This window comes from Hordeum vulgare, chromosome 5H (genome assembly GCF_904849725.1).
Source record: "Hordeum vulgare subsp. vulgare chromosome 5H, MorexV3_pseudomolecules_assembly, whole genome shotgun sequence".
Lineage (NCBI taxonomy): Eukaryota > Viridiplantae > Streptophyta > Magnoliopsida > Poales > Poaceae > Hordeum > Hordeum vulgare.
In genome coordinates, this window is record NC_058522.1 from 216,828,706 (window position 1) to 216,900,794 (window position 72,089).

Below are 72,089 nucleotides of genomic sequence, written 5' to 3' on the forward strand. Positions count from 1 at the left end.
GACGTTAAGTGCACACTCGAAGAAAGTTAATACTTAGGCGATGCTGGATCGCAGCTAAGCCCCCGAGTGTGACGTTAAGTGCACACTCGGAGAAAGTTAATACTTAGGCGATGCTGGATCGCAGCTAAGCCCCCGAGTGTGACGTTAAATGCACACTCGGAGAAAGTTAATACTTAGGCGTTGCTGGATCGCAGCTAAGCCCCCGAGTGTGACGTTAAGTGCACACTCGGAGAAAGTTAATACTTAGCCGATGCTGGATCGCAGCTAAGCCCCCGAGTGTGACGTTAAGTGCACACTCGAAGAAAGTTAATACTTAGGCGATGCTGGATCGCAGCTAAGCCCCCGAGTGTGACGTTAAGTGCACACTCGGAGAAAGTTAATACTTAGGCGATGCGGGATCGCAGCTAAGCCCCCGAGTGTGACATTAAGTGCACACTCGGAGAAAGTTAATACTTAGGCGATGCTGGATCGTAGGTAAGCCCTTTTTTTTTGAGGCCGGAGTCTGCGACCGCAGAAGAACTTTGAACCTGCAAAAAACTCAATCTGCTTTATATTATTTCGCTAATACCTGTTCTTTACATCGCTTCAGTCGACGGTCACGTGTAGAAGCACTTCAGGAGATCTCCGTTCCATGCGCGCGGCTCGTCAGTCTCCCTCTCAATGTGGTAGAGTCTGTATGCCCCATTGTTCAGCACCTTGGAGATGATGAAGGGTCCTTCCCAGACCGGAGCCAACTTGTGAGGTCTTTGTTGATCCACTCGGAGCACCAGGTCGCCTGCTTGGAACGTCCGACTTCTGACGTGGCGTGCATGAAAACGCCGCAGATTTTGTTGATAAATGGTCGAGCGAGTTAATGCCATCTCGCGCTCCTCTTCCATAAGATCCACTCCGTCTTGCCTTGCTTGTTCTGCTTCGGCTTTGGAGAACAGTTCGAATCGTGGCGCATTGTGAAGCAAGTCACTTGGGAGGACCGCTTCTGCTCCATAAACAAGGAAGAACGGTGATCGCCCTGTAGATCAGTTCGGGGTTGTGCGAAGTCCCCAAAGCACTGAAGGTAGCTCGGTAACCCAAGCGCCAGCGGCATGTCCTATCTCTCGCAGGAGTCGGGGCTTCAATCCTTGCAAAATAAGCCCGTTTGCCCGCTCTGCTTGTCCATTGGACTGAGGATCTGCTACGGAAGCAAAATCCACTCGGATGCCTTGGCTTGTACAGAAACCTTTGAATCTGTCCGAGTCAAAGTTTGTCCCGTTGTCCGTAATTATGCTGTGAGGTACACCGAATCTGAAGATGATCTCCCTGGAAAACTTGACGGCTGTCGAAGCGTCGAGCTTCTTAACGGGCTTCGCTTCGATCCATTTCGTGAACTTGTCGACTGCCACCAACAGATGTGTGTATCCACCTTGGCGTCTCTTGAATGGGCCGACTGTATCTAATCCCCACACTGCAAACGGCCACACCAGAGGGATCGTCTTTAACGCAGACGTTGGCTTGTGGGACTTGTTGGAGTAGAATTGGCAGCCCTCACATCGATCAACCATATCCTTAGCCATCTCGTTAGCCTGCAGCCAAAAGAAGCCAGCCCTGAATGCCTTGGCGACGATTGCTCTCGAAGAAGCGTGACGACCGCAGGTCCCCGAGTGAATATCTTCCAGAATCAGCCGCCCCTCCTCTGGGGAGATGCATCGTTGAAGAACGCCTGAGATACTTTCCTTGTACAATTGGCCATCAATGACAGTGAATGACTTCGACCTGCGGACTATCTGCCTGGCTTGTAATTTGTCTTCTGGAAGTTCTTGCCTCAAGATATATGCCATGATCGGCACAGTCCAATCGGGAATGACAGCCAGAATCTCCATGACCAGATCAACCACAGCAGGTACATCGACTTTAGTCGGATCTGTTGTGCTCTTGGGTTGTACTGGTTCCTCTGTGAAAGGATCTTCTTTGACTGAGGGGAGGTGGAGGTGCTCGAGGCAGACGTCACTCGGGACTGGTCTCCGAGTGGATCCGAGTTTCGCTAACTCGTCAGCCGCTTGGTTCTTCAGTCTTGGAACATGGTGAAGTTCTAGACCTTTAAACTTCTTCTCAAGCTTCCTCACTACATTGCAGTATGTAGTCATGGTGGGGTTTCTGATGTCCCACTCTTTAATCACTTGATTGACCACCAGATCTGAATCGCCGTAGACCATCAGGCGACGGACGCCGAGTGAGATGGCCATACGCAACCCGTAGAGGAGAGCTTCACACTCCGCCTCGTTGTTGGAGGAATCGAAGTGTATCTATAGCGTGTACTTGAGCTTGTCGCCCTTTGGTGATATGATCACAACGCCAGCGCCGGAGCCATTCAACATCTTGGAGCCATCGAAGAACTTTGTCCAATGGGCCGAGCAGATGTGGGTCGGTTGCTGTTGTTCTACCCATTCTGCTATGAAGTCAGCCAGAGCTTGAGACTTAGTAGCTTTCTTGGCCTTGAACTAGACGTCACAGTACAGCATCTCCATCGCCCACTTCGCCACTCGGCCTGACGCATCTCGATTGTGGAGAATTTCCGACAATGGAGCATCAGAAACGACACACACCGAGTGGTCTTGGAAATAGTGAGCCACCTTCTTCGCAGTCATGTAAATCCCGTAGATAAGTTTTTGATAGTGGGGATACCTCCGCTTGGAAGGAGTCAGGACTTCAGAGACATAGTACACTGGCCGCTGAACTTTGTATGCTTTGCCTTCTTCTTCTCGTTCGACTGTAAGAACAGTACTGACGACTCGATTTGTAGCCACGATATACAGAAGAAGGGGCTCATTACTGAGCGGAGCAGTAAGAACCGGCTGGGTGGAAAGTAGGACTTTGAGGTCGTCGAATGCGACTTGGGCTTCATCTGTCCACTCGAAAGTATCTGATTTCTTCATGAGTCGGTACAGAGGAAGTGCTTTTTCGCCGAGTCGACCGATGAACCTGCTCAAAGCCGCTAGGCAACCTGTGAGCCGTTGAACATCGTGTATTCTGACCGGCCTCTCCATTCGGACGATGGTCCCAGTCTTTTCGGGGGTGACATCGATCCCTCGTTCGGAAATGAAGAAACCGAGTAACTTTCCGCTGGGAACGCCGAACGAACATTTGGCGGGGTTGAGCTTGATATCGTACCTATGAAGGTTGGCGAATGTTTCTGCCAAGTCAGTCAGCAGGTCAGAACCTTTGCGTGACTTGATTACGATATCATCCATATATGCCTCCACATTCCGACCGATCTGATCGAGGAGACATTTTTGGATCATGCGCATAAAGGTAGCTCCTGCATTCTTTAGACTGAATGGCATAGTGATGTAGTAGAAGCACCCGAATGGGGTGATGAAGGCTGTTTTTATTTCATCGGGACCATACAGACGGATCTGATGATAGCCCGAGTAGGCATCGAGAAATGAAAAACGCTCGCAGCCCGCAGTCGAATCGACAATTTGATCTATGCAGGGGAGCGGAAAATGGTCTTTCGGGCAGACCTTATTGAGATGCTTGAAGTCGATGCACATTCGGAGCGACTTGTCCTTCTTAGGCACCATGACAACATTGGCGAGCCACTCGGAGTGGTGAACCTCGTGAATGAAGTTGGCTACCAGTAGCTTGGCCACCTCTTCCCCAATTGCCTTCCTCTTGTGCGCGGCAGACCGGCGCAGGCACTCTCGGACAGGCCGAGCCGTGGAATCCACGTATAGTCAGAGGGTACACCTGGCATGTCAGAGGGTTTCCATGCGAAGATGTCCCAGTTTTCACGGAGGAATTGGGTGAGCTCGGCTTCCTATTTAGGATCGAGGATGGTGGAGATGTTCGTCGGGGCAGCAGTGGCGTCCGTCGGGTGGATGCTACCCTTCTTCGTCTCTCCCGCCGAGTGAAATGCAGACTCTGAAGTTGGCTTCTTCGAGCGCATCAGGTCGGCGGGGTCGACTGTGTTCTTGTACTCGTCCAGCTCGAGGACGGCCATCTGCTGGTCGGCGATCGTTGATCCCTGCTGCAGGCACTCTTCAGCCCGCTGCCGATTGCCTGTGATGGTGATCACACCTTTCGGGCCCGGCATCTTCAACTTCAGGTACACGTAACATGGACGGGCCATGAAGTGCGCATACGCTGGGCGACCCAGAATTGCGTGATAAGAGCTCTGGGAGTCAACCACTTCGAACGTCAGCTTCTCCTTGCGGAAGTTCTTGTCGGAGCCGAAAACGACGTCCAACGCGATCTGGCCGAGTGATTTGGCCTTCCGTCCAGGGACGACTCCGTGGAACTGCATGCTGCTCTCGCTGAGTCTGGACATCGGGATGCCCATCCCCTTGAGAGTGTCGGCGTACATGACGTTCAAGCCGCTGCCGCCATCCATGAGGACTTTGCGCAGTCGGACTCCTTCTACCACCGGGTCGACGACCAGGGCCTGCCTTCCCGGGGTGGGTACATGTGCCGGATGATCTGACTGGTCGAAGGTGATCGCAGTCTGGAACCATTTGAGGAACTTGGGGTTGGAAGGGGTGGCCATGTTCACTTCTCTGTTCACCAGCTTCAGTCGGCTCTTGCTCTCGACGTCAGCAAAGATCATCAGGGTTGCATGGACTTGGGGGAACGGATCCTCCTTATCCTCCTCATCCTGTTCATGGTCCTTCTCACTCGGTTGCCCTTCACTGAACCCCTGGATCAGGAGGCGACACTGTCGAGTGGTATGCTTTGCATATATGGGGTTGCCTTCTTCGTCCATCTTCGTGTGAACCGGACAGGGCTGGTCCAGGATGGGATTATTGAACTGCTTCTTCTTGGGGGTGAATTGAGCCTTCCCTTTGCCCTTGAACTTGGCATTGGTTACGGCTGCAGCTTCTGCTTGCGGAGCGGCCGGAGATTTTTGCTTCTGCTTCCGAGTGTTGCCCCCATCGCCATTAGCGACTGTTTTGTGCTTGCCGCTTCGGATGCGGTCCTCTTCTTCACCATTTGCGTAGAGCGTTGCTATCTCCATCATCTTGCTCATGGAGATGTCGCCTGTTCGGCCGAACTTCAGGTATAGATCCCTGTACCGCACGCCTGTCTTGAAGGCGCAGACTGCTTGATGCTCAGTGACGTTCTCCACCGTGTGATAGAGAGTTGTCCAGCGCTGGATGAAGTCACGCAGGGGCTCATTCTGCTTCTGGACACAGTGCTGGAGCTCCACAAGGCCAGCAGGGCGCTTGCATGTCCCTTCGAAGGTTTTGATGAACACTCGGGCCACATCTGCCCAACTGTAGATGCTTGAGGGGGCCAATTGGTTCAGCCACGCTCGTGCCGAGCCATCGAGCATCAGAGGGAGGTGCTTCATGGCGACATGGTCGTCCCCTCCTCCGATCTGGATTGCCACTCGGTAGTCATCCAGCCACGTTTCTGGCTTGGACTCTCCTGTGAACTTGCTAATTCCCGTCGCCAATCGGAAGTTGGGAGGGATGTCAGCCGAACGGATGGCTCGACTGAAACACTCGGGACCAGACACGGTGGCCCTGCTTCCACCCGGACGGTCGATATCGCGACCATCGTGGTGGGCTCGACCTCTGTCGACTCTTCGCTGGGCGATACGTCCTCTTGCGTCGGGTCTTGGGTCGTAAGTGTCGCTGACTGAACGCCGATCATCATGATGTCGGGACCCATAGGGCCCACCCCGCGGAGGGGTGCATGAGCGGCAACGATCTTCGTGAATCACGGAACGGTACCTCCCCTGTGGCGCTGATGGGAACCAGGGTTGTGAACTGATCGATGCGTATTCACGTGGACGGAACTGTTAGAGATCCGGTTGTGCGACTGGGAGACTGCCGAATTCTGCTGCTGCGCCGTGTGCAACAGGGCTTGGATCTGCTCGATCCCTCTACCAGCCTCTGAATCAGTCGGCTGGAGGGAATCGGCTATTTTGGCAGCTGCAGCCAAGTTGAGGAGGGGTGTGCGGAACAGCTCCACGTTGCTCCGCCGAGTGTGCCGACTAGCGGACCGGCGAGGTGGACGACGTGCGCCGGACGCTTCGCCGATCTCGTGCTCGTTCCGGCCAGCCTGACGGGGATCTTCATGGGAGTTGGCCATGTGTACTTCTGCTGCGGGCCCGCGACCCACATACTCGGACGGGAACTCAATCGGAACCGAGTCCGAGTGCTGGGACGGCGGGGCAACCACAACGGACTCAAGAACCACCACTTGTGAAGACGCGTTCTGGCGCGCCTGGGTGTGTTGCACCCAACGCTGGAGCCGCGGACGGAGGGACCGCTTGCTGCGGCGCATGGCAGCGATGCAGGTCGACACCGGAGTCGACTGTTGAAGAGGATCTGGTGACCCATGCTCGAATCTCCACCGGACGACATGACGAAAGGAAGTACTCGCAAACTCGCCGGAAGTCGCTTAGACGCGTGCCCCACGGTGGGCGCCAACTGTCGTGGGTATAAGCCTGACAGTAGATGTGTAGGGTACGAATGAGATGGGCAGAGTCTTAGCTACGGCGAGGTTGTATGAGTTCAGGCCCCTCTGCGGTGGAGGTAACAGCCCTACGTCTCAGTGCTCTCGGAGCTTGTTGTCGAGTGTAATATGGAATTCAATGATTTGCTAACCCCTCTACCAATGGGGGAGGGCGGCTTATATAGAGTGCGCTACCCTCCACAACGGTTTAGGTACAGGGGTGGAGTAGTGGGGATTGAATGCGTACGTTACAGGTGACGTATGCTCTAAATACTAATAAATGCACCCGGAAACGTACGGCCGTTTCCCTGCACAGAGGTTACGATGTACCGAGTGTATCCAGTCGGTTAGCTTGGTATCCTCCGAATGCTAGTCTCCGACTGGATGATTGAGGACATGTTACCGACTGGATGATGGGGACTCCTTAATTCAGTCAGGACTGACTAAGGGCCCTGTCCTTTGTGAAGGGTAGTCCTTGGGTAGGACCTGCATGGCAGGCCTATGACCCTACCCTAGGACTATGACCCCATCAGCAGGCAACCGCAGTGGCGGCCCTACTTGCTCGGACGCCGTCCACCGCCGCGGATCGGTAGTTATCGATGGTTGCACTTGCCATGGTGTTGCCGAGCCAAGATCTGGTTCCTCCTGTTGGCGTGGAGGTTCCGACACGCGCCCCCTACCTGGCGCACCAAATGTCGGATTTCGGGCTCCGCAAAACCCTAAGGATTCGAACTCAGGGGCGCACGCAGAGGCCACTCAACAGATTCGGTTTACCAGACTCGATACACGTTGGGCAAGGCTATGAGCTCATGCGATGGTGAGGAGAACACAGAACACAACAATTTAACCAGGTTCGGGTCGCCGCAAAACGTAAAACCCTACTCCTGTTTTTGGTGGATTGCCTCTCACGGAGGTTTGGGGATGAACTAGTATAGTGTTCTTGACCCTTCTGAGGCCAAGTGGTTAGGCCTCTTGCTCCGGGGTTTCAATGATCCGATCCCCTTGTCAAGAATCCTATCTTCTCTATTTATAGTGGAGGCCAGGGTCCTCTTCCCTTATCGTCGTGGGGAAGGGATCCCACAACGGCCAGTTTCGGTGGGAGACAAGGGAACACGCTTCCGCTGTCAAAAGTGTCTTTGTCTGCAAAGTAACTGTCTGGGCCATCCGAGATGGGCCCCGTGGAAGGCGTTTGCCCTACTGGCGGGCGGCAGCGGCTTTGCTGCGCCAGAAGGGAAACCTTTGGACCCATGTACGCTCATGTCTACTTTGTACAAAAGGGGAACTGCCCCGCTGTGCTATCTGCTGCTTGTTTGTCCTTTCCTGGTGTCACCTTTGACTCCTGAGTTTGGTCCTTGCCTTGGAATGTCCTCCGCTTCATCGGGGTCCTGAAGAGGCCCCCTGTGGGTCTTCATGTCGTTCCTCCTCGTGAGGCTTTGCCCCTCACGAGGGCCTTGTCGAGCCTTCCGAGGATTGGTCGGTGGAGTGGGCTAGCCCTAAGCCGTAGACAGGTGAGTCTGGTACCCCCGTTCCCAGAACAACGCCACACCTGACCACCCTGGTGCCGTCCAGGTTCGGTTGGTATCTGGGGGTGTCCGGGCCTTGCCTCGTGACGCGCCTCACGACGGCAGGGAAATGTGAGGGGCTGGGACCTACCGACATAGAGCCATAGAAAAGCCCTCAACCAGCCTTAGGATAAGGAGCGTGCCGGACCTGCATCAACCAGTTGCACCTCTGCATCGTCCTTCAATACTTCAGGAACCTACTTCATCCCGTGACACTCTCACGTAATAACGAGCCAAGGCTGTATACGCCCAGGGTGCCCCGAGGACGCGGAAGGGGCCCACCCCACGCCTAGTGGAAGAGCTATGCTCCGCACCTGGTGCTGATGGAGGAAATCAACACAGTCCACCAATGACTTCCGAAATCAAGCGCCTATGCCTCGGGGGTAGGGACACTCGTGAGGCCAAACGTCCTCGCGACATCCCATATACAACGCCACCGTGAAACTCTCACGTAATAATGAGCCGATGCTGTATACGCCCAGGGCCTCCCAAGGACGCGGAAGGGGTCCACCAAATGCCAAGTGGAAGACGTATGCTCCGCGCTGGGTGCATTCGATGGCAATCAACTTAGTCCACCAATGACTATGCCCGCAGCTGGCAAGGAAACCCATATAGTACACCAATGACTATGCGAGCCTAAGTGTCGGACGCGGTGTTTGCTTGCTTTTCCTGGATTTCGAATTATCTTCTACCGGACATACATTTGTCAATTTTAAAAGTTGATGTTTGAAAAACGAAAAGGGGGTGGAACTTTCTCTTGCACTTTCTCGTATTCGCCAGTTTTGAAGCCTCTTTTTCTGGATGACATTCTCTGAGGAGCTAAACGCTCCGCACCGAGCATAGGGGCCAAGGAGCGAAAGCAAGTACTTGCCGTCCCAGGGGCGAACATTTTCGGCGACCAACCCCCATTCGGGGGTCCGGATCGAAGCACAATATCACCACAAAGAGTCTCAGGAAGCCTCGGGGCATCCTGAGGCGATGGCCAACAGAATGGGAAGAGGAATCACTCAAGCGCCAAAGGGAGCTCCTGAGCATCAAGCCCTAGGAGCCTCACCGGTCATAATGCAGAACCAAGGCCCGCAAGCATGGACCATCCCACGTACAGGACAAGAGCTACTCAGGAGGAGCTACGAAAGGGACAAGCGCAAACCCCATGAGCTAAGTACCCTGCGGGTACCGGACGGGGGTCAATTGGTTTCACGCAAACTAACAATAAATTAAAAACACGCATACTAATGAAGGGATGCAAGGCCTAAGGATCCAACTGCGGCGAGGAACGAGGCCAACGACCAAGCGTGCAGCCGCTCGAGTAGTGCCTCGGGAGGACAGGACCTCATGAGGGCCCTGACCGCCATTACCCCCGAGCTATGGCTGGGGCAGCGACGGGCCGTGAGCTTCGGAGCCGAACCGCAATGACCACCAGCGAGCCTACCATCAACTCAAGAGCGAAAGGGAAAACGACTAACGACAAAGGTAATAACGCAAAAGCTTAACACCCGACAGGGCAGAATTCTTGATCCAACATCGCAAGAGCAGGTAAACATAAGCTGGGGGTGCCTAGAGGGAGAGGTCGTCGACGTCGCCCATAGCGCCTGCAGGCTCGGCGTCGGAGCCCTCCTCCTCGCTGGAGGCAGGCACCTAGACGTACCGCTCCACCAGGGCGTCCACACGCGGGAGGACTTTGTCCTGGAGAGAACACGGAGACACAACATGTACCGGCTCGACGACACGCTGGAGATCGAGCTCAGGGACGAGGCGACGCAGGTTGGAGAAGACGAGCGTCAAGGGAAGGCCCAGAAGCTCGCGCACGCTGGACGCGTTGTCCTCCACCACGCGGGAGACGCCGGCCTCCAGCGCCTCCACTACCTTCTGGAAGAAGGCGAGGTAGCCCCCATCGCTCCTCACGTTTGGCAGTGTCGGGTCCTCCCCTGCAAATCGGCGCGTCGCATCGGACGCCCGACTGGTGATGCCAATAACTATTTGGCGCATTCGGATGCCATCATCCGGGCATACGACGCCTCGTCCTGGGCATCCTGGACGACGTCGGTCGCCTCCTGGACCTGCTGCTGCAGTGACGCCAGCTCAGCCTTGGCCTCCGCTTTGCCCTCGCGGGCGGCCTGGTGGGCTGCCACGACGCTCTCAAGCTAGGCCCATAGCCCCTTCACCTCCTCCTGCAGCTCGCCAAGCTTGGGTTTCTTGTAGGAGGGAGCGCTGGAGAAGAGGAGAGATCAGCCACCAAGCTACTCACGGGATAATCAGGAAAAGAGGCGCAGGCGAGGGACTTACTCGTCGGCCAGAGCCCAGCAGTGACGGACGTGTGGAGGCCCCAAGAGCCCTCCACCACTGCTCTTGGGGGCGGCCGGGGTCACAGACGGAGCCACGCGCTTCCCGCTGCGAGGTCCTCCTCCCAGAGGCGCCATGGAAGACTGGGAAACAGAGAGGAGAGGAGATTTTCTTGATGGAGCAAAAGGAAGCAGAGAGGAATCTCAAGATTAGAGTGCCTCCCCCTTGACGGGGGTGGGGCGGATTTATAGGCGAACCACATCCATCGACGATCGTGGGAGCGCGAGCGTCGCGCGCCCCATGTAGGTCGCGAGGTGGGCCGACGGAAGCGTTGCCGCCCATGTCGCTTCACCTGTCCACTGAGCGGTCACGTCCGCAAGGGCCATTGGGTGTGGTCAGGCCGCACCGACGCCATTCAGTGAGAACAATGATGGCCTGCACAGTTCTTGGAGATTTTTCCATCGTGGCCTGGAGCACCCCGGATGCCTTAGGAGCGAGAGCGTCACCACATAGCCCTTGGACACGTGGGCCGCCTGGCCCGCAGGCAACTAGCTAGGGACCATGACGCTTCGGGCCGCCCTCAAGGCTTCGTCAAGAAACCAACCCAGGCACGCCTTGGGCCCGGGGGCTACTGTCGTCGTTCTGGTAATGGGGGAACCCAGACTTGCCTGCTTATGGCCTAAGGCTGACCCACTTCATCAAGCAAGCTAACGGGCCCGACATCACTCAAGGTAAGGCCCTCGTGAGGGGCCAAGCCTCACGATGAGGAACGACATCAAGACCCACAGCGGGCCTCCTCAGGACCCCTTCGGAGCGACGGATATTCCGAGGCGAGGCCCGACCTCAGGAGTCACGGATGACGCAAGGGAAGGATAGGCGAGCAGCAGACAACGGGGTTGCGCAGTTTCCCCTTTAGTGCAAGGGCGGAAAGGACGTACCAGAGGTTCCCAAGGCATCTCCAAAAGGTTTCCATTCTGGTGCAACAAGAGCATGGCCGCCCGCCGGCAGGACAGACATCATCCCTGAACCCGCCCCTGCAGGGCTGACAACCACTTTGCACGCGAATACAACTTTTGGACACGGGAAGCGTGTTACCCTTTCCCCCTTCGAAATTGGCCGTTATGCGATCCCTTCCCGCCGAAACGATAAGGGAAGAGGACCCGGGCCGCCACTATATATAGAGGATAGGTTGCTCTGTAGAAAGGGGATCCGACTCATTCATTCACCCACGGGCACAACACTAAGCCTCCGGAGGCCGTCAAGAACACTATACTAGTTCGTCCCCCATCCTTCATGAGAGGCAATCTACCAAAGCAGGAGTAGGGTATTGCTCTTCTCAACGGCCCGAACCTGGGTAAACTGCCGTGTTCTGTGTCTTCCTCACCATCGTGTGAGTTCCTTGCGCTGTCCATCGAGTAGTGACCTAGGCGAGGGTAGGCCATGAGAGATCTTCGTACACGCCCATGAGTTCGAATCCTTAGGGTTTTGCGAAGCCCAAAGTCCGACAATGACCATAAAACATGTCTGTCATATAAATAGAACAACCATTATTCTCGGATTTAAATGAGTAGCCATCTCGCATCAAACGAGATCTAGGTACAAAGTCCATGCTCAAAGCTCGTACTAAATAACAATTATTGATCTTTAAAACTAATCCGGAATGTATATGTAGAGGTAGCGTGCCGACGGCGATCACATCGACCTTGGAACAATTCCCGACGCCCATCGTCACCTCGTCCTTCGCTAGTCTCCGTTTATTCCGTAGCTCGTGTTTCGAGTTACAAATGTGAGCAACCGCACTGGTATCAAATACCTAGTAGTTACTACGACCGCTGGTAAGGTACACATCAATAACATGTATATCATATATACCTTTGACGTTACCAGCCTTCTTATCCGCTAAGTACGTGGGGCAATTCCGCTTCCAGTGACGAGTTCCCGTGCACTAATAGCACTCAGTCTCAGGCTTGAGTCCATTCTTGAGCTTCTTCCCGACAACTGATTTCCCGGGCGTGATAACTGCTTTGTTGTCCATATTGAAGTTCTTCTTACCCTTGCCTTTCTTGAAACTGGTGGTCTTATTCACCATCAACAATTGATTTTCCTTTTTGATCTCCACCTCCACTGATTTCAGCATCGAATACAACTCAGGAATGGACTTCTCCATCCCTTGCATATTGTAGTTCATCACAGAACTCTTGTAGCTAGGAGGAAGCGAGTGGATGATTCTGTCAATAACCGAGTCATCCGGAAGATTAACTCCAAGATGAGACAAGCGGTTCTCCAACCCAGACACTTCTAGTATGAGCTCGTTGACAAAACTATTTTCCTCCATCTTACAACTGAAGAACTTGTCGGAGATTCATATCTCTCGACGAGGGCATGAGCTTGGAAAACCATTCTGAGCTCTTGGAACGTCTCATATTCTCCATGTTGCTCAAAACATTTTTTGGAGCCCCGGTTCCAAGTTGTAAAGCATGCCGCACTGAACCAGGGAGTAATCATAAACGCGCGACAACCACACGTTCATAACATCTTGAGTTGCTGTGAAAATGGGTGTGTCACCTAGTGGTGCATCAAGGACATATGTTTTATTGGAAGCTATGAGGATGACCCTCAAGTTATGTATCCAGTACGTATAGTGGCTTCCACCGTCTTTCAGCTTGGTCTTCTCTAGGAACGCGTTGAAGTTGAGGGCAACATTAGTGTGGGACATTGGATCTACAATATAGATTGCAAAGACAATTTTAGACTAAGTTCATGATAATTAACTTCATCTAATCTAATTATTTAATGAACTCCCACTCAGATAGACATCCCTCTAGTCATCTAAGTGATACATGATCCATATCGGCTAGGCCATGTCCGATCATCACGTGAGACGGACTAGTCGTCAATGATGAACATCTCCATGTTGATCGCATCTACTATACGACTCATGTTCAACCTTTCGATCTCTCGTGTTCCGAGGCCATGTCCATACATGCTAGGCTCGTCAAGTCAACCTAAGTGTTTCGCGTGTGTAAATCTGGCTTAGACCCGTTGTATGCGAATGTTAGAATCTATCACTGCCGATCATCATGTGGTGCTTCTAAACAACGTTCCTTCACAACGGTGCACACTTAGATGGAACACATTTCTTCAAATTTTAGTGAGGGATCATTTTATTTATGCTACCATCGTCCTAAGCACATAATATGTAAAAAACATGATGAACATCACATGCAAATCATAAGGTGACATGATATGGCCAATACCATCATGCGCCTTTGATCTCCATCTTCGGGGCGCGGCATGATCACCATCGTCATCGGTACGTCACCATGATCTCCATCGTCGTGTCTTCATGAAGTTGTCTCGCTAACTATTACTTCTACTAGTATGGCTAACGGTTAGCAATAAAGTAAAGTAATCATATGGCACTTTTGATTGACACGCATGTCATACAATAAATTAAGACAACTCCTATGGCTCCTGTCGGTTGTCATACTCATCTACATGCAAGTCATGAATCCTATTACAAGAACATGATCAATCTCATACAACACATATATTTCATCACATCCTTTTGGCCATATCACATCACATAGCCTACCATGCAAAAACAAGTTAGATATCCCCTAATTGTTGTTGCAAGTTTTACGTGAGTTCTATGGGTTTCTAGGAAGAACGTTTCTCACCTATGTAACAGCCGCAACGGGGATATGCTAATTGCTATTTACCCTTCATAAGGACCCTCTTCAACGAATCTGCTCCGACTAAAGTGGGAGAGACAGACACCCGCTAGCCACCTTATGCAACAAGTGCATGTCAGGCGGTGGAACCAATCTCACGTAAGCGTACGAGTAAAGTCGGTTCGGGTCGTTTCATCCCACAATGCTGCCGAATCAAGATAGGACTAGGAACGGTAATTAAGTAAATCGAGCAAATCATCGCCCACAATTACTTGTGTTCTACTCGTGCATAAAATCTATGCATAGACCTAGCTCATGATGCCACTGTTGGGGAACGTAGTAATAATTCAAAATTTTCTTACGTGTCACCAAGATCAATCTAGGAGATGCTAGCAACGAGAGAGAGGGAGTGCATCTTCCTACCATTGAAGATCGCTAAGCAGAACGTTACAAAGAATGCGGTTGATGGAGTCGTACTCGTGGAGATTCAAATCGCGGAAATCCGATCCAAGCACCGAAAGAACGGCGCCTCCGCGTTCAACACACGAACAACCCAGGGATGTCTTCTCCTTCTTGATCCAGCAAGGGGGAAGGAGAAGTTTAGGGGGAGCTCTGGCAGCACGATGGCTTCGTGGCGGTGGAGCTCGTGGTTCTCCGGCATAGCTTCGCTATGCTCAACGAAGGAGGAGGTGTAGGGGGTAGGGATGCACCAGGGGAGAGGGTTTAGGTCTTCCACAACCCTCTCACTCCTCCTCTATTTATAGGGGAAGGGGAGAGGGGGCGCGCCACCCTAGATGCCCTAGGAGGAGGTGGTGGCGGCCAAAGGGGGGAGGCTTGCCTCCCAAGTTGGTGGGAGGAGCCTCCGACGCCCTAGGGTTCCAGCCCTAGGTGCCTTGGGGCCTTGGGGACGATGCACCAGCCCACGTGGTCATCCGGGGCAGGTGGCCCATCCCGGTGGGCCCCCGAAACCCTTTTGTTGGTCTCGGTTGCAATACCGATAAACCCCGAAACCTTTTGGGTGACCGAAAATGGACTTCCCATATATAAATCTTCACCTCCATACTATTTCAGCACTTCTCGTAATGTCCGAGATCTCTTCCGGGACTCCGAATAACTTTTGGTAACCACATAAAATTCCCAATACAACTCTAGCGTCACCGAACCTTAATTGTGTAGACCCTACGGGTTCAGGAACCATGCAGACATGACCGAGACACCTCTCCGGACAATAACCAATTGCGGGATCTGGAAACCCATATTGGCTCCCACATGTTCCACAATGATCTCATCGGATGTACCACGATGTCGGGGATTCAATTAATCATGTATACAATTCCGTTTGTCCATCGGTATGTTACTTGCCCGAGATTCGATCGTCGGTATCCCTATACCTTGTTCAATCTCGTTACCAGCAAGTATCGTTACTCATTCCGTAACACATGATCACGTGGCTAACTCCTTAGTCACATTGAGCTCATTATGATGATGTATTACCTGTAGTCACATTGAGCTCATTATGATCACGTGGCTAACTCCTTTGTCACATTGGGCCCAGAGATACCTCTCTGTCACACGGAGTGACAAATCCCAGTCATGATCCGTACCAACCCAACAAACACTTTCGAAGATACCTGTAGTGCACGTTTATAGTCACCCATTGACGTTGTGACGTTTGATACACCCAAAGCATTCCTACGGTATCCGAGAGTTGCACAATCTCATGGTCTAAGGAAATGATACTTGACATTAAAAAATCTATAGCAGATGAACTATACGATCTTGTGCTATGCTTAGGATTGGGTCTTGTCCATCACATCATTATCCTATTGATGTGATCCCGTTATCAACGACATCCAATGTCCATGGTCAGGAAACCATGACCATCTATTGATCAACGAGCTAGTCAACTAGAGGCTCACTAGGGACATGGTGTCGTCTATGTATTCACACATGTATTACGGTTTCCGGTTAATACAATTATAGCATGAACAATAAACAATTATCATGAACAAGGAAATATAATAATAACCATTTTATTATTGTCTCTAGGGCATATTTCCAGCACATACCTGGTAGATGCTTTAGGCATGTACCGTCGTTACCCTGTTATGCTTGCTATGCTTAGAGTTGAGTTGGTCTGACCATCTGGATGGTGAGTTGGAATGAACATGTCCTACTGACGAGAATTGAGCGTGTGAATCTGTTTTGGTAAAGGTAGCGATGAGAGGCCATGTAGGAGTACATGGTGGGTTGTCTCATTGACGCCGCACTTAGGACCTGAGATCTTGTGTGGGTGTTCAAAGACTAGCTACTACCACACATTGGGCTCCAGAAACTGGAGCTCTCTCGACCTACTAACTACTCTGTTCTCAGTACAGGAGTCCTAGTAGTTCGAAACGTTCATACGTTGTGCCATGGCTTGCGAAGTAGATGAACGACCCAACGGGACTGGCTTGGGGCCCTGCTCACATCGTTTGAGGCCATGTTGGTAACCTCGGCTAGACTTCCATCATGGGTTCCATCCAGATAGCCGTCTGCCTTGGACGTGAGTCGTTGTAAGTTAATGTCTGTGTCCGACTCCCTTGCTGGGATTTTGCTTAAAGGTTGCGAGGTGCATCATGTGCACATGGGGATCAGTGGCGGGAGCATGTGTGATGAAGTACACCCCTACAGGGTAAACTACCTATTCGAATAGCCGCATCCTCAGATATAGACTACTTGGAGACTTGCATGGTCCATAGACAACTTTAACGGATATTCTAAACTGGTCTGGATAAGTGTGAGTGCTATAGATGGCCTTATTGTAGGAAGACGAGAGAGAATCCATGGTGGTGTATTTATGTGGTGGATACGTGGACTCGTGTGCGCTCTCTAGTAGGGAGACAAGAGAGGTATGATACATTGTCAAAGACTAGATTGGCCAAATGTCAAGGTTGGCATTTCTACAGTAAACCCCACAATCCCGTTCATTGATACATGTTGCATAAGTAGTTAGTTCTAAAGTAAGTCTTGCTGAGTACTTTTGTACTCACTTTTGTTTATTTACTTTTTTGCAGAGATATACGTTACTCTCTACGCGTTCCTCTTGATGTTGGCATCGACGGATTAGCTTGTGAACCAGATAGTGGTCTGACTCCTATTGTAGGGTCGTTGTAGCTTTTCGTGCATATTGCGTGTATGTTTGAATTGCATTGGTATGTGTGGGATTCAATACCTAGTTGTGTGCCTATGGTAGCATGATCTACAGGAAAATGCCTCTTTGTGCTTCCACTAAGCCTTGGTAGCTTCCTACTGCTCTGTGCACATTGGTTGAGAAACATGTATCCTTATTTGCTACTATGTTTGTCCCTTCGGGGAAATGTCACGTGATGTAATGGAGTCCATGTAGATGCTATGACTCGTCTCCACACGCTGATGACCGACACCTGCATTGCTCGGTTAGATATGACTGTTCCTATATGGTTGTTCCACTTGGATCTACAACTAGTCATGTCGACCCGTGTTCTCTCGCATTTGTTTGCTAGCAACATAATCATATACGTGAGCCAAAAGGTGCAAACGGTCCCCGCCAAGGTAAGGTGGGAGGCATGGTGATTACCGTGCCTGAGGCCACAAAGTGATATGATGTGTTATAAGCTAGAATCATATGGCTTAGGATCGGGGTCCCGACACGTGCCTCTAACGGTGGGGGCAAATTGGGGCGTAGGGCGCCAAGGCCTTCCTGGCGACGATGACGAGTTCGACGATGTGGTACGCACAGGCATCGTGCCCTTTGTCGGTCGGGTTGTGGCGAAGTAGCTCACTCGCCATGAGCAGCACGTCCTGCGTGTTCAAGTCTCCCACGTGAACGTAAGCTGAGTCACACGCCATAGGGGACGCAGGAGGGCAGACACCTTGCTGCCTTTGTGGCCATAGGAAGACCTCATGCCCATGCGCAGCGAGGGAGAAGACGATGGTGGCCACGATGCTGGCAGGCCGGTAACAGCTGCCGAGCGCCGAGCCCCCGGTGCGCATGTTGTGAGCGTAGGCCATGGGGTCGGTGAACCGGAGCGAACCTGGAGCCGGAGAGCGTCTGCGCACCCGTACCTGGCACGCCACATGTCAGAATCGGGGCTTGATTGTTCTGCTGTGTATCCCTTGCAACGACGTTAGAAATAGTTGTGTTGACGACACCAGGAATCCGTTAGCTACGGCTACACCTTAATGGACTTCCTAGGAAAGTATGCAAAGTATTTCCCCGTGGCCTTGGAAACTTGCGTTGGTGTTCCCTCGAAGAGGAAAGGGTGATGTAGCACAGGGACGGTAAGTATTTCCCTCAGTTTGAGAACCAAGGTATCAATCCGGCGGAAGAGTATCTCAAGATCCTGCACAAACACAAAATCTTGCACCCAACGCTATGAAGGGGTTGTCAATCCCTTATAGATTGTTTGCCAAGTGAGGACTGAAAGCAACAAAGTAACAAAGCAAAGTAAAAGCGGAGTTGTAAACGATGGATGTGAATAGACCCGGGGGCCGTAGTGTTTACTAGTGGCTTCTCTCATGAAAGCAAGTAGACGGTGGGTGAACCAATTACTCTCGAGCAATTGATAGAACTGTGAAGAGTCGTGACGATATCTATGCAATGATTATTTCTATAGGAATCATGTCCGAAACAAGTAGACCGATACTTTCTGCATCTACTACTATTACTCCACACGTCGACCGCTATCCCGCATGCATCTAGTGTATTAAGTCCATAAGAACAGAGTAACGCCTTAAGCAAGATGACATGATGTAGAGGGATAATCTCAAACCAATGTTAAAACCCCCATCTTTTTACCCATGATGGCAACTGCTTGATGTGTGCCTTGCTGCCCCTACTGTCATTGGGAAAGGTCACCACATGGCAGAACCCAAAACCAAGCACTTCTCCCATTGCAGGAATCATAGATCTAGTTGGCCAAACAAAACCCAAGACTCGGAGAGACTTACAAGGATATCAAATCATGCATATAAGGAATCAGCAAAGACTCAAATATATATCATAGTTAATCTGATCACAAGTCCACAATTCATCGGATCTCGACAAACACACCGCCAAAGAAGATTACATCGGATAGATCTCCATGAAGATCATGGAGAACTTTGTATTGAAGATCCAAGAGAGAGAAGAAGCCATCTAGCTACTAACTACGAACCGTAGGTCTGAAGTGAACTACTCATGAGTCATTGGACGGGCGATGATGATGATGAAGAAGCCCTCCACCTCCAAAGTCCCCTCCGGCAGGGCGCCAGGAAGGGTCTCCAGATGAGATCTCGCGGAAACGGAAGCTTGCGGTGGCGGAAAAGTATTTTCGAGGCTCCTCTGATTTTTTGCGGAATATTTGGGAATATATAGGCGCAAGACCTAGGTCGGGGGGCGGCCAGGGAGGCCACAAGCCTGCCCACCGCCGCCTCCCCCTGGTGGCGGAGTGGGGGCTTGTGGGCTCCCTGGATCCCACCTGGCTTGGCCTAAAAGCCCCCTAGACTTCTTCCGTTCGGGAAAAAAATCATTTCGGGGTTTTTCTTCCGTTTGGACTCCGTTCCAAAATCAGATCTGAAAACAGTCAAAAACACAGAAAAAACAGGAACTGGCACTTGGCATTGAATTAATAAGTTAGTCCCAAAAAGATTTAAAAAGGTACATAAAACATACAAAGAAGGCAAGATAACAGCGTGAAACCATCAAAAATTATAGATACGTTTGAGACGTATCAAGCATCCCCAAGCTTAACTCCTGCTCGTCCTCGAATAGGGAAGTGATAAGAATGAATTTTTGATGATTTCATGCTACCTAGCATAGGCGTCCTTTGTAATTCCTCTTATGTGACGTGAATGTTCAGATCCATTAGATTCAAAACAATAGTTTGCTATTGTCGTGGAAACAATAATAATTCAAGCAAAGTAGCAAAGTAATCATGAACTTTCAAAATAACAAGGCTAAAAGAAAGTTATCCCTACAAAAGCATATAGTCTCGCCATGCTCTATCATCATTGCACAACGAATTTAAATCATGCACAACCCCAGTATTGGCCAAGTAATTGTTTCACACCTTTACTTTCTCAAACATTTTCAACCCTCATGCAATATATGAGCGTGAGCCATGGTTATAGCACTATAGATGGTGTGGAATGTGGTGGCGGTTGCAAGACAAAAATGAGAAGATAGTCACATTAACTAGGCATAACAATGAGCTGTGGAGATGCTCATCAATAGATATCAATGTGAATGAGTAGGGATTGGCATACAAATGATGCACTAGAGCTACAAGTATGTGAAAGCTCTTAAAGAAAACTAGTGGGTGTCAATCCAACTTGTTTGCTCACGAAGACCAAAGGGAATTTTGAGGAAGCCTATCATTGGAATATACAAGCCAAGTTATATAATGAGAATTTCCCACTAGCTATATGGTGGTAACAAAACGAGAGACTCTCAATCATGAAGATCATGGTGCTCAATATGCACAAGTGTGGAAAAAGTGGTAGCATTGTCCCTTCTCTCTTTTTCTCTTTTTTTTGTGGTCTCTTTGGCCTCTTTTTTATGGGCTTCTTTGGCCTCTTTTATTTCCTCACATGGGACAATGCTCCAATAATGATGATCATCACACTTTCAACTCAAAACTTAGAGCAATTATGACTCTATATGGAATGCCTTCGGTAGTGTACAGTCGCAATGATCTAGCATGGCATAGACATCAATGGAAACATAATGCTAGCTATCTTACGATCATGCAATGGCAATGTAGACATGGTGGCACATGTCATGGTGGTAGTTGCATGGCAATATATCTCGGAATCACTTTGCAAAAGCCATAATAGGTAGGTATGGTGGCTGTTTTGAGGGAGGCTAATGGTGGGTTTTGTGCACCGGCGAAAGTTGCGCGGCACTAAGAAGATATTGATGGTGGAAGGTGAAAGTGCATCTCAACCATGGACTCAACATTAGTCATGAATAACTCATATACTTGTTGCAAAAGTTTTATTAGTAATCGAAGAAAAGCATTCAATGCATACTCCTAGGGGAAGTGTTGGTAGGTATAAACCATCGTGCGATCCCGACCGCCACTCAAAGGATGACAATCAATATACTAATCATGCTCAGACTTCATCACATAGCGGTTCACCATACGTGAATGCTACGGGAATCACTAACTTCAACACAAGTATTTCTAGATCCACAACACCTTACTAGCATGACTTCAATATTACCATAACCACAACTCAAAACTAATTGAGATGAATCAAACTTCTCTAACTATTCAATGCACATGAAGGTGGAAGTTTCCGTATCCCTTTGGATAACTACCCCTTTTGAGACTACTTTCAAAGCATAGATCCACTACCAAGCCATGCACCGCTGTGCTCTAAAAGATATAAGTGAAGCACACAGAGCAAAAGTATCTAGCTCAAAAGATATAAGTGAAGCACATGTGAGCTGAATTGTCTACCAAAAGATATAAGTGAAGCTCGACAAAATCATGGTGTGTGCATGTCTCTCTCTCTAGGTGTGCAGCAAGGATGATTGTGACACAACAAAAATAAAAGATTCCTATGATACAAGATGCTCCAAGCAAAAACACATAAGATGTGGTGAATAAAAATATAGCCCCAAGTAACGTTACCGATGGATTGAATACGAGAGAGGGGATGCCTTCCCGGGGCATCCCCAAGCTTAGGCTTTTACGGCATCCTTGAATCTCTTAGGGTGCCTTGGGCATCCCCAAGCTTGAGCTCTTGCCACTCTTTATCTTTTTGTCCATAAGAACTTCAACCAAAACTTGAAAACTTCACAACACGAAACTTAAACAGAAACTCGTGATATCATTAGTACAAGAAAGCAAACCACCACTTCCTTAGGTACTGTAGCAAACTTAAATTCTACTTGTGCTGGTGTTGGGTTACTGTATTTTCAATCTTCCAAGGCTAATACCCCCCGATACTATCCATAGTTTCATCAAAATAAGCAACCACCACAACAAAAACAGAATCTGTTAACTGCAGACCAGTGTGTAGCAATCTGTATGTTTCGTATACCTATGGTACTTCAAAAATTCTAAAACATTACGACAGTCTGAAGAATTTGCATAGCAATCAGCAGCAAAAAGAATCAACTCAAAATCCCTTACAGAAAAAAAAGAAAATTCGTTTTGTGCGCAGAAAGTTTCTGTCTTTCCCAGCATGACCAAACGATCATCCTCAAGACTAATCATAACGGTTTTGCTTGGCACAAACGCAAAAAGAAACACAAAAAACATAATCATAACAGAATTATGAAAGTGTGGAAAACACGAAACAGAAAGAAAAAGGATAGATTCGTTGGGTTGCCTCCCAACAAGCGCTTTTGTTTAACGCCCTTAGCTAGGTATTGAATGATGGTCTCACAAAAGACAAGAATTGAAGCACAACGAGAGCATCCTAAAGCATGTGAAAACCACATCTAAGTCTAACATACTTCCTATGCATAGGCATTTTATATGAAAACAGATTGTCAAGGCAACCAATAGTTGCCATATGCAAGGAAGAAGAAAGAGACAATAGCAATCTCAACATAACGAGAGGTAATTTGCTAACATGAAAGTTTCTACCAAAATATTTTCCTCTCTCATATAAATTACATGTGGGATCATATTCGAATTCAACAATATAGATATCCCGTAGGATATTCTTTTCATGATCCACATGCATGCAAAGTTGACGCTCTTCAAAAATAGTGGGATTATCATCAAATGAAGTCATGACTTCTCCGATCCCACTTTTAGTATTATTGCAAATATCATATTCATCATGGGGTTTGAACAAATTTTCAAGATCATAAGAAAGATCATCAACCCGATCATGATTATTGCAACAAGTAGTGGTCAAAGCAAAACTAGCATCCCCAAGCTTAGGGTTTTGCATATTTTTAGCATGATTGTCACTAATAGAATTTATAGTGAAACCATTGCAATGATGCTTTTCATCCAAGGAGCCCTCGTGAATCACTTCATGAATTTCTTCCTCACAATTGTCACATTCACGCATCTTACGCAAAACTCCAAAGAAATAGTCAATTTCCCTCAACTCACTAGCAATTTGTTCCACACGAGTGGGTCTCTTAAAGAGATTAGCTAGTGGATGATGATCCATATCAATGGATTTTTAGCAAGCAAAGATGCAAGCTAAAAGAAGGCACATGGTAACACAAGCAAACAGAAAGCGAGCGGAAGAAGGTCGAATGGAAAAAGGCAAATGAAAACGACAAATGTGAAGTGGGGGAGAGGAAAACGACAGTCAACTGACAACAAAAGTAAATGCAAGAGAAGAGTTTGTGAGACCTACTTGGATAGATCTGGATTTCTCCTCCCCGGCAACGGCGCCAGAAATACTTCTGATTGTTCTGCTGTGTATCCCTTGGAACGGAGCCAGAAATAGTTGTATTCACGGCACCATGAATCCTTCAGCTACGGCTACGCCTTAAGCGACTTCCTAGGCAAGTATGCAAAGGATTTCCCCCGTGGCCTTGGAGCCTTGTGTTGGTGTTCCCTCGAAGCGGAAAGGGTGATGTAGCACAGCGACGGTAAGTATTTCCCTCAGTTTGAGAACCAAGGTATCAATCCGGCGGAAGAGTATCTCAAGATCCTCCACAAACACAAAAGCTTGCACCCAACGCTATGAACGGGTTGTCAATCCCTTATAGATTGTTTGCCAAGTGAGAACTGAAAGCAACAAAGTAACGAAGCAAAGTAAAAGCGAAGTTGTAAACGATGGATGTGAATAGACCTGGGGGCCGTAGTGTTTACTAGCTCTCATGAAAGCAAGTAGACGGTGGGTGAACAAATTACTATCGAGCAATTGATAGAACTGTGCAGAGTCATGAAGATATCTATGCAATGATTATTTCTATAGGCATCACGTCCGAAACAAGTAGACCGATACTTTCTGCATCTACTACTATTACTCCACACGTCGACCGCTATCCAGCATGCATCTAGTGTATTTAGTCCATAAGAACAGAGTAACGCCTTAAGCAAGATGACATGATGTAGAGGGGTAATCTCAAACGAATGATAAAACCCCCATCTTTTTACCCTTGATGGCAATTGCTTGATGTGTGCCTTGCTGCCCCTACTGTCACTGGGAAAGGTCACCACATGGCAGAACCCAAAACCAAGCACTTCTCCCATTGCAAGAATAATAGATCTAGTTGGCCAAACAAAACCCAAGACTCAGAGAGACTTACAAGGATATCGAATCATGCATATAAGAAATCAGCAAAGACTCAAATATATATCATAGATAATCTGATCACAAGTCCACAATTCATCGGATCTCGACAAACACACCGCCAAAGAAGATTACATCGGATAGATCTCCATGAAGATTATGGAGAAATTTGTATTGAAGATCCAAGAAACAGAAGAAGTCATCTAGCTACTAACTACGGACCCGTAGGTCTGAAGTGAACTACTCACGAGTCATTGGAGGGGCGATGATGATGATGAAGAAGCAGAAACGGAAGCTTGCGGCGCCGGAAAAGTATTTTCGAGGCTGCTCCGATTTTTTCGGAATATTTGGGAATATATAGGCGCAATACCTAGGTCAGGGGGTGGCCAGGGAGGCCAGAAGCCTCCCCACCGCCGCCTCCCCCTGGTGGCGGAGTGGGGGATTGTGGGCTCCCTGGAGCCCAACTGGCTTGGCCCAAAAACCCCCTGGACTAGTTCCGTTTGGGAAAAAATCATTTCGGGGTTTTTCTTTCGTTTGGACTCCGTTCCAAAATCAGATCTGAAAAGAGTCAAAAACACGAAAAAAAACAGGAACTGGCACTTGGCACTGAATTAATAAGTTAGTCCCAAAAAGATATAAAAAGGTACATAAAACATACAAAGAAGGCAAGATAACAGCATGAAACCATAAAAAATTATATATACGTTTGAGACGTATCGGGGCTCCGTAGACCCAAGAAAAGGTTCAAACTCTAGGGGTGCACTCGCTCTCCTATCTTGTTCTACCTCTTGACTTCATGGCGACTCTCCGGTGGCATGAGCTAAGGAAGATGAACTTGGACCCACAATAGTTTACCCAGGTTCGGGCCACCTTGTGGTGTAAAACCCAACTCCTGCTTGTTTTGGGATTGCTCGAGGTGGAAGACGAGAACAAAGGCGAGTTCCTATCCTAGTGGAGACGATGGGGGTTCGATGCCCTACTATGTAGGCCGGGCCTCTCTTTTATACTGGCCTTGGTCCTCTTCCCCCGAAAACATTGGCGGGAAGGGTTGCCACAACATCCATTTTGAAAGGGAACATGACTACAGTCCTCCCAGACAAAGGTGGTCTGCGCTTGGAAAAAGCCTCTCTGTGGGACGCGCTGGTGGGCTCGGGGGTGACCTCCGTCCTGCCGAGCTCACAACCTTAGTCTTCTTACACCAAATAGGAAACCTTTGGGAGTCGCTTTGGGAGCGTGCTAGCGGTCCTCGCTTCCTTAGCACGAGAGAGGAAATCCTCCCGGTCCATGCCTGCTCACACCGACCCTGCGCAACTTGCATCACACAGGTGGAGGATCAGGGGCGTAGGGCCCTACTGCGTCAGGACGTGCCCTTGCTGTGGGTGACCCCTCGTGATCCTCGGCAACAATCCCCAAACGCTTTCCTTGCGAGGCAGAGGCCCTCGCCAAGGTATTCCTCATTGAGATCGCCGAGGTTGTTGACATCCATGTGCCAAATTTCATAATCAAAAAATGCAGCTATTTCTAACATGATTTCGACGGACTTAAGCATCACTACGTGTGAGAAAGTCTCATCGTATTCAACTCCTTGAACTTTTGAAAAACCTTTCTCCACAAGTCGAGCTTTATAGACGGTGACATTACCGTCCGCGTCCGTCTTGTTCTTAAAATCCATTTATTCTGAATGGCTTTTCTCCCTTCAGGTAATACTTCCAAAGTCGATACTTTGTTTCCATACATGGATCCTATCTCAGATTTCATGGCCTCTAACCATTTCTTGGAATCAGTGCCCACCATCACTTCTGCATAGCTCGTAGGTTCATCTTTTTCCAACAACATGATCTCTAAGACAGGGTTACCGTACCACACACGAGTAGTGTGTGTCCTTGTTGACCTAGGAGGTCCGATAGTAACTTGATCCAACGCTCCATGATAATCATCATTAGCTTCCTCTTCAACTAATGTATGATCCACCGAAACACCTTTCTGCGTTGTGCCACTCTCTGGTTGAAGTAAAGGTTCAACAACATCATCAAGTTCTATATTCCTCCCACTCAATTCTTTCGAGAGAAACTCTCTCTCGAGAAATGATCTGTTTTTAGTGACAAACTCTTTGCCTTCGGATCTGAGGTAGAAGGTATAACCAACTATCCCTTTTGGTTATCCTATGAACACACATTTCTCCACTTTGGGTTCGAGCTTTTTTGGCTGAAGCTTTCTGACATAAGCATCGCACCCCCAAACTTTAAGAGATGATAACTTTGGTTTCTTGCCAAACCACAGTTCATATGACGTCGTCTCAATGGATTTGGATGGTGCCCTATTTAACGTGAATGCAGCTGTCTCTAACGAATAACCCAAAAATGATAGTGGCAAATCGACAAGAGACATCATAGAATGCACCATATCCTATAGGGTTCAATTATGACATTCGTACACACAATTACGCTATGGTGTTCCAGGTGGCCTCAAGCATGAAACAATTCCACATTGTCTTAGGTGATTTCCAAACTCGTAACTCAGATATTCTCCTCCTTGATCAGAAATTACGCTTAGGAATTTAATCTTCTTGTTATAATGATTCTGAACTTCAATCTGAAATTGCTTTTCAAACGTTTCATACTTGTGTTCCATTAAGTAAATATACCAATATCTAATTAAGTCATCAGTAAAGGTGAGAAAGTAATGATATCCACCACGCCTCAATGCTCATTGGACCGCACACACCTGTATTTATGATTTCCAATAAGTCACTTGCCTATTCCACTGTTCCAAACAACAGGGTCTTATTCATCTTGACCATGAGGCATGGTTCACATGTGTGAAGTGATTCAAAATCAAGTGACTCCAAAATTCCATCAGCATGGAGTTTCTCGATGCGTTTTACACCAATATGGCCTAAGCGACAGTGCCACAAGAAAGTGGTAGTATCGATATTAACTCTACATCTTTTGGCATCAATGTTATGAAATGTGTATCATCACTATCGAGATTCAATAAGAATAAACCCCTCACATTGAGTGCATGACTATAAAAGATATTACCCATATAAATGGAACAACCGTTCTTCTCTAATTTAAATGAGTAACCATCTCGCATCAAACAAGATCCAAATATAATGTTCATGCTCAACACATCCACTAAATAACAATTATTTAGGTTCATCACTAATCCCGATGGTAATTGAAGAGCGAGTGTGCTGACCGCAATCACATCAACCTTGGAACCATTTCCCATGTGCATCGTCACTTCATCCTTTGACAGCCTCTGTCTATTTTGTAGTTCCTACTTTGAGTTGCAAATATGAGCAACCGAACCGATATCAAATACCCACTCGCTACAACGAGAGTTGGTAAGGTACACATCATTAACATGTATATCATATATACCTTGTTTGGTGTTCGCTACCTTCTTGTCGGCCAGGTACTTGGGACGGTTCCACTTCTAGTGGCGAGTTCCCTTGCAATGAAAACACTCAGTTTCTGACTTGGGTCCAGCCTTGGGTTTCTTCAGGGTGGCGCAACTCCTTTGCCACTCTTCTTGGAGTTACCCTTCTCGCCCTTCCCATTTTTTTGAAACTAGTGGTTTTATTGACCATCAACACTTGATGCTCCTTCTAGATTTCTGACTGAGAGACTTTCAGCATCGCAAACAGCTTGGCGACTGATCTGTTCATCCCTTGCATGTTATAGTTCATAACGAAGCTTTTGTAGCTAGGTGGAAATGATTGAAGAACTCTGTCAGTGATCACCTCTCGTGGGGGATTAATTCCCAACTCATCGAGACGGTTGGAATACCCAGACATTCTAAGTATGTGCTCACTGACAGACCCGTTCTCCTCCATATTCCAAGCATAGAACTTATCAGAGGTCTCATACCTCTCGATCTGGGCATTCTTTTCAAAAATAAACTTCAACTCCTGGAACATCTCATATGCTCCATGATGTTCAAAAGGTCTTTGAAGTCCCCGTTCTAAGCCATACAACACAACACACTGAACTATTGAGTAGTCATAAGAACGTGTCTGCCAGGCGTTCACAACATCTGCAAATGACTCCGAAGGGGGTGCCACATCGAGTTGTGCATCAAGGACATAAGCCTTTTGGGAAACCATGAGGACAATCCTCATATTAAGGGCCCAGTCTACAAAGTTACTTCCATCATCTTTCAGCTTTGTTTTCTCTTGGAATGCATTGAAATTCCGGGGTGCTACTGCATGACCATTGATCTACAACATAGTTTTGCAAATATTACTTAGACTATTGTTCAAGATAATGAGTTTAGTTAATCATATTACTTAAAACTCCCGCTCAAGTTGACATCCCTCTGGTCATCCGACTAACACATGATCCAAATTCACCAACCCAAATCCGATCATCATGTGGGATGAGGTGGATTCAATGGTGAACATCTCCATGTTGATCATATGTACTATATTAATCATGTTCAAACTTCCGGTCTCTTGTGTTCCGAGGCCATGTTTGTACATGCTAGGCTCGTCAAGTTTAACACGAGTGTCCCGCATGTGCAAAACTGGCTTGCACCCGTTGTATGCGAACGTAGAGTCTACCATCACATGGTGCTTTGAAATGACGAACTTTCACAACGATGCACACTCGGGGAGAACACAATTTTATCTTGAAATTTTGGGGAGTGATCACCTTATAATGCTACCATCGTCATAAGCAAAATAAGATGCATAAAAGGATTAACATCACATGCAAATCATAAGTGATATGATATGGCCATGAACTTGTGTTTTTGATCTCCATCTCCAAAGCACTCGCACGATCTCCATCATCATCAGCATGCCACAATGATCTTCATCATCGTGACCCCCGTCATCGTGTTGCCTAGAGGGTTCTCGCGCCAACCATGCTTCTATTAATACTACTAGGAAAAGGGTTGTAGATAATATAGACACTGGTGCGCCACTACTATATAGCAGTGGCGCACCATGTGCAGGTGTGCCATTAGTGTGATGGACACTAATGACGCACCACACACAGTGCGCCACTACTAACAAACTTTTTTTTTACAAAAATGCTAATGGCGCACCGGGGCAGAGTGCGCCATTACTAGTTTAACTAGTAATGGCGCACCACTCACCCAGTGTGCCACTACTCTAATTTTTGCTTGGTTACAAAACTACTAATGGCGCACCAGCAACTGGTGCGCCATTAGTAACTAATGACGGATTTGTAGGTGTTGCGCCATTAGTAACATACAAAAGCGTGGGACACAGCGAAATATATGGTGGGCTTTCCCCAAATCGACCGCGCGCTAAGTATTTTTGCAAAATCCTGTCGCTCATCTGCCCCTCCCCTCTCCCTCCCGCAGCAGATCTCAGCGCGCCCTTCAGTAGAGCCCCCTCCACCGGCGCCCCAGCGCACCCTCCACCGGCGCCCCCCCACACCGCCCTTCACTGGCAGCCCCCATCGCCCCCTCCACCAACGCCCTCCACCGGCGCCCCCACTGTCCCCTCCCCCCGTGCCGCCTCCCTCCCGCAGCAGATCCCGCCGAGCCACCGCTGCCGCGCCATCTTCTCTCCGCCGACAGGCCCTCACCACCCTGCTCCACCTGCCGGCGGCCGGGCCCGTCTTCGCGCACTACAAGCAGGCGTACTACGCCATCCTTGCCTTTGTCCTCTTCGTCGCCGTGCCGGTGGTGCTAGCCACCGCCTCCTCGGCTTCGCCAGGGGCCTCCTGCCCTGCGTTTACGTGCTGCTCCTCGTCGTCATCTCTGTGGGTGGGTTCGTCCCCTTTAAGTTCTGACCTTTAGGTTATGTTCTTCTTGATGCTCTGCAAGGAAGACATGTTGTCTAAGCGAATCTGAATCTGTATGCCGCGGTGCTGTCCTGTCTACAAATGAATAAGTCCTTGTCATGGTGTTCGTCCATGTGTCCCATATATGCACTCTTCTTCCCCACATATGACTATACGAGGAGGGGTTTGTCAATACGAATTTCATGCCTGGCTCTGCTTGGATTCAGATTCTCCTGGTATTGGATTCGGATTGTTTTCAGTACATTAGTTGGCCTGGTTTAGGATTCAGATCGTTTTGGGTGGAGTAAAACTGGCCTCGTGTTGGATTCAGATTGATTTGACTGCACTGATGTGCCTGATATTGGATTCAGATTGTTTTGAGTACATCAATTGGCCTCGTATCGTATTGATTCTTATTTTTTGAGTACACACTGATTGGCCTGGGCATTGAATTCAGGTTGTTTGGGTACACATTAATTGGCCTGGTAATTAGATTCAGACCTCATGCATATGTGTTGAGTAACGCTACTGATCAAGATCGAGCAACCCGTGTTCTTTATGCATGTCAATTTTTACCTATGCCATCATTAATTAGTAATGTTCCTCATGTGTTGTATATATGATGTAGTCTATTGTCTGTTTGTCTTACTCTTGTATGACAGTTATTTTAGGGCTTAAATGGCAGATCCATGGAATTAATGTGCTTGCACTGTTTACCAATTCAGGAACGGTTTTTTAGGAAAAAGTTAGACAAGTAGCATTTCTAAATGAAGGAAATGGAGCCATTCCAGAAGAAGCACGCGAATATGCCCTTTTTTCCGCAGTTTACTACTCTACTCGAGCAGCACAGATCCTAGATGGAGAAAGATTGGTCCAACCGGATGTTGAAATGAGGCGGTTTCGGGTGTATAATAAGAGCAAGATGGATCTTGTGGGCTTGGCTATCATAATACTAGATTACTCTTCAGTTTAATTGAGCTCCTCCTTATTCGCTTTTAGTTATTTTGTGTTATTGCCATTCAATTAATGCAGGGGTTATTTAATTGCACTTCTTGGTGCAGAGAGTGTGTGTGTGATTAGAGGAAGTTCAGTTCCCATCCTGGTAGCCTTTGCCATTTATTTAGACAATATGTGCAGGTTCACATGTGTGAATAGAAAGTTTTCATGCAAGGTGGCAGTAAAAGGCCTTTCGATTTTACCTGCGGTACCACGAGTGGCAAATAGATGAGCCCATTCCTTGCATGATGAGGTGTTGAACCGACGGTGTTCTTGACAATAGTTGCATCATTGCACATTAGGTCCAGCTAAATATATACCAGTGCCTAGCTCAGTGTACCATGGCATTAGATCGTGCACTGGTATATATGTAGGTACGGTATTAGATCCTACACTGGTATATATACCAGCAGTTTACCATGTCTAACTAAAAATAAGTGTAGGATGATCCAATACCAGTCTAGCTAATGAGTATATACGAGTCTTCTCCAACTATTTTTTATGTGTGAAAATAGATAATGTGTTTGTTTGTTTGTTTGTTGTGTTTGGTTCCTGTGTCTTTTAGTCAATGCACCTGTAATGCAATCAACAAAAGTAACCATAGACCCTTCTTGCTAAATTAGAATATAACAGTACAAATCAGCTAGATGGGCTGTCGATGCTCCTCATTGTTACTGAATGATAGGACAAAACGTTATCTGCACTCACCACGAATAGCTTATCTAGAGATTGGACAATCAGACAAGTTATTATATAAAGCAGTTCTCTTAACCTACTACCAGCCACCGACCGCCCTATCCATTCCCCTCTCTAGGTGCACATAGTTTGTTTGTGAGCGCTCAAGAAGTAAAGCCAAATCTGCATTTTTCATGTGCAATGATCTGTGATCACTGAGTTTCTGTTTCAGGTGTCCAATTTGATTTCGGTCCATTACTTTCTACTATGTTGATAAAAGATTGAAGGATCGTTGTGAGGCACATCGATGTCACGAGGTACCTCCATCTATTTACCATATTCGATATTCAATTTTCTGTGACACCACTGTTTTTGAGTCGAACGAGAAGACCCACTCACAATAGCTTAAGAGCTCTTACAGTTCGTCGCTGCCATCGGCATGGGCTCCGTCATGATGATTTTGATCTGTGGATACTCTCTAGGGGTATGGTATGGAGCCACACTGATCATAGAGAAGGGATACACTGGTGCCCAGCTCATCAATGCCATCTTTGCGGTGCTTACCCACTCGCTATAAGTGATCTCCACACCTTCCCGATCATAAATTCAGTTGCACCAATCTCAGTTTTCTGATTAAATATTAGTCTTATAAACAAAGAGAAGGTATGTTTCACTACCATCAAAGGTTGGTGCTGGGTGGCATCCTCCTGGCCATCGTCATGACATGTATTTAATCGTCATGACATCGTCCTGGAAGGCCGCCGTCTCTGGCGCGCTCGCGCTCACCCTGTCCTTATCCTGTTGTAAGCCATCCATCTTATCCTTCCTTCATATTCAGCTTCCTGTGTGTGAGTGTAGCATTTTCTAGTGGGAACTTCCCCTTGATGGGTACGTGCTTTGCAGTTGTCGGTCTGGCCAATGCCAAGGCCGGGGTCAACAAACCCGAGTTGTTCTTTAAGGAGTTCACCAACGTCATCGACGTCGCCGGTTTTCTCTCCTCAGGCCAGGTAAATTCACACCTCAAATCTTGCACCATGAGTTGTCTGTCTGTCTGTCTGATGATTCATAGCCACTTTGCAAATTTGGCGTCCGCGAGAAACAGAGCAGCGCTGAAACCAACACAACAGTGCAAGGATGAGATGGTGTTTTCCATCCTTGCCTTGCGTGATAGTTCCCTTGTGCCTAATTTTCTTTTTAACATGTTGTATTGACTTCCATTCCATAAGGGTGCGACTACAAATATAGTTCTTATCTTCAGAGGGTAGTCTTAGTCTCCCTACCTTTTATTTTTTTGGTGGAGAATTGGATAACACATGTTATGTTAAACGTACGGTTGCTGACTATTTTGATTTGTTCCTAGGAAAATCGTATACGTCAAGAGATAGAAGACCTGGAGAAGGACACTGGGTATAAGCTGAGTTAAACGTACGGTTGCTGACTATTTTGATTTGTTCCTAGGAAAATCGTATACGTCAAGAGATAGAAGACCTGGAGAAGGACACTGGGTATAAGCTGAGAGTTCTCGCACAAAATTACCCGGATACACCAGGTGACTGTTGCTTCTTCTTTTACACATTTGTATTGTATGAGTCGCTTTGTATTTTATTTTATTACTGTATTTTATATTGGTGATCCTAAGATGGCACCTTTTGACCCTGTGGAATACAAGTCTGGCCCATGAGGTTAGGTGCATATGTATTCAATGGATCGGGAATGCTGATGTCCTGCGTTTGCTGGACTTATGCAGATTAATTTTTGTATCTATCTGATTATTTTTTACTTGACAATCTTTTTTTATCAATGTACAAAAACCTCGTGTAATATGGAGCAGGATTATTTTCTCCTTATGTGACAATCATTTACTCTCAAAACCAATGTAGAGCTTGTTGTTGCGATTATCATTGGCCAACATGACATGTATAGACTATTATTATATAATGTCTTATTGAGCTATTAGCATATAATGTCATGTCAAATATGTGATGTCAAAAACATGTGTTATAGTAAATTTATATAGAAAATTTACATGTTTTGTATTTGCGTACAAAGCATTTGTCAAAAACCTGTGTGGTCAATTCACCACACTCCTCTCAACGTGGCTTCGCAAGTGCATCCGATGTGATAGTCCTAATTTTACTTTTTAGACTAGACCCTATTTGAAATGTAGGAACTTCACTGAATCATTCTTGTGAAATCTGTAGAGTAATTCTTATGTTTTTGCTCCAGACATATTTTTGCAAAAGTTGTTTTGGTGTTCTTATGTCCTATCTTGAATTTTTAGTTTTGTAAGTAGAGATCATTTGACCCATTTGAAGATCAAATTTATAATTAGAGACCATTCTTGAAGATGTTCCTGATTTAGAGTGTTAAATTTGACATGTTGATGATTTCATCTTGTAGGTTGCCACGCGGATGCTCTTTGGACTACGATATGGACATGAAGGCATTTGTTTTAGTACCAAATATTACTTACTAATGCCCGCAAAGTATCGTTGTGTATTATATTTGCTATGGAGCTATGTATGTGATGCTATGGAACTATATGTATATATGGATGCTATGAAATTTTGGATGTATGGATGCTATCGAATTTTGATATATGGATCATGAAATTTGTTATGCAACTTTGCATATATGTTATGTGTTGTGGATCAGTAAAACTATTGGGCACATATTATGTATTATATATTTGATATATATGTTATGTGTTGTTGAATTTTTGGTTTTGAAATAAAACATATATATACCAGAATACCAGATACTAATGGAGCACCATGGGCTATATTAATGGCGCACTGCCTGGTGTGCCATTAGTATATATGCCCTGGGAGGCATACTAATGGAGCACCATGGGCTATACTAATGGCGCACTGCCTGGTGCGCCCTTAGTATATATGCCCTGGGAGGCATACTAATGGAGCACCATGGGCTATACTAATGGCGCACTGCCTAGTGCGCCATTAGTATATATGCCTGGGAGGCATACTAGTGGAGCACCATGGGCTATACTAATGGCGCACTGCCTGGTGCGCCATTAGTATACCAGATACTAATGGCGCACCTGTGGTGCGCCATTAGTAAAATATTCTAATGGCGTGATGCTAGTGGCACACCTGTAGTGCGCCATTAGTAGCCAAAATAGGTGCGCCACTAGCAGGCCTTTTCCTAGTAGTGTATTGTTACTATTTAGCGACAAAGTAAATCATTACAAAGCACTGAATGATTGACATGCAGGTCATACAATAATTAAAGACAACCCTATGGTTCCAGATGGTTGCCTTATGCATTGACTTGAAAGTCGGTAGAAAATATTACAAACATGATCATCTCATACATAAAATATATTTCATCATGTCTATGGCCATATGATATCGCAACATACCCTGCAAAAACAAGTTAGGCGTCCTCTAATTTGTTGTTGCATGTTTTACGTGGCTGCTATGGGTATGTAGCAAGAATGATTCTTACCTATGCAAAACCAAACGTTGACATACATGTTGCTATTTAACCTTCTACAAGGACGACCTTTATCGAATCCGATTAAACTAAGGTGGGAGAGACAGACACCCGCCAACCATCTAATGCAACAAAGTCACATGTCAGTCGATGGAACCGTTCTCCCATACGTGGACGAGTAAAGTTGTTGTAGGCTGCTTCATAACACAATACAGCTTAATCAAGAAAAGACTAAGGAAGGAAGCAATCTGAATATGAACGCCCACAAACACCTTTGTGTTCTACTCATGATGTCATTTACGCAAAGGCCTAGCTCATGATGCCACTGTTGGGGAACATTGCATGGGAAACAAAATATTTCCTACACTCACCAAGATCAATCTAGGAGATGAACATCTACAAGAGGAGAGATTGTATCTACATACCCTTGTATATCGCTAAGCGTAAGCGTTAAGAAACACGGTTGATGTAGTCAAACGTCTTTGCAATCCAACCACGATCCGTCCCGCGAACTCTCGATCAAGTGCCGAACAGACATCACCTCCGAGTTCAACACATGTACGACTTCACCTCCTCGATCCAGCAAGCGAAGGAAAGTAGCAACCCGAGCCCTACGGCAGCACGACGGCGTGGTGATGTGTTGGTGGTGACAACTCAGCAGGGCTTCGTCGAGCGCTATGGAGAGGAGAAGAACGACGAGGGAGAGGAGGAGCACCACCGTAGCAAGTTGTGGTGTGGCTGCCCTCTCTCTCCCTCTCTATATATTAGGGGGGAGGAAGGAAGGGAGGGTGCCCGAGGGTTTACCCTAGGGGCCGGTGGCCAAGGGGGCGGCTAGGGCTTGGGGTAGCCCCTCACGAAGGCGCCTTGCCTTCCAAGTTAGGGTGGCTGGCGACCCTAGGGGGTGTGTCCACCTCCTAGCGATGGTGGGCTGAGGTTGGAGCGGTGCTCAACCCCTTGTGGGCTGGTGTGGCCCCTCTACTTGGCCCATGAGGCCCCAAACACTTGCGAGGGCCCCCGAAACCCCTTTCGGTACTCCGTCGTTTCCCCGGCATGTGGAGGAAAAATTTCAGACTCTGATGCCCTTCATCCTATATATCAATCTTCACCTCCGGACCATTCCGGAGTTCCTCGTCACATTTGAGATCTCATCCGGGACTCCGAACAACCTTCGGTCAGCAACATAATAACTCGATTATGCTTATATCATCACCAAACGTTAAGTGTGTAGACCCTACGGGTTTGAGAATTATGTAGACATGACTGAGACACCTCTAGGGCTAATAACCAATAGAGGGACCTGGATGTCCATATTGGTTCTACATATTCTATGAAGATCTTTATCGGTCAAACCTCGATGTCAAGGATTCAGTCAATCTCGTACGTAGTTCCCTTTGGTCATTGGTATGTTACATGTCCGAGATTCAATCGTGGGTATGTCCATACCAAGTTCAATGTTTTTACCGGCAAGTCTCCTTCCTTGTTGTGTAATACAATATCTTGTGGCTAACTCTTTAGTCACATTGCTTGCAAGCTCATTGTGATGTTGTATTACCGAGTGGGCCCTGAAATACCTCTCCATCACACGGAATAAAAAATCCCAGTCTTGATCCTTTCCAACTCAATAAACACCCTCGGAGATACCTATAGAGCATCTTTATAGTCACCCAATTACGTTGCAATGTTTGATACACATAAGGTACTCCTCCGGTGTCAGTGAGTTGCATGATCTCTTGGTCATAGGAATAGATACTTGACATGCAGAAAACAATAACAATAAATTGACACGATCATATGCTACGTTCATAGTTTCGGTCTTGTCCATCACATCATTCTCCTAATGGTGTGATCCCGTTATCAAATGACAACTCAAGTCTATGGCCAGGAAAACTTCACCATTTTTAGTCAACGAGCTAGTCCATTAGAGGCTCACTACCGACACAACGTTGTCTATGTACCCACACATGTATTTTAGTTTCCAATCAATACAATTCCAGCATGGATAATAAATGTTATCATGAACAAGGAAATATAATAATAACCACTTTAATATTTTCTCTAGGGCATATTTCCAACAGATCATCCTCGCCAAACGCATGGCTAGAGACCGTCGTCTGCTCCTGCGAGAGATTGGGCAGAGAACCCTCCGGGGATAAGGACAATGAGGACGATCAGGAGGCTACCCCCGGCTATCCGAATATCAAGAAAGTCCTCATGATCTTCACCGACGTAAGAGTGGGTTGAAGGTTTTCAGTTGGGAGGTAAACATGGCAGTTCCGACTATCGTGAAGTATCTCGATGGGGCGAAGACGCCCATCACGTTCGATTAGTCAGACTAGCCACCCCACATTGCCACACGTGGGAGGGAGGCGATGGTTGATGATCTGGATGTTGATACGTTTCGAACTTATCTATAATTTTTTATGGTTCCATGCTATTATCTTGTCAACTTTGGATGTTTTGTATGCATTTTATATCTTTTTTGGGACTGACCTATTAACTCAGTGCCAAGTGCCAGTTCCTGTTTTTCTCTGTGTTTTTCACCCTTTTCAGAGGAGAATATTAAACAGAGTCTAAACGGAATAAAATCTTCGGAATGATTTTTTCCGTAACACAAGATACACAGGGAACTTGAGAACCAAGGCAAAGGAATCCCGGGGAGGCCACAAGCCCCCTAGGCGCGGCCCGGGGGGGCCTAGCAGGCTTATGGCCCCCCCGTGGCTCCTTTGCCCTACCTCTTCTGCCTATAAATTCTCCAAAAATATGAAACTGCTAGAGAGAGCCACGAAAATACTTTTCCGCCGCCGCAAGCTTCTGTCTCCGCAAGATCCGATCTCGGGACCATTCTAGTGCCCTGCCGGAGGGGGATTCGGACACAGAGGGCTTCTCCATAAACACCATTGCCTCTCCGATGATGCGTGAGTAGTTCACCACAGACCTTCGGGTCCATAGCTAGTAGCTAGATGGCTTCTTCTTTTTCTTGGATCTTCAATACAAAGTTCTCCATGATCTTCATGGAGATCTATCCGATGTAATCTTATTTTGCGGTGTGTTTGTCGATATGCGATGAATTGTGGATTTATGATCAGATTATCTATGAATGTTATTTGAGTTTCCTCTGATCTCTTATATGCATGATTTCGTATCCTTGTAATTCTCTTCGAGTTGTGGGTTTCCTTTGGTTCTCACCCAGTGATAGAAGGGGTAGCGAGGCACGCATCGTGCTATTGCCATCAAGGATAAAAAGATGGGGTTTATATCTATTGCATGAATTTATCCCTCTACGTCATGTCATCTTGCTTAAGGCGTTACTCTGTTTGTTATGAACTCAATACACTAGATGCATGCTGGATAGCGGTCGATGTGTGGAGTAACAGTAGTAGATGCAGACAGTATCGGTCTACTTGTCTCGGACGTGATGCCTATATGTATGATCATTGCCTTAGATATCATCATGAATTTGCGCGGTTCTATCAATTGCTTGACAGTAATTCGTTCACCCACCGTAATACTTGCTATCATGGGAGAAGCCTCTAGTGAACACTATAGCCCCCGGGTCTACTTCACATCATATTTTCAGCTCTACACGTTTACTTTGTTGCACATTCCACCTTCAGATCTCACCTTGCAATTAATCGTGAAGGGATTGACAACCCCTTTATAGCGTTGGGTGCAAGTTTGTTTGTTTTTGCGCAGGTACATTGGTGACTTGCCTTGATACTCCTACTAGATTGATACCTTGGTTCTCAAACTGAGGGAAATACTTACTGCTACTGTGCTGCATCACCCTTTCCTCTTCAAGGGAAAAAACAACGCAAGCTCAAGAGGTAGCAGCTGTCAACGGAGTCCGACTATGGGGGGTCCTCATGAACCAAGGCAGCAGACTCAACATCATCTACACTGACACGTTAAAGACCATGGACATCCTGTTGTCCCAACTGAGCAAGAGCAACATGCATCTCCACTATGTCAAATTGACCTGAACATTGTATTCGGTGGCAAAAAGAATTATAGGAATGAGCGACTCACCTTTGAGGTGGTTGACTTCCGAAGCGCTTATCACATCATCTTGGGTAGGTATGCCTATGCACATTTCATGGCCTGTCCATGCTACGTGTATCCTAAACATAAGATGCCAGGGCCGAAAGGGGTAATCACGATAACCGGCGAACGGAAAATCGCCGAGGAGTGACTCCAGGAGGGCTTCAAGACCGCCAATGAATAAGTCCTTGCGGTCAAGCTCGAGGGATACAATAAGGTGGTGGACACTACCGACTTGCTCAGGTCGAAGGGCCGGCTACCTAGTGTTCCTTTCAGTCGGTCGGTGGGACCAAGGAGGTTCACATCCACCCTACCGATTCGAGTGCCTCCATAACGAACATGTCTACTTCACTCGGTGACAACTAGGAAGCCGAGCTCATCCAGTACCTGTGTGAGAACTAGGACATCTTTGCATGGAAGCCATCTGACATGCCAGGTGTTCCCACGGAGCTGGCTGAGCACTGCCTCTGAGTGGAATCCAAGGTCAAGCCCATCAAGGAATACTTGCATCGCTCCTCCGTGGAAAAACGAAAGGCGGCAGGCGAGGAGATCGCTCAGCTCCTAGCTATCGAGTTCATGCGCGAGGCTTACCACTCCGAGTGGCTCGTGAATGTGTTCATGGTGCCCAAGAAGAACAATTCATTCGAAATCTATATTGACTTCAAGCACCTCAATTGGGCCTGCCCTTTACGTCGCATAGATCAGATTGTATAATTACAACTGATGTGAATTCTTGTTGTTTCTTGATGCGTACTCCGTGTACCACCAGATCCAAATGTATGAACCAGATGATATGAAAACGGCCTTCATCAGACCATTCGGGTGTTTTTGCTACATCACCATGCCATTCGGTCTCAAAAATGGTGGGGATACTTTCCAGCATATGATGTAGAAGTGTTTGCAGGAACAGATCAGTCAGAACTCTAAGGCTTAAATGGATGACATCGTGCTCAAGTTCAGGAATGGTTCCGACCTACTAACCGACCTCACCGAAACCTTTGCGAACCTACGATGCTACGAGATCAAACTCAACCCAGCCAAGTGCACCTTCGGTGTGCCTGCTGACAAACTACTCGTTTTCGAACGAGGCATTAGTGCCAACCCCGATAAAATCGGCACCATAGTCTAGATGAGACGACGAGAGTGCATCCATGATGTGCAGAGTCTTACATGTTGCCTTGCGGCTCTAAGCCGCTTCATCTCAAGACTCGGTGAAAATGCATTGCCTCTTTACTGATTGATGAAAAAATCCGATAGATTCGAGTGGACCAATGAAGTGCAAATTGCATTCGACCAACTCAAGGCCTTTCTTCCAACCAAGTCAGTGTTAACTGCTCCAGGCAGCTAGGAGCCCTTGATCCTATACATCATTGCCACTAGCCAAGTGGCCAATACCGTTCTCACCGTGGAGCTTGAGGAAGCAGGCAAAGCATACAAGGTACAAAGGCCCATCTATTACATCTAAGAAGTATTGACACTTGCGAAGCAAAGGTACGTGCATTACCAAAAACTTGTTTATGGTATCTATCTGACCATGAAGAAGACTGTCCATTACTTCCAGGATCACTTGGTCACAGTTATCAGTGATGCCCCCTTGTCAGAATTCCTGCACAACACAGACGCCACTAGGTGTGTGTGGCTAAATGGGCGATTGAGATCCTTCCTCTGGAGATCAAGTTTGAAGCCAAAAAAGCAATCAAGTCTCAAGCCTGGTGGACTTCCTGTCTGAGTCGACAGAAAAAGAGCAGTCGGGTCCTAGTGTCTTTGAGCATTGGACTATGTTCTTTGACGGATCCAAGATGCTTCATGGCTCAGAGGCTCGAGAAATTCTCTTTTCCCACAGGGCGACCGTTTGAGCTATGTGCTCCGAATGCAATTCGACTCACCTAATAATGAGGTCGAGTACAAGGCCCTCCTATACTGGCTCTTTATGGCCGTCTCACATGGTATTCGATGTTTGATGGTCTACGGTGACTCAGATCTCGTCGTCAATTAGGTGATGAAGGAATGGGACATTCAGAGCCCGTCCATGATCGTTTACTACAACATAGTCAGGAAGCTAGGGAAGAATTATGAAGGGTCAGAATTGCACCATGTGCCACGAGCCAAGAATCAGGAGGCCGGCCACTTGGCCAAGATCGGTTCCACTCGGCGAGTTGTTCCAAAAGGCATGTTCCTTGAACACTTATGCACTCCTCATTTAAAGAAGATCCTTTTATAGAGGAGCCCTGCTACTTCTCAAACAACAGTGTCAGAAATTGACACGTTGACGGAGACTTGCATGCGTTGGTTTTTCCCTTGAAGAGGAAAGGGTGATGCAGCACAGGAGCAGTAAGTATTTCCCTCAGTTTGAGAACCAAGTAATCAATCTAGTAGGAGAATCTCGTCAAGTCCAGAGTACCCGCGCTAACACAAAAGAGCTTGCACCCAACACTATAAAGGGGTTGTCAATCCCTTCAAGATTGATTGCAAAGTGAGATCTGAAGGCGAAAAGTGCAACAAAGTAAAAGAGTAAAGCTGAAAATACGGTGTAAAGTAGACCCGGGGGCCATAGTGTTCACTAGAGGCTTCACTCAAAATAGCAAATATTACGGTGGGTGAACAAATTACTGTCGAGCAATTGATAGAACTGCGCATAGTCATGACGAGACCTAAGGCAATGATCATACATATAGGCATCAAGTCCGAGACAAGTAGACCGATACTTTCTGCATCTACTACTATTACTCCACACATCGACCGCTATCCAGCATGCATCTAGTGTATTGAGTTCATGACGAACAGAGTAACGCCTTAATCAAGATGACATGATGTAGAGGGATAAACTCAAACCAATGATGAAAACCCCATCTTTTTACCTTTGATGGCAACAACACGATGCGTGCCTCGCTACCCCTTCTGTCACTGGGTGAGGTCACCGCACGGTATAAACCCGAAACCAAGAACTTCTCCCATTGCAAGAATCATAGATCAAGCTGGCGAAACAAAACCAACAACTCGAAGAGAATTACAAGGATATGAAATCATGCATAAGAGAGATAAGAAGAAACTCAAATAAGATCCATAGATAATCTGATCATAAATCCACAATTCATCGGATCTCGACAAACACACCACAAAAGAAGATTACATCGGATAGATGTCCATGAAGATCACACAGAACTTTGTATTGAAGATCCAAGAGAGAGAGAAAGCCATCTAGCTACTAGCTATGGACCCGTAGGTCTATGGTGAACTACTCACACATCATCAGAGAGGTCATGGTGTTGATGAAGAAGCCCTCCGTATCTGAATCCCCCCTCCGGCAGGGCACCAGAACGTGCCCAGATCGGATCTTGCGGAGAAAGAAGCTTGCGGCGGCGGAAAAGTACTTTCGATGATCTCCTGATTTTTTCTGGAATTTTTGGGAATATATAGGCGAAAGACCTAGGGCATAGGTGGCCCAGGGAGCCCACAAGCCTAGGAGGCGCGGGCCCCCTGGCCGCGGCTAGGGGGCATGTGGGGTCCGTTCCTTGGTTCTCAAGTTCCCCGATCGTCTTCTGTTTCGGAAAAAATCTTTTTGGAAGTTTCGTTCCGTTTGGGCTCCGTTTAAAATCCTCCTGTTAAAGGGGTCAAAAACACAGAAAAAACAGGAACTGGCCCTTGGCTCTGAGTTAATAAGTTAGTCCCAAAAAAGATATAAAAGGCATACAAAGCATTCAAAGTTTGACAAGATAATAGCATGAAACCATAAAAATTTATAGATACGTTGGAGGCGTATCAAGCACCCCCAAGCTTAACTCCTGCTCGTCCTCGATTAGGGAAGTGATAAAGACTGAATTTTTGATGTGGAATGCTACCTAGCATAATTGTCCTTTGTAACTTCTTTCGTGTGACATGAATGTTCAGATCCGTAAGATTCAAACCAATAGTTTGCTATTGACATGAAAACAATAATACTTGAAGCAAACTAGCAAGGTAATCATGAACTTTTGAAATAACAAGGCCAAAGAAAGTTATCCCTACAAAATCATATAGTCTGGCTATGCTCCATCATCCTCACACAACTAATTTAAATCATGTACAACCCCAGTATTGGCCAAGTAATTGTTTTCGCATTCTTACTTTCTCAAACCTTTTATAACTATCATGCAATACATGAGCGGGAGCCATGGATAACACTATGTGGAATAGAGTGTGGTGGTGGTTGTGAGACAAAAAGGGAGGAGATGGTCACATTGAATCGGCGTATCAAAGGGCTATGGAGATGCCCATTAATAGATATCAATGTGAATGAGTCGTGATTGCCATACAAAGGATGCACTAGAGCTATAAGTATGTGAAAGCTCAAAAGGAGAACTAGTGGGTGTGCATCCAACTTGCTTGCTCACGAAGACCTAGGGCAATTTTGAGGAAGCCCATCATTGGAATATACAATCCAAGTTATATAATAAAGATTCCCACTAGCATATGGTGGTGACAAAACGAGAGGCTCTCAATCATCAAGAACATGGTGCTATTATGAAGCAGTAGTGTGGAAAAAGATAGTAGCATTGTCCCTTCTCTCTTTTTCTTTTTTTTTATTTGGACTCTTGGGCCTCTTTTTTTCTCTTTTTTTATTTGGGATCTTTGGCCTATTTTTTTTATTTTTCCTCACATGGGACAATGCTGTAATAATGATGATTATCACACTTTTATTTACTCACAGCTCAAAGCTCAGAACAATCATGAATCTATAGGAAACATCTCGCTAGCAATCTTACGATCTAGCTTGGCGTATGACGTTGAAACATCTCGCTAGCAATCTTACGATCATGCAATGGCAATATGAGAATGACGACACAAGTCATGAGACTGAATGGTGGGAGTTGCATGGCAATATATCTTAGAATGGCTATGAAAATGCCATAGTCGGTAAGTATGGTGGCTGTTTTCAGGAAGGCATATGGTGGGTTTGTGCACCGGCGAAAGTTGCGCGGTACTAGAGAGGCTAGCAATGGTGGAAGGTGAAAGTGCATCTATACCATGGACTCACATTAGTCATGAAGAACTCACATACTTGTTGCGAAAGTTTTAATTACTAATCGAAACAAAGTGCTAAACGCATACTCCTAGGGGAAGGGTTGGTAGGTGTTAACCATCGCGCGATCCCGACCGCAACACAAAGGATGACAATCAATAGATCAATTATGCTCCGACTTCCTAACATAGTGGTTCACCATATGTGCATGCTATGGGAATCACTAAGTTCAACACAAGTATTTCTAGATTCACAACACCCTACTAACATAACTCTTAATATTACCAAATCCACGTCTCAAAACTAATTGAGAGGAATCAAAACTTCTCTTTCTACTCAATGCACAAGAAGATGGAGGTTTTTGTATCCTGTTTGGGTACCTATCACCTTTGGGACTACTTTCATAGCACAAGCCAACTACCAAGTCACGCACCGCCGTGCTCTAAAAGATCTAAGTGAAGCACATAGAGCAAAATTATCTAGCTCAAAAGATATAAGTAAAGCACGATGAGCATTCTAGCAAAATCACGATGAGTGCATGTCTCTCTCAAAAGGTGTGAAACAAGGATGATTGTGACACAACAAAAATAAAAGACTCCTACGATACAAGACGCTCCAAGCTAAACACATATCATGTGGTGAATAAAAATATTGTTCCAAGTAATGTTAGCGATGGATTGAAGACGAAAGAGGGGATGCCTTCCCGGGGCATCCCCAAGCTTAGGCTTTTTGGTGTCCTTGAATTTGGCTTGGGATGCCTTGGGCATCCCCAAGCTTGATCTCTTTCCACTCCTTATCTCTTTGTCCATGAGAACATCACCCAAAACTTGGAAACTTCACAACACAAAACTTAAACACAAACTCGTGATATCATTAGCATAAGAAAACAAACTACCACCTCTTTAGTACTGTAGAAATCTTGATTTCTATTAATATTGGTGTTAGATTATTGTATGCTCACTTTTCCATGGCTAGTACCCCCCGAGACTATCCATAGTTTCATCAAAACAAGCAACCAACTCAACAAAAACAGAATCTGTCAAAAACAGACCAGTTTGTAGCAATCTGTATACTTCGTATATTTCTGGTAGCTCACAAATTTTGAAAACTTACGACAGCCTGGGCAAAAGGCATGTCAACCAACAGCAAAACGAATAACCTCAAAATATATTTCAAAAAAAAATGAAAAATAATATCGTGAGCGAAACGTTTCTGTCTTTTTCCAGCAGGATCAAACAACCATCACCAAGACAAGTCATAATGGTTTTGCTTGGCTCAAACGGAAAAAGAAACACAAAAGACACAATCATAACAGAATTATGATAGCGTGGACGCAAAAAAATAGAAAGAAAAAGATAAATTCATTGGGTTGCCTCCCAACAAGCGCTATTGTTTAACGGCCTTAGCTAGGCATTGATAACTCAATGATGCTCACACAAAAGAAAAGAATTGAAGCATAAAGAGAGCATCATAAAGCATGTGAAAATCACATCTAAGTCTAACATACTTCCTATGCATAGGCATTTTATAGGAAAACAGATTGTCGAGACAACAAATAGTTACCATATGCAAGGAAGAAGAAAGAGACAATATCAATCTCAACATAACGAGAGGTGAATTGGTAACATGAAAGTTTCTACCACAATATTTTCCTCTCTCAAAGAAATTACACGTGGGATCATAATCAAATTCAACAATATAGCTATCACAAAGGATATTCTTTTCATGATCCACATGCATGCAAAGTTGATGCTCTTCAAAAATGGTGGGATTGTCATCAACTAAAGTCATGACTTCTCCAAACCCACTTTCAATATTATCGCAAACATCATAATCGTCATGAGGGTGAATTTTTTTTCAAGATCATAAGGAAAATTATCACCCCAATCACGATCATTGCAACAAGTAGTGGACAAAGCAAAACTAGCATCCCCAAGCTTAGGGTTTTGCATATTTTTAGCATGATTATCATTAATAGAATTTATAATGAAATCATTGCAATCATGATTTTCATTCAAGGAGCCCTCATGAATCACTTCACGATTTTCAGATTCACGCATCTCAAGCAAAACTGCATAGAGAAAGGCAAGTGCACTCAACTCACTAGCAATTGGATCAACACAATTGGATCAACACAATCGGATCTCTTAAAGAGATTAGCAAGTGGATGAGGATCCATAGCAATAGATTTTCAGCAAGCGAAGATGCAAGCATATTGAAGGCACATGGCAACACAAGCAAACAGAAAGCAAGCGAAAGAAAGGGCGAACGAAAAAGGCAAATATTTTTGTAATTTTTTTAGAAGTAGGGGAGAGGAAAACGAGAGGCAAAAAAGTAAATGCAAGAGATGAGTTTACGACGCTTACTTGGATGAGTTCTTGACTTGATCCTCCCCGGCAACAGCGCCAGAAATCCTTCTGTTACTTCTCAAGCAACAGTGTCAGAAATTGGCAAGTTGACGGAGACTTGCTTGCGTTGGTTTTTCCCTTGAAGAGGAAAGGGTGATGCAGCACATGAGCTGTTAGTATTTCCCTCAGTTTGAGAACCAAGGTATTAATCCAGTAGGAGAATCTCGTCAAGTCCGGAGTACCTTCACAAACACAAAAGAGCTGGCGTCCAACGCTATAAAGGGGTTCTCAATCCCTTCAAGATTGAATGCAAAGTGAGATCTGAAGGCGGAAAGTGCAACGAAGTAAAAGAGTAAGGCTGAAAATATGGTGTAAAGTAGACCTGAGGGCCAAAGTGTTTACTAGAGGCTTCTCTCAAAATAACAAATATTACGGTGGGTGAACAAATTACTGTCGAGCAATTGATAGAACCACGCAAAGTCATGACGATATCTAAGCCAATGATCATACATATAGCCATCACGTCCGAGACAAGTAGACCGATACTTTCTGCATCTACTACTATTACTCCACACATCGACCGCTATCCAGCATGCATCTAGTGTATTGAGTTCATGACGAACAGAGTAACGCCTTAAGCAAGATGACATGATGTAGAGGGATAAACTCAAACCAATGAAGAAAACCCCATCTTTTTACCCTTGATGGCAACAACATGATGCGTGCCTTGCTACCCCTTCTATCACTGGGTGAGGTCACCGCACGGTATGAACCCAAAACCAAGCACTTCTCCCATTGCAAGAATCATAGATCAAGCTGGCCAAACAAAACCCACAACTCGAAGAGAATTACAAGGATATGAAATCATGCATAAGAGAGATCAGAAGAAACTCAAATAAGATTCGTAGATAATCTGATCATAAATCGACAATTCATCGGATCTCGACAAACACACCGCAAAAGAAGATTACATCGGATAGATCTCCATGAAGATCATGGAGAAGTTTGTATCAAAGATCCAAGAGAGAGCGAGAAAGCCATCTAGCTACCAGGTATGGACCCGTAGGTCTATGGTGAACTACTCACGCATCATCGGAGAGGTCATGGTGTTGATGAAGAAGCTCTCCGTATCCGAATCCCCCCTCCGACAGGGCACCAGAAATTGGCCCAGATGGGATCTTGCGGAGACAAAAGCTTGCGGCGGCGGAAAAGTACTTTCGATGATCTCTCGATTTTTTCTGGAATTTTTGGGAATATATAGGCGAAAGACCAAGGGCACAGGTGGCCCAGGGAGCCCACAAGCCTGGGAGGCGGGGGCCCCCCTTTGGCCGCAGCTAGGGTGCTTGTGTGGTCCCTGGTGGCCCCCTGCCTTGGTTCTCAAGTTCCCCGATCGTCTTCTATTTCGGAAAAAATCTTTTTGGAAGTTTCGTTCCGTTTGGACTCCGTTTAAAATCCTCCTCTGAAAGGGGTCAAAAACACGGAAAAACAGGAACTGGCAATTGGCACTGAGTTAATAAGTTAGTCCCAGAAAAGATATAAAAGGCATACAAAGCATCTAAAGTTTGACAAGATAATAGCATGAAACCATAAAAAATTATAGATACGTTGGAGACATATCAAGCCCCCACAGGCAGTGTGTCCTGCAAATCCGACTGAATTAGACGTCTTGGTCGTGGTCGACCTCGTCCATGAGATGCTCGTCTTCACGCATGATTGGAGTCAGCCTTATCTGGCTTACTTACTCCGGCAAGAACTCCCTAAAGATGAAGAGGAAGCCCACCAAATCGTTCGGTGATCTAAAGCTTTCAACTTTTGGGAGACAATTTATACAAGAAAAGTGTTACACGAGTCAGTCAGAAGTTCATTTCCCCATTGGAAGGACTACAAATCATGCACGAGATTTACTCGGGAACCTCCATTCATCACACGTCCTCTCGGACACTGGTGGACAAGGCCTTCTCAACGAGTCTTTATTGGCCCTGAACCAATGAGGCAGCATGAGACATGGTCGAGCTATGCGTCGGATGCCAGTTCTGCAAAAATCAGTCTCACAAGCCTGCATCCGTGTTAAGGACATTTCCGCTCGCCGGGCCATTCGCCGTGTGGGGTCCCGATGATGAGGGGTCGAAGCGATGCCCATCAAAAGCCTGGATTCAGCAACTGCCATCAACTTCATTCTGCAAATTATCTTCTCATTCGGAGTGCCTCACGATATCATCACCTACAATGGATCCAATTTTGACTAAGACGAGTTCTGCGAGTTCTTCCATTCCTAGGGCACTCAGGCAATTACACCTCCGTGTCTCACCCGCTGTCAAATGGACAGGCAGAGCGAGCGAACGGTATGATACTGCAAGGATTGAAGTCCCGACTCATGAGAGATCTCAAGTATGCCGAAGGCGCATGGGTAGAAGAATTGCCATTCGTCTTGTGGGGTATGCAGATAACTCCGAATATTTCCACCATGCGTACCCCTTTCTTCATGGTGTATGGATATGAAGATGTTCTGCCGATTGAATTACTTCACAATCCTCCCCAAGTGGATCAGTACAATGAAGCTGAAGCCGAAGAAGCATGACGAGAGAGTTTGGATCTTTCAAATAAGAGAGAGAATTGCCGCTCATTCGGTCAACATTATATCACCAAGATCTAAGGCGATATCATGATAAACAAGTGATAGGGAGAGCCTTCCAGGAGGGTGACCTGGTCCTCCAACTAGACTAGGAAAAGCCCCACAAGCTGGCACCTCCGTGGGAAGGTCCCTTTGCAATCGCCAAGGTCGTGCACAATGGAGCTTATCGGCTATACAACTTGAAAAATGAGATGGATGAGCTGAGAACCTGGAACATGGACTTGCTCGGTAAGTTCCATACATAGAACATGTATATCTGTTCCTGTAACAACTCCGAATAATTTGAGTACTAAAGTGTTTTGCTTCTTCACCTTTTTTTCAAACTTTTCACTCTGGTGAAACATCTCCCTCAAAACCTAGCCCGAGTGAGGACGATCTCCACACTCGGAGGATTAGCAGCGAACCTGCTTTTGCCTAAGTGTAAACAGTTCCGAGCGCGAGCACAACCAACACTCGGACCATCACTCCGTCTGCCAGGACTACTTCCACGTCTTGGTTGTGAATCATAATTCCCCTAAGATAAAACCAACCCTGAGTAAGGACAACCTCCATGCTCGAGGGCTAGAAGCGAACCCGTTTTTGCGTAAGTACAAACAGTTCCGAGCGAGGACATGACCTTCACTGGGCTGCCAAGATGAACACGACAATCGTCCCTTACTTGCGAACCTATTTTGCCTAAGTCCAAACCTACCCCGACCGAGGATAACCTCCATGCTCAGGGGCTTAGCAGCGAACATGCTTTTGCCTAAGTGTAAAAATGTCCCAAATGCGGGCATGACCCACACTCAGAGGCCAAGATGGACAGGACCATCGCTTAGTCCACAAGGACTACGTCCATGTGTCGGTTTCAAATCACAATTCATCTAAGATAAAACCCACCCCGAGTGAGGACAACCTCCAGGCTCGGGGGCTTAGTGAAGAATCCGTTTTTGCCTAAGTACAAACGGTTCCGGGTGAGTACATGACCTTCACTCAGCTACCAAGATGAATAGGACAATCGTCCCTTAGCTGCAAACCTATTTTAGCCTAAGTTCTAACCCACCCCGAGTGAGGACAACCTACACGCTCAAGGGCTTAGCAGTGAACCCTCTCTCGCCTACGTACAAACAGTTCCGAGTTTGGGAACGCCCCCCACTCGTACGCCAAGATGAACAAGAGAATCATTCATTGGTTGCGAACCTATTTTCACCTAATCCAAAACCTGGCCTGTCAAAGGACAATCTCCATGTTAAGGGACTTGGCTGCGAGCCCGCTTTCTCCCGAGTGGAAATGAATCTGAATGAGGAGATAATCCACACTCGGACATCACAATGAACAAATGCATCGACAGTTCGAAGACCCGAATTCAAATGACGAATAAATAAATAAAACCGCGTTCCGATTCAAGCAAAAGGTGCACATAAAGGGAGCCCTAGGCTTGATGAAAGTTTGAAGGTTACATTAACCACTCGAGACTTGAAGGAAAATTTAACTTAATGTTTTTTCCAAGTATCACTCGAAAGATGAAGACTCCATCACTTCCATGAAGGTATCGAGGTCGATCCCATCGGCAATCCGAGTCAGCCGCTATGAACATATCCATGAAATCCTCAAACTTGGTGCTCTATCTATTGATGACCCCGAGGTTCTTTAGTTTCTCTTCATCCAGTCCTTTGCAATGCATGACGACGAGTGAGAGGGAGATGTCGGCTCCGGCCCATGCCGCTGATTTCTTCCAAGATTACAGTCGTCCAAGGACTACCTTCACTCGGTCCACAATGGCTTGAGCGTTCATGGAGGATTCTTCACTAGGAGTAACCTCTTGATCGATCTCGGTTACATCCAATTGGAGCCACTAGAAGCAGCCGGGCACGTAATCGACACGAGCTTCTAGTCTAAGAAGGACCAGAGTGGCACTGTCATTCAAGAGCCCTTGCTTCAGATCCATCTCCTTCTCGATCCTCCCTACCTCCTCGTTGACATCAATACAGAAGGCTGGCGCAACGAAAAAACAAACTATGTGAAACATCAATCAGAAATCATAAGGCGATTGCAAGGGATCATTCAGATTGACAACATACTTTAAGTTTCTCGCTCATATATTTTCCGTAGTCATCAACAAATGGATCCAACTCGGCTCTCTTGGCGGTTACCTGATCGAACTTGGTCTTCTACTTGGCATGATGCTTCTTCATCTCAACAAGTTCTTCAAAATATTTCTCCACAGCAACCTTCAAAAGCAGGTTTTCCTCTTCAAGGTTTTCGACTGTCTTGAGCTTGGTTTCAACCACTTTGTTTTCTGGTTGGCCTCCCTCCAAGACGATGCCAAACCTTCATCCTTCTTCTCGAGGGCCTCGTTCATGGTAACTGAAGAAATGGAAGTCTTCACCCTCTCATAAAGGTGATCTGGTAAAATAACCTTAGTTGAATGGGGAGAAGTATCAAACCACAAGACAACCGAACATGCAACGCTTACCTTTGACTGCATGTTTCTCCTATTCGAGGCGCTCACTCTTGGCCTTTTAAATATCAAACTGAGATGTAGGTCCTGCACCTCCTGCTCCATAGTGTCATTACGGCTCCCAAGCATGCAGGAAGTCTGCCATCAATAAACACAATTATGTGAAACACAAAAATGATAACTCTAAGATAACCGCCGACTTCTTCAGTCGATGACAGTATCGGGGACTACACCTAGTGGGTGCACTCAGTGCGCCCCCTCTAGAAGTATAAGAGGAGGTACAAAGGGCCCCGTACCCTATCAACCTCTCTTAAGTCAACACATGAACTAAGATTGCCGCTGTCTGCTTTAGTCGACGGCAGTCTCGAGGACTACACCCAATGTGTGCGCTCAGCGCGCCCCCACGAAAAGTGAACAACCTAGTGGGTGTGCCCCAGAGCAAACCCACTCGAGATCAGAAACAAAAAAATGTCTACAAAGGAACTTACCTCGATGTTCTTCTCCAGAGCTTCGGTGACATCATATGCCCCCTTTAGCTGCCCAACCGTCATCCGCAGCTAACCCAGAACTTACTTTCGTGCACCTTCTTAGTCCTCCACGATATGGTGCAGCTGAAAAAATTGCGGTCCATGGGAGCAGGTGACAGAGTGGCAGACCTACCAATTCTAAATGATGCCATAGTTGAGTTAGTCCCCCAAACCATAGGAGTCAGAGCCTTGGCAACCGAGGGCTTAACCACTCGGTTGGGACTCATGTCTTGCTTCGGTGCTTCATCAATGATCGGAGGACTGGTAGGGTCAAGTTCGATCACGTCTCGTGGCCCTCGATGCATGGACATGCATTCAAAGGATCATTTCATGGTAAAATCTCAAGTCCCGAATGAAACACAAATGAGCTCAAGAATTACCTTTGGAGGAGGCGGCATTGGCTTTGGTTGGTCCTTTATCAGAAGTCTTGGGACCCAGTGAAGAAGTCAATGTATAAGGCCTGCAACAAAGACAGTAAGGAAATCCATCATCACTCGGACACCTCAATCGATAAAATACAGATCACTCGGCAAGAATACTTACGCCGAATCCAATGGCACGTCAACCTTAGTGCACCGGAGAACAGGCTTCCCAGACTTGGAGGTAGTGGACTTGGGCTGCTTAGCCACCTTTTCCGGCGACACCTGAAGCTCCCTCCGGCCACATTTAGAAGTGCGGGTTGGCATGGCCGACATGATCTGTTTTGTCACCCTCGGGGTCTTGGTGCTCCTAGCACAGACTCCAGGGCCTTGACACGCCTTGGAGTGGGCCTCAGGAATGACTTCATTGGACGAAGAAGATTCCACCTCGTCCTTATGTTCTCCGCCACTCTCCTCCGTCTCCTCTTCATCACAGTCATCTTCATCATCTTCCGAGCCCTCTAGGTGCTCTATGTCGCTTCCCACATCAATTGGCGTACGATCAACCTCCTGCACGGTACTGACCAACACCGTAAAGGCGTTTTGAATGAGGAGAAACAATTTACAAACAAAGATAAAAGATGACAATGGAGTTCACTCGGATCGAGCGCATGAAGGCTTACCTCAAATTGTGGATTCTTCTCCGAGAAACGGGGCACCAGCTTGGTGCCCCTAGGGTTGTCTCGCACGGGTGTTCTGGCTTTGAGCTTGTTCTCCAACTCTTCCACCCCGATATCCTCCTAGTGAACGTGGGTTGGGTCATTCAGTCCTCCGTACATCCACATGGGGTGGGCTCTAGCCTGAAGGAGTTGGATCGTCCGTAGAAAGAAGACTGCTAGAACATCCATCCCGTTGACACCCTTCCATAATAGCGCAACCAGCGCAATCACTGGAATGTCTACATCCAGCTTCTCCCCTTTCGACACGGTCAAAGAAGGAGCTGACTGGATTCGCTCAGCCGAATATGGTGGAAAACTTGACTGACCCTCGTCGAGTGGAACGTCCTGGCAATAGAACCAGGAGTCCTGCCTACCCTTCACAGAATCAGGGAAGGGCAAATGGGGGAAACTACTCTGCCCTCTAAGGTGTATTTCTCACCCCCCCCATGGATATGCACTACATTCCTCCTCCCCCCGATTCAGAATACTTCTTCATCGTCATCACTCGGCATGTGAACAGGTGCTTGAACAATCCCAGTGCTGATAGCATCCAAGGAAGTTCTCGCACAAAGAAATGAAAGAAGCTAGATACAAGATGGCATTGCGAGGATATGATGAACCTGCGCGCCAAAGAAACCAAGAAACATGCAAAAGAATGGATGTGGGGCATAGAAAAACCTCTCTCCACATGGGTAACGAGGAGCAGTCGCTCGTCCCCTCTTGGTGCGGGCTCCTACTGTGGGGACCCCGACTTACGAGTCGAGATCGCCAAATGAACGTGCTTGGTGATCCTAGAGATCAATGCTGACTGAACACACATATACTGAATATTAAGAGTCTTACAGCGAACATACCATTTAATACAAAAAATGATCATCATGTTCAAGTCTCACATAGGTATGGCCTATAAGTGCAATCATGCCGATACAGCTACTAACGGAAATCTTGGGAATAAATGGGAGCCAATGCCATCAAACTTCACCAACATGCATTTTGACTGGGAAGCGTCCTAGTTTGCGTGTCCGTCTTCGATGATGAATTCTTCTCCAAACACTGGTTCTTCCATGTCTGGTTAATAACATAAAAAGTGGCAAGCAGCGAGTACTTTGAATGTACTCGCAAACAACCAATGATATGGATAATGTAGTTGGTATGATAAAAAGAGATATGCAGCATTTGCGAAAAGCAATCTTTGAATGCATATAAACATGATCATATATGGTATGTATATGCATCATAAGCTAGATGGTATTCGGAAGAACATGTTACAGATATCAACATATCCGCTGAGGGCTGAACACTTTGGGTTCACCCGATATGCCAATTCACCAAACATGGTCATATCAACTCCTTCACATAACTCTTGAACACACACACACACACTTGGTTTATGCGGAAACAACTGTACGTAGTTTAAGCAGGATTACCCAACTGTTCTTGACCGTGGACACGACTATTTGAATAGTTTTACACTTTACAGAGGTTGTCCGCTTCACCCACGAGATCCGGGAAACTTCTGTGTCATCCACGACTCGCGGTATATATCATACCCGAGGTAAATACCCGATCATTGCCTTTCCTCTGACGATACTAGACAAAGAGTTCCACTCGACTGGTACCCAGCCCACATGATGTACGTCTTACGAGCACCAATGCTGGACAGTATCATCCATGCGGGGACCAACGGTGTGCCCGAAACACGTAAATACGGCATAGTCGACCTACCTGGTACGACCCCGTCACGAGAGTGACCACATATCACTCCCACCACTAGTAATGTGGATCTTTGCTTGTACTAACCAAAGTAATCAACAAAGCCCCGTCCCATAAAGGGTATTGTGGTTGTACATGTAAGGTTGGGATGGTTGACACATCATAAATCTATTCCTATTTCCGAAACCACTTACACCAAATATACCCGGTGCACCACTTCTTCACAAGTGGCCACCTAACTGATCATCTCCCTCGGGCATTAGCGGCACCCAACGGGGTTTTCGTAAAACCTTTGATACCAACTTTACCATCATCGTGCTCATGCTTCTACTATATGTAGCACTACTCTCTACTTGTCAACATAATATTAGCATGACCCTCATAGGTGGTAGGATCATGCTCAAATGCAAGTGCTCCGGAGGAGCCAACGGTAACACCATATCGATGAGTTACCGAATGCTCATGATCATATGCAACGGAAATAATTTCTCTACTTGGCATGCAATAAGTATTTTGCTCAAACATGGTCAAGGGGTTGCTTGCCTTGGTCAGCTAGGTATCCGGGGTCTTCGGGGTATTCGAGTCCCACTCCTTCGTCAAATGCGGAATCTATTGTCGTAATAATAGTAATAAAATAAGTAGCTCACTCGAAAACAGAGCACAAACTCTCTTTAAAAAATGTTATCCTATTCTGATAAATCTATATTCTAGTTTTAAAAATATTTTCTCTGGTTTTGATGAAAAGATTATTTTTAAAATCCAATTAACAGGAGCTAAAATATTCAAATTAATCCTTTTAATTATAACTATGCAGATAAGTTTTCATAAAAAATTGTATAACAAGTTTATTAAATTTTTCATATTTTTAGAAGAATTGTGGTGGAAAAATAATTAAATTTGATCAAATAATAAATTGTACAAAAATCTTTTTAAAACAGAATAAAAATGAAAGAAAAAGGGGCTCAGCACTGGTCGGACTCGGTCAGTGCTAGGCGGGCCCAAGTGGCCAACAGCCCATGCGCGTGCGTCGTCAGTTTCAAACCTAATGTGCGGGCCCATGCGGTCAGCGGTAGAGAGAGGGGAGAGGGGGAGAGACGGGCCACCAACATGTGGGGCATGCTTGTCGGGGTCGTCTTCCTCCTTTGAACAGAGGGAGGGGAGGCTCGCCTACGGCTACACCGACGCCCTCATGCCCCAACGACGGCAGGAATGGAACCAAGGCATCACCGCCTACCTGCTGGTGGTCGAAGGAACAACGGTGATTCCCTGGGTCACCAGAGATGATGAGGCCACGGTGGAGTCAATTCGGGAGGTGGAGGAGATGGGTGCTATGGGCAGGGATTCACTCGGGGAAGAGGTGGGGAAGCTCCCTGAGCTCATTACGGTCATGGAAGAGGAGAGAGGAGCACGAGAGCTGGCCTGTAGCTAGAGATCGATAGAGCTCCGAAGCGGCGGGGCCTCAGTCGATCTCGAGCACCAGAGCTCGCTATGCTCGAATGGGGTGGCTAGGGTATCAATTGGGGTTCTGGAGGAGTGGTGTGAGAGTGATGGAGCGAGGAGCAGACCTATTTATAGGCCAGCGACAGTGCACCGAGCGGGGAGCGCCGATGGTTTCACCGTTGCTTGCAGGACAGGCAGTGAGAGATCGGGGTCGAAACCACCGTCTTGCGGACGTGGTTTAGGACCTAGGGACTCAGCGAGAGGGAGATGGGACAAGGTGCAAGCAGGCACACATCACCTTGGTCAGCAGAGAGGGGGAGGAGGGGCCCTGAGGCTGCCGTGATTCAGGTGGGTTGTCTGAGACGTGAAGAGGCACCAAGGGGAGGTGAGAACCGGCCGGGGCTGGCCACCTTTGCCTCGGGTGCTCCCCGTAGCGCGCCCAGAGCGCAATTTTGGCATGCCACGACATGCTGCCGCGCTCTGGGGTGCTTTGGTTGCGTCTGGCGTGTCCGGGGGTTGGGTTGGATGTTCCCTAGCCGTTTGAGAGCCAAGGGTCTCACTTCTGGTCAAAGGAAGTGATTGAAGTGGAGATGCCAGACTTGAGCTAGAAAGTATAATGGATATTTTGGTCTCTTCTGCTTGGAACCAGAGAGGGGCCACTCTTCTGCAATTGAGGAGTGATGCTAGCTTCTTGCACTAAGAGTTTGGTGGAAAGGGTGTGTGTAGATTGAGGTAAGTGATGTTTTACTAAGCTGGCAGAAGGTATTTGACGGGTGTTTGGGGTAACTACCCTTCACCACTAGTGATGAAAGTTAACATGATTGGGTTTGATGCAAAAATAGGATGCTCCACCAAATTTTAGCTCCATTGAACAAGTTTGGCGGTACAAACTTGAAATCACCCCCAAATGAGCAGTTTTGTCCTTTCTAAAGGAATGTGGGTAAATTAATTCCCACAAATCCACTTTTTGGTAGGGACTCCTCATCTGGGGTGTTGAGCACTCGTACAAAATTTCAAGCCATTTGGACAAACTTTGCTACGTAGAGTTGCTTCAACTTGATTTTGGACACAGAGGGTTTTAGGATTATGTGGTGAACCAAAGTGCCTTGGAATCAGGTGAAACTTGGAATGGCCACCTAATATAGCTTGGGAAGGATGGTAGAATTTTCTGGGAATTTAATGGAAATATTTAAAAGGTCAACACAAATAGAATAGGTTTTAAAGGGTTTGCTCTAATACTTTGAACATAAATAGGGTTTGAAAATCTTATGTATGGAAAGTATTTCTCATCTGAGTATCTCCAATTTTTCTCATATTTTTCCAAGGCAGAAAAATTTGTTTTCCATCAAGAAACATCATTTCTGGCCTCATAAAAGGACATGCAATTAAATAGAAAAATATTTTAAAAATTAATTATTTTATGATTTTGGGGAGTTCAAATAGTGCTAAAACGAGTTTACCATCTTTGGGTGAAGGCACTCCCTTGACATCACGGACTTGTAATGCAAACCCAAAGCAAGGTTTTGGAATAGTCAAAAATGAGAAAAATGTTTTCGTGAAAATATCATGTTATAAAAATGTTGTTTTTGGATCCACTCATTCAGACATACACACAAAAAATGGAAATCATGGCAGTCATGGCACTTGCTTAAAAGGTTTTAGTAAACTCAGATTTTGAAAAGGTTTTGATAAACGAGAAGATGACCAGATCACCCTTACCATAGTGCGAGTGGGATCCTTCCTATCTCGTCGTTGGGCATTCGGAGCTCCGAGCTCACGATCGTCCGAATCGTCAACTTATATTACCGAAAGATAAATAATTACTACCGATTGCAAGCATGCAGACATGCTCAAACACTTGCAGAGTCCGAGTGAAGTAGCCACAAGCTACGACCTCGACGCCTCCAAGACACCGAGGAAAATAAGGATTGTCGTTCACTCAGCCAATAAAACCACAACCGATTCGGGGGCTACTAATGGGGTTGTACATTAGGTGTAGACCCACATAAGTGCATTACAGGGCTCGACTATTTCCCACATGGACACCAGCGTCCTCAAAGCCACCGGTGCAGTCACAGTCTCACTTGGGCAAACAGGTCCTCACTCAGTTTGCACAAGGTCACTCGATTCGTCTTCTGTCTGTCGGACATGCCCCGACACTCGAACTACAACAAGGTGTGGACAATGAATAGACTACAATGACCACAAACGTAAGATACCACATGAAGTGTGTTGAAGAAAAACGTTACGAGTCATGCCGGAGTTAGAGGTGTTGTTACTAGTAACTTCCATAGTTATTAGCCTTAAATCACCCTTTTAATGGCGCTCGGTCGGTCGTGGCACACTCTATATAAGCCGCACCCGAGCTCATGGATGAGGGTTGACCATTGTGTAAGCTCACACCCCGCATAAGAAAACACTAGCCTCTGGGATCGATACGTAGGGTCATTACCACTCCCGAGTGGGGCCCGACTCGTACATACGAGTGCAACCACTTCATCATACCTAGGCTTTGGCCCTCGTTCATACCCCTAGTACTATTGTCATGATCATTCTCATGAGAGCAACCATCAGGTTGGGTAGAGCAGACGACGAGATTGTGACGGCAGCCCTCGGGCCGGGCAGAGCAGTCTCTGCGTCGGGGCCGACAACCCCCGGGACAGGCGAGGCAACCCCCGGTTGAGCCAGAATGAAGACGGACTTGGATTCTTGGGACGACATGATGGAGGGTTTACGTAGATGCTCGAGGGACACACCGACAGGTATGGGTTACAGGGTGGAGCCGATCTTGGCGAGCGTGTCGGTGACCTCATTGCCTACTGAAAGAACGTGATGGAATTCCTAGCCTTCGAAACCGCCGGTCAGTTGCGTGACCAAGAAGCGATAGCTCGCCATGTTTGCATCCCCAGCGTCCCACTCACCGGTGACTTGCTGCTCTGCCAGGTTAGAGTCACCGAAGAACAAGATGCACTATACGCAGATCTCCCTGGCTAGCTGGAGGCCGTGGGTGAGCGCTTCGTACTATTCCACGTTGTTCGAGGCAGCAAAGTGGATCTGTAGGACGTAATGCAGCCGATCCCCCTTTGGAGAGGTGAGGACGATGCCAGTCTAGAGGCCGGTGCGCACCTTCGATCCGTCAAAGTACATGCGCCAATGGGTGGAGTTGGGAGGCAGCGGGTGGTACTCCGTCTCTGTCCAATCGATGAGGAAATTTGCCAAGTCCTAAGATTTGATGGCTTTGTGGGACTCCTAGGTGATGTGGTGGTCGGCCAGTTTGATGGCCAACTTGGGGATCCTGCTAGCCGCGTCCTAGTTGACCATGATCTCCCCCAGGGGAGCGTGGCTCACCACCGTGATAGGGTGCTCCTAGATGTAAGGCTTGAGCTTCCGAGCCACCAGGAACACATTGTAGCACATCTTTTGGTAATGAGGGTAATTCAGCTTGGAGGCAGACAACACCTCGCTCAGATAGTAGGTTATAACCCACAAGTGTAGGGGATCGTGTCTATCCTTTTTTGATAAGTAAGAGTGTCAAACCCAATGAGGAGCTAAGGGTAGAACAAATATTACCCCAAGTTCTATCGACCATTGATACAACTCTACGCACACTTAACATTTGCTTTACCCAAAACAGGAATAAACCTAGATGTACTTTGCGAGAAAATAAAGAGCAAGTAAATAAAAGTTAGGTGATGTTTGGTAGAAAGATTTTTGTGTAATGCAATAAAAAGATTGTCCATAGGGAACTGAATATAACATAATGGATACCTATCATGTGCAACGATGGAGAGGCATACGCTAACACACTTTCCGTACTTGGATCATATGCACTGATTATTGGACCTCTATCAAACATATGAAACTACTAGAAATCATTCAGGTAAACCCAACCATTACATTAAACATCAAGTCCTCTTTACTCCTATACGTGCACAACTCCCTTACTCGGGTGTAAGTTTCTGTCGCTCGCGCCACCCACTATAAGTGAATCATGAACATATTGCAAACCCTCCAGTGTGTATCTTTCACGTGTGCGCCTCACATAAGTCACCTTAGGACATCACGAAATCAACACATAACTCATATCAATAGCATCAAATCACAATTAACCAATAGGACAATACAGATCTACTCAAACATCATAGGATAGCCATATATCACTAGGAAATTGTATGTAGTGTTGAGCAACATGTTTAAGTAGAGAGTTACAGCGGGAAATGAGATGTTACACTCATGCATAGAGGGGGAGGGGGTTGGCGGTGGCAAGATTGTTGATATAGATCTCAGTCACGCTCCTTGCCTCAGCGGCACTCCGAAGCCACAGGGAGAGAGAGGCAAGAGAGCCCCCCTCTTTCTTCTTCTTCCTTGGCCTGCCCCTAATGGGAGGAGAGTTTCCCGTGTGGTCCATGACCTGCATGCTGGCGGAGGTGCAGGAGTCCCTCTGATATTGGATCTCCCTCTTTGTTCTCTTCTCTTTCACGTTCCTGTTTTCTGGCCCTTCACCATTTCTTAAATTACTGGAGATCCGTAAGTCCGATCAGGCTAAAATTTTGAGGAGATTTTATCCATAAATTAGCTTTCTTGAGACCGAAGAAGAGCACCAACTGACTTACGGGGTCGCCACTATGCACCACCCCACACCAGGGGGTATGGCTCATGCCCTAGTACCTAGTGGAGGCCATTTCCCTCCGTTTGCGTTGATTCCACCTCCCAAAAATAACATATATTACAGAATAATTATCCGTAAATTTTTATTGCCTTTGGACTTTGTCTGATATGGATATTCTAGGAAACAAAAAACATGCAACAAACAGGAATAGGATCTTGGCACTAGATCAAGATCCAACAAATCATATAAAATGTTTCCAAAAATATGTGAAACTTGTATAATATTGGAATGGAACAATCAAAAATTGTAGATACGATCGAGACGTATCAACATCCCTAAGCTTAATTCCTGCTCATCCTCGAGTATGTAAATCATAAAAAAGATTGTTTTTGATGTGGAATTCTACCCTGCATAATCTTGATCATATATCTAATCATGGCATGAATATTAATATACAAGGTATTCAAGGCAATAGTCTATCATTTGACAAAAAGACATCCATACTCTGGTTTACTTGCAAACAATCATGTCCTTTCAAAATAAAAATGCTTGAAGTATGCTATCCCTAGAAAATCATATAGTTTGTCATGCTTGGTTTTCCTATCATAAGGTATAAATCATGATCACCCCGTGTCAAATCAAGTAATTGGATCGTAATTTTTAACGCGCTTCAGCTTTTTATTACTCACTCAATACATGAGCGTGAACCACGGATTTAGCACAAAGGTGGAATACAATATGGTGTTTGGTATGAAAGGGGTAAAAGTGAAGAAGAAATTCTCGAATCAACTTGGTGTATCAACGGGCTATGGAGATGCCCATCGATAAGTATCAATGCTAGGAGTAGGTTTGCCATGGAACAGATGCACGAAGAGCTATAAGTGTATGGAAGCTCAATATCAAAACTAAGTGGGCATGCAACAAACTCTATAATGAAAGATTCCAACTAGTATACGAAAGTGACAACATAGGAGACTCTCCGTATGAAAAACATGGTTCTACTTTGAAGCAAAAGTGTGGAATTAGCATGCCCCTTCTCTCTTCTCTCTCATCAATTTTTTCTCCGTTTAATATTTTTTTTCTTCTTTTCCTCCGGAGTCTCTTCCCAACTTGTGGGGGAATCAGAGTCTGCATCATCCTTTCCTCACTGGGACAATGCTCTAATAATGAATAATGATGATCATCACACTTCTATTTACTTATAACTCAATATTACAACTCTTTAGCTAGAACAAAGTATGACTCTATAAGAATGCTTGTGGCAGTGTACGAGGATGTGGAATGATCTAGAATAACACGGGCATCAAAAAATGGACAAGCCATGGAAATACCATGCTAGCTATCTTAGAATCATGCAAAGAAATAAGACAATGAATGCTCAAGTCATCAAAACAGAAGTGGTGTAAGTTGCAAGGCAATATATCTCGGAATGACTATGGAAATGCAATAATAGGTAGGTATGGTGGCTATTTTGAGGAAGATATGATAATTTTATGTGTGATAGAGCGTATCACATCACGGGGTTTGGATGCATGTGCGAAGTTTGCACCGACTCTCGAGGTGAGAAAGGGCAATGCGCGGTACCGTAGAGGCTAGCAAATTGCGGAAAGGTAAGAGCGCGTATATCCATGGATTGACATTGGCCAAAAAGAACTCACATACTTATTGAAATATTTTATTAGCTATCTCAAAGAAAAGCACTACTCGCATGCCCCTAGGGAGAAGGTTGGGAGGAATTAACCATCACCCGACTCCGATTATAACAACACAAAGGATTTCAATCAAGGATAAGTTATGCTCCGATTTCATCTCATAATCAGAGACTATACGTGCATGCTTCGGGAATTAAAAACCTTAACAACAATAATATTACTAATCCGCAATAATCGACTAGTTAACCCACATATTACTATCGAAATGTTGCAAAAACTATCGGAGAGAATCAAACATATCATACTCAGTGATTAACAAGTTTTGTGTAGGATTTTATGACTAACCATGTAATTGACCAATCCCTTTTGACTCTATAAATATGTATAAGTGAAGCATGACAGTTTAATTGTTTCTACAAAAGAGCACGCTCTAATGAACATAAGTGAAGCAAAAGAGCATTCTACAAATAACGGTTTTCTATATGTAGAGAAAAAGGCAATCCAAACTTCGAATGATATAAGTGAAGCACATGAAGCATTCTATAAAGCCATACTCAAAAGATATACCTGAAGTGCAATAACCATTCTATAAATCAACCATGGACTATCTCATAACACCATCGTGCATAAAATAAAAGTGAAGACTAAACACAAAAATGCTCCAAGATTTACGCATATCGCGTGAACGAAACAAAGACGAAGACATACCATTACTTGTTCAAGAAAGATGGGATACCTTCTGGGGCATCGCAAAGCTAGACATTCGAGTCTCCTTGGATAGTTACTTGGGGTTCCTTGTGCATACCCAAGCTTGAACTCTTTCATCTCCCCAATCTCCTCATATCGCGACCTCCTCGAACTTCGAACACTTCATCCACACAAAACTTAACAGAAAGCTCGTGAGATCCGTTAGTATGATAATGCAAATTACTACCTTAAGCACTGTTGCCAACAAATTCATATTTTGTTTTTGCATTATAGCTACTGTAATATAACTTCTCCATGGCATATACAATCAATACCACTAGTTTCATCAAAACGAGCAAAACAATGCGTCAAAAACATAATCTGTCAAAAACAGGATAGTATGTACTAATCTGAACATTCACCATACTTCTATAACTTTAAAAATTCTAAAACGTTAGGAAGAAATAAAAAAAATTGCATAGAATTATTGTGTAAAAAATTCAGAAACTTCCGACGTTCCAGTAAAAAATGTAAATTAACGCACTACAGCCAAAGTTTCTGTTTTTACACCGTACATACCAGCAAGCAATCTAATCATCCTAAAGGAAAATACTGGCACATTATTTTTATAATACAATGGATTTGTACAAGGGGATAATTATTTTTGTGAGAAACTCATGAAAAATTCTACATTGTTCCCATGAGAATGAACACACAAGTGTTCAAGGTCGACCCTCACTTCTCCAATGCTTAAGCTTCCAAATGCTTCTCTTTTTGAAAAACATTAAGTTCCCCTCTATATTTTCTGATTTCAAACTTTTTGAAAGCACTCAACAGAAATAAATGACTCTCTAAAACTTCCGCTTTGTCTCCTTGGCAGGGATTTCTTTAAAGCCATTAAGGAGGCATAAAGAGCTCAAGTAATGGATCCACCCGGATCCCAAGGTATATGAAAGACAATTTTAATGAACGATGATTTGTAATTTAGCAGTGATCACAAAGAAACATATATCATGCAATGACGAACTCTAAATCTCTTCCTATGCATTGGCATGTCATAAAAAAACAAATCGTTCACACAATGTAAAGGCCAATACATAACATAAGTAGTTTCTTGCAATTTTATCGTATTGGAAACATAGAGAGGTCAAGATTTCGTTCGTCTCTCATAATAATTACAAGTAGGAGAAGTAAGCACATGCATATTATATTCATCAAAATCATCATGTGTAGTGGTAAAACAGAACCCATCAATATAATCCTAAATAAGTGCAGACTTCTCCGATATGGTGTAGTTTGGAGAATTCAAAAATATAATAGGACTATCATGTGTGTGTGCAATAGCAAAAATTTCATGCTTACCATGAGGAACTATAGAAAGTTCATCTCCATAAGCATAATTCATATTGGCATCATGGACACAAGCCTAGCAAGCATCAATTTCATGAAAAAAGGATATTTCAAACGAATCAAAGGGATCATAGCAATCAACATAGCATTCATCCTAGGTAAGCACGAAGGGAAATTAAACAATGTACGAGTTGAAGAGATACTCTCATTAGAAGGTGGGCACGGGTAGCTAATCCGCTCTTCCTCCTTTTGTTCTTCACTCTGCTCATAATCTTTTTCATCCAATGAGCTCACAGTTTGATAAATTTCGTCTTCCATAGACTCTTGCAAAATATCAGTCTCTTCTTGAACAACACAAACTTTTTCAAGAAATGCATCAATATGATAATTGTAGTCACAATTATCATAACAATATTTAAGTCTAGCAAAATTTTCACGTATGTAAACAACATCATCATAATTTTCACACTTTTCAAACAAATATTCAATTTGATAAGCATCCTAGAAAGCAACAAATTCTTCTATTCATTCCACATCATAGTAATCTTATATACCATTAGCATAAGAGCTAAGGTTTCATTATCATTAAATTGACATGAAAAGGGAAGGTGTCGAGCTTTCATCGTAGAGCAACAAGTATAATCATATCTCTGGCATAAATTCCAAGCAGACCAATGCAACATATTCCCATAACAATTTCCCTTCTTGAGTCAAGTGATAATCCCTAAAGTATTCAAGTTGATCCAACGTTCGTCTCATTATCAAGTTGAATGGGGTTTTCTCATGATTATCAAAGTAGTGTTTAATATTTTCCACATCACGATTATCGGGGGTTTTAGGAGGTTCCCCATCTCCATGAGTAGCAAGTACACATAATTTTTTGGTATTGTGTGTTCCATATCCATAACTAAAGATAGAGAAGAAATTAGAATAGAAAATGAAAACTACTTAGTGATAAATCAAACAAGCGCACACGAGAATATTCACCCCACGCTATTGCTCCCGTGAAATGGTACCAAAAAAAGGTTTTGATAACCCACAAGTGTAGGGGATCATTTGTAGTGTTTTTTGATAAGTAAGAGTGTCAAACCCGAAGACGAGCTAAAGGTAGAAGAAATATTCCCTCAAGTTCTATCGACCATCGATACAAATCTATGCACACTTAATGTTTGCTTTACCTAAAACAAGAGTAAAAATAGAAGTACTTTTCAAGAAAATGAAGAGTAAGTAATTAAAAGTTAGGTGTTATTTAGTACTCCATCTGTCGCAAACTGAGTGTCGTAAATTTCGTACTAAAGCAGCGACACTTATTTTGGGAGACACGGAGTAGAAAGCTATTCTTGTAACACAAGAAAAATATTTTCCATAGGCAATTGAATATAACATGATGGATACTTATCATGTGCAATGAGGGAGAGACATAGGCTAACGCACTTTCCATACATGGATCATATGTACTTATGATTGGACCTCCAGCAAGCATCCGCAACTACTAGAAATCATTGAGGTAAGCCCAACCATAGCATTAAACATCAAGTCCTCTTTACTCCCATACACGAACAACTCCCTTACTTGGGTGTACGTTTCTATCAGTCTAGCCACCCACCATAAGTGAATCATGAACATATTACAAACCCTCCAACGTGTATCCTTCACATGTGAGCCTCACGGAAGGCATCTTAGGACAACACCATATCAACATGCAACTCATATCAATAACATCATATCACAATTAACCCGTAGGGCAAAATGAATCTACTCAAACATCATAGGATACCCACATATCATCTTCTGTTTCGCGTTCCTGTTTTATGGCCTTTCACCGTTTCTTAAATTCCTGGAGATCTGTAACTCCGATCGCGCTGAAATTTTGAGCAAATTTTTACACATAAATTAAATTTCTGGCACTGGGAGAAGAACGCCAATGGACTTAATAGGTGGACACTAGGCACCACCCCACGCCAGGGGTATGGGTCGTGCCCTAGTACCTAGTGGATGTCGTGGCCCTTCGTTTGCGTTGATTCCACCTCCCAAAAATCACATGTATTCCAAAACAATTCTTCGTAAATTTTTATTGTGTTTGGATTTTGCTTGATTTGGATCTTTTGTGAAACAAAAAACATGCAACAAACAGGAATTGGCGCTTGGCACTAGATTAATTTGTTAGTTCAATAGATCACATAAAATGTTTCCAAAAGTCTATGAAAGTCGTATAATACTGGCATGGAACAATACAAAATTATAGATACAATGGAGTCGTATCAGTAGGTCGTACGTTGGACCGGTTGGGCTCGGACCGACTGTGACCGTTCGACGACCATGGCGATGCTGACCACCAGCTGGTCGCCGCGGTGTAGAGCCGCATTGGCTCCTTGTACGCCGGTGTGGCTACGACGGGTGCTGTGGACAGAGCATGCTTGAGGATGTGAAGCGCCTCGTCTGCATGGTTGCTCTAGACAAAATAATCTGCCTTCTGGAGCAAACGGTAGAGGGGAGCGCCTTCTCTCCCAGTCGGCTAATGAAGCGGCTGAGCGAGGCTAGACCGTTAGTGATCTTCGGATGCCGGCCAGATTTTTTGTTTATGCCATGCACTCGATGGCCCAGATATTCTCCGGATTGGCCTCGATCCCTCGATTGGAAATGAGGAAATCAAGGAGCTGGCCGGGTGGCATACCGAACACGCAGTTCTTCGGGTTCAGCCGGATTTCGAACTTGCGCAAGCTCGTGATCGTCTCATTGAGATCATCCACGAGGGTGCGGCTCTTTTTGGTTTGGACCACAATGTTTTATACTTAGACGTGCACGTTGTGGAAAAGCTGCATGTAGAGGCATCACTGCGTGCAGCGCTAGGAGGTGGCGCCGACGTTTTTTAGCCCAAACACATGGTGATGTAGCAGAACACCGTGAAGGGTGTGATGAAAGCTATATTGATCCGGTCAGCCGGATTCAGCTTGATCTCGTGGTAGACTAATTAGGTGTCCAAGAAGGACAGTAGCTTGAAGCCGGCCGTAGAGTCGAGCACTTGATGGATAAGGAGCAAAGAGAATGGATCCTTTGGGCATGCCTTGTTCAAGATCGTGTAGTCGATAAACATGCACCAAGTTTTGTTTTTCTTCATCACCAGGCCTGTGTTCGCCAACCAGTCCGGGTGGAAGTCTCCCATCATAAAGCGGCTGCTAGCATCCGGGCGATTTCTTCACCAATGGTTTTTCGCTTCTCCTTGGAGAAGCGGCGCAGTGGTTGCTTGACTGGCTTTGCGTCCACGCGGACATGTAAGAAGTGCTAGGTGTACTTCCTCGGGACTCCAGCCATGTCGTTCGGGGTCTACGTGAAGATATCCCGATTCTCATGGAGGAAGTCGACGCGCTCGCTTTCCTATTTGTTGCTAAGCCCAGCCCCCACCATGACTTACTTGCCGGTGGGGTCAGCCAGGCCGAGAAGGACCCTCTTGGTGTCCTTGGCACTGGCCGGCTAGAACTGGGACTCCCCGGCTGGCTACTTCAGCTTGGGCTTAAGCATGGCCATCTGCTGGCGGTGAGAGCCACAAGCTGATCGATCTGGCGCCGCTCCTCGGTGATGATGCTGGATTCGGCCAGCTTAGAGCTTGCGAGCATGCAATCGGTCGACTTCTTGTAGTCACTAGTAATGGTGATGATGCCATGCAGACCCGGCGGCTTCATCTTCAGGTAGGCGTAATGGGGGACCGCCATGAACATGGCCAAGGCGGGCCAACCTAGGAGTGCTTGGTAGGGGCTGGAGAGGTCTACGACCTCGAACCAAATGGGCTCGCAGTGGAAATTCTTTACCATGTCGAACATCATGTCTAGCCGGACCTTGTCAGTCGGGGAGCAGGAGTGGCTGGGAACAATGCCATGGAACACCGTCCGGGTTGGCTAGACCTCGGACTCCAGGCTGACGAGCTTGTCCATGGTGTAGCGATTAAGGATGTTGATGCTTCTCCCACCATCCATGAGCACCCAAGTGAAACGGTACATGCTCCGCTTGGAGAAAACTTGGGGTCGAGAACCACCATGTAGCCGCATGGAGTGGGCATCACGACCATTGACCTCATGCACACGACTACGCTGGTTGTGCTCGTTGTCGTCTTTTGTGGTGAAGACAAAGTAGGTCGCTTCCAGGCAGGTATAATCATCCCGAGCGTCACCGGCCATGGGAGCGGGCGACGGTGGGGGGGGGGGCTGCACCCTGCGTGATCTTAGTGAACCAGCTGCACTGGCGAGTCATGTATGTGGCTGGCTTTGCCCCGCTATGGAACTTGGAGGACGTATCAAGCGTTGCCTAGAAGGTGTACTTGGGCTACTTGGGCTATTGGCCCTCATTGGTGTGCTAACAACTACAGGAGCTTGGGACGTCATCCATCTTGATGTCATCCATGGCAGTGACCAGCCGGCTTCTATAGTGGGTGTCCGGCTGGTCGATCTTGCGCTTTCCCTGATCTGGCAGGGATCTGCTGGCTACCGGAGCGGCAACCGTCTTGGCCATGCATGGTCGGCTTGCTGGCCGCATCGACGAGCACTAGGAGCTTCATGGAAGACACGGCCACGTCGTACTCGTCGACGACAGCCATCAGTTGTGCCAAGGTTGCCGGCTTCCAGCGAATGAGCTTGTGCTTGAGGAGGGTGCCATCTCGACAGCCGTTGTTGAAGTACTGGATCGTCTGGACTTCATGGACACCCTCATAGGAGTTGCGGAGCTCGGTCCATCGCATGAGATAGTCGCCGGGAAGTTCGGTCAACCCCTGATGCAAAGGGCCAGCTAATGGGGATGGCCAGGACACTTGTACGTGCCAAGGAAGTTGCGCACAAATGCCTCCTGGAAATCCAATCAGCCGTTGACACTCCCGATCGGGTGGTTGTTAAGCCAGGTCCGGGCCGAGACGAGTAGCATTAGGGGTACGTAGCGTACCACCACGCGCTTGCTGCCAGCAGCGATGTCGACGACAGTGGTGTATTCATCAACAATTGTAATGCCTGGATGAGTTGTTATACTTGCGGGTCTTGTGCGCCAAGGTGAAACCCTTGGGGAATGGTTCCTTTAGGATGAGCGGCCCGAAGCTTGGCGGCCCGGCAATGCTTTCGTCCTCGGTGGGCTAGGACTCTCTGAACCGCTTGAGCCGGAAACGGGCATCCTGGTGGTCTAGCTAGCACGGGAAGATGCGCTCGGCCAACGGGCAGCGAGCTGGCGGCTGCTCGGCCGCCTCACCAAGGTCTCGTCCCCCTCGTGGGTCGCTTCGTGTTGACTGGAAGTGCATCTGGCTAGCCGACTTGTTCGTGTGACTGGTCACAACTGATGGGTTGCAGTCTCGTCGACCACGGCTGCCCGTGTGCTGGCTATCACGACGACAGTTTGTGTCGACAAGCAGAGATGCTTGGTGGGTGTATCACTGGCCATACGCGGGCCGGCGAGGATCGATGATGTTTTTGTTGGTCTTTCAGTGGGAGTCGGCCGGGTCGCGAGACAAGTGGGCCGGATCCTCCTGCTGCGTGTTTGCAGCCTCAACGAGTACACGAATGCGTTCCTGCTGCACCTTGTGGGACGGTCCCTCGATCTCTCCTAGCTCACTGAGCGCAGCTCTCTTGTCTCTCAAGTTCTTTATGTGGTTGTCGTAGATGATGGCCACCGACCAGGTCCTGCCCGACGAATCCAACACGAAACCGTACTTCTCCCAGCCGACTGGGGCCGACGATAGCCAGCGTAATGCCATGGGCTGCGTTGAACTCATGTTGTGTAGCATCGAAGTCGTACTGCTTATCCTCTAGCACTTCCGCCTCCGTGAGCACACGTTTGTGGTGGTCATCGAACTCCGTGGTCCAGCCGCCGGATTGGTCGCAGCTAAGATGGGTGCATGTAGTGTGTCCACTACCACACGTAGCGGGGTTCTCCATGCTGACGTGGTGCATCGCAAAGCGACAACCATCACCTTCACATGGTAGCAGAGGCCATCGACGTCATTGGAGAGGTTGTTGTAGTCAGATGACAACATCTCATAGCAGTTGAGCACCTCGGCGGGCCACTCGTTGGGGACGACCACGACATAGACATGATGCTCGACGAAGGGGACTATGGAGCCGCCAACGGGGAAGTCCGTATCCTCGAGACGGCAGGTGTTTTCATTGACACAGTCGAGCATGCTGTAGCGCATGACCAAACCATGCGCTATGTGCCTGCTCAAAATGTTGCTCTAGCCGGCATCGCTGCCGGCCCCATGGTGGGCACCAACTATCGTGGTACCCCTCCACAGATGCCAGGGGGTGGCTTATCATGGTTTGGGGCTGAAAACATAATTTCTCCCTAGGGTGGTTTTTATAATTGATCACAACATATGCATCATTGGACTAATGTGTTTTCCAAGTATATTTCAGAAAAGTTCAAAAGATGTTGTGGATTAAGGTTTATGTGGATATGCCCCTGGATGCAAGAAAGGAATAATATTGGCTCAAGCTTCAAGCTAGAAGACTCTTCATTTTATATTTGTGAGAAATCACTTTTGAGTCCATAGGAAAGCCGATACTATTAAAAGGGGGTAAGGTAGTAAAATGAACTTATTGCTCAAATGCTCAAAGTTAGCCACCAAAACACTCAATCATTTTTCCCACATATCCACTTTGTCAAGTTCCACATACAAAAATACGATGTCACCAACATTGCCACATCGGACCCACCGAGTTTGAACCAAAGACAGAACCCTAGCCATTCCCACCAAATTGGTGCAACCGAAACTGCAACGGTGCTACCGAGTTCAGTGTGACCAACATTCCGCTGCCAAGATACACAAAATCGGAATTTCCGAGTTTGAGTATCGGTGCCACCGAGTTTGGCCATCTGATCGTTAGTCACCTTTTCAATGCCACCAAGTTCTATATATCGGTCTCACCAAGATTCAAAAGTTCACCACTTTAGTGCTAATCGGTACCAACGAGTTGTCCACTTTGGTGTCACCGAGTTTGCTCTTTTGTGTGTAACAGTTGGATTTTGGCTGCTGCCTATATATACCCCTTCACCCACCTCTCATTCGTGGGAGAAGCACTCCGAACACACACTTCATTTCGACATCCATTTTCTGAGAGAGAACCACCTACGCATGTGTTGAGAGCAAGATATTCCAATCCAATCATTTGAATCTTGATCCCTAGCCTCCCCAAAATGCTTTCTACCAAATCAACCTCTCCTACCCATGCATATTCTGTGAGAGAGATATTTGTGTTCAGGAGACTATCTTTAGAAGCATAAGAGCAAGAAGTTCATTTATCTAACCCATCAATTACCTTTTGTAGGGTGGTGCCTCCTAGATTGGTTAGCTGTCGCTTGGGAGCCTCCTACTTCATGTTGTGGAGTTGAACCAAGATGTTTGTAAGGGCAAGGAGATCACCTACTTCGTGAAGATCTACTATGAGTAAGGCTAGTCCTCCGTGGACGGAAGCCGCGGTGGGATAGACAAGGCCTCTACTTTGTGTACCCTCTATGGGTGGAGCCCTCCGTGGACTCTCACAG

General features: G+C 46.3%; 1 long non-coding RNA gene across 1 annotated transcript; it reads left to right on the top strand.

The window, feature by feature from the left end:
• The first annotated feature begins 31,166 nt into the window (after nt 1-31,166).
• LOC123395259 lies at nt 31,167-33,027 on the top strand. Its single transcript, XR_006609689.1, has 3 exons — nt 31,167-31,925; nt 32,030-32,615; nt 32,969-33,027. It is a non-coding gene; the product is annotated as an uncharacterized LOC123395259 (long non-coding RNA).
• Nucleotides 33,028-72,089: the final 39,062 nt, after the last annotated feature.